The sequence below is a fragment of the Ursus americanus genome, chromosome 24 (genome assembly GCF_024610735.1).
Source record: "Ursus americanus isolate L20-20 chromosome 24, mUrsAme1.1.p, whole genome shotgun sequence".
Classification (NCBI taxonomy): domain Eukaryota; kingdom Metazoa; phylum Chordata; class Mammalia; order Carnivora; family Ursidae; genus Ursus; species Ursus americanus.
The window spans coordinates 33,035,586-33,107,674 of NC_142150.1; the positions used below are offsets into that span (position 1 = coordinate 33,035,586).

Sequence of the window (72,089 nt, forward strand, 5' to 3'; positions counted from 1 at the left end):
TTTTCTCCAATGCACACTTTGACTGATAGAATGCCATAGGCCTCTTTTGGGGAAGGCTGAGGGAAAGATTAATATAAACATTTTTAGCAATGTCCCAGGGTCTCTCCTCAAGGGGATCCAATCTCCCCTTTATTCAAGGAATTTGAGTCTATAAACTAGTGCCAGTGTGGGAATTAATTGTGAGGACATGAACACTGCTTTTATGATTAAGTTAGACTTCTGTTTACTTAACCTACCTTTTTTTCTAACAGAGATCAAGTAAGACTTGCACAGCTTCCTCTCTATTTCACTTCTAGAAACACGGTCATAAACTAGCCAACACTGTTAGTCTGCTTGTATTGATTATTCTGATTGCTGTTTCAATTCTTCTGTACTTTATGGGAAGCAGGCCCACCTTGACTTTGAGGTGGTTGAGTGCTACCACTTGGCCACTGTTATTGGGGTTCAAATACATCCTGTTGCATTGGGATTTTCCACTTTAGTGACACTGAAGATCTAGCCTACAGAAAACAGTGATCACAGAGTTTTTCATGGATTCTGGGAATAGCCTGACAAATTTATTTCTCAGGGTCATGATGAAAGTATGTCTTCTTGACCCTCCAAAGGTTGTTAAGTAGATCTCAATTGACATATCCATTCTAACATTCCAATTTTCCCATGCCCTTAACTCTCCCTGTCCATTAATCCAAGGCAGATCTGGCATTTCTAATTTTCTTACTGTGGGCCACCTTTTGATTCATGTTTCAGCCACCCTCAGAAAAACTGCTAGCTTTTCCTCAGTTTCCCAGATACAACATTAAATGAAGAATGTCTGTTTAGTGAACCCATATTAGGAAATTTGGCTTGATTGAACATTATGTTTCTTCCGTGATTACCCTATCTGTTTTTAAAACTTAGAAAACTAACGTAGTCATTTTGGAATGTAGTGTGTTCCTCATGGGTCACACTCGGTACCTCACCTTAATGAGTCTACTGGGAATCGTGTCTAACTATAGGTCTAAGAGCAAAGAAGGGGTGGGTGTGGGTCCTGAGAAGAATCAGCCCCTTCTTCCAGGGCAACGGCCTTGGAGAGGCCCATTACAGTTTCCTTAGGCAATGCAGAGATAATCCTTCAGACTAAGGAAGAGAATCCAATTCAGCATATCTTTGCAGTTCCCTCATCCTTCCATTTATCTAAGGAAGAATCTGCTTTTCATCCGTGGCTTTTTTCTCAAATCTTCATGCCATGTCAAGTTCTTGTGTTTATACTCTTAAATATTTCTTTAACTTTTCTATCTCTCTGTGGTAGTTTGGGTTCCCTAGATGTAGACTCTGAGATTTTTTGATTTATAAGGATAAGGGGTGAAGGAAGCTGACTACAATACAGGAAGAAGGTTGTGGTCCTGACTGGGGCTTGGCTTCAGTTTGGAGCCACGGGAACTCTAGGTTAAACATTGTAATACAGGATTGCATCCACCGTGAGGCAATGCGATGAGCCTGGCATTTTTTGGCTCCTGTTGGGTCTGGTATAGTGAGCATAGCTTATGATTTTGTTCTGGTGCAAATGTACGGAGAAGATGGGGCATTGAGCTCTGAGCTGTTAATAGCCCAGACACACAGTAGCTGGGGCATTGCAGGATTGAAGGGAAGTGGAGCTGGCCACAGCAGTGCCCACCATGTTCTCTACCCTCACTGGCACCACCAGGCTTCAGGCCTCCATCCTTTCACACCCAAATCATTACAGTAACATCCTGCTGCCACTCTTGTTCCCTTCCATCCATTTCCCACACTGATAACCCATACAGTTATCATCTCAAAGTCAAGTCAAACTTCATCACCACAGGTTCAAAGGCCTTCCAATGTTTTCCCCATAGTATTCAGCAGTAAGCTTTAATATGATTATGAGATCCTTCTTCATCTTCCCTGTTCTTGTTTCTCCAGGCTTATATCCTGCTATTTATCCTTTATAAACTCGTTGTCTAACACGCTGTCTGGCTTATGGTGAGAGTTCCATAAAAACTTGTTGAATGAACAGATGAATTAACTACCATAGCCGCACTGAATTCACCGGTTTTTCTGCAGGCTGATTTTCACGCCCCGGCCTTTGTTCTGTGATCTCTCTCTTAGGAAGGTTCCTATACCAACTGATGTGTACTTACTCAAACTGTGCACAGGATTTCAAGTTTCAGGTTCCATTTTGTATGTCCTTTCGTTTTGGAACCTTTCCTGAACCCCTGGACCTTTCTTGTGTGTTCCTCAAACATGTTTTCAGAGCACCCTTTGCTGCCACTACCTTACCATTTTTAACATGGGGTTGTCATCTTCTGCCCCCTTCTGGGTGTCTCTCAGGTGATCTGAAGCTCTGTGAAGGCAAGACCCAGGTTCCTCTCTACGATTAAATGCCCAGCTGCCATCAATGTGTCTGATATATTCTTTGGTCTCAAGAAATTTCTATTGATTAATGAGTGAGGGATAGAAGGAATAAATGGAATATATTTATCTTGAAGTCGTTTTGTGTGTAGATGGAACCACATATTTTTAAAAATGTTTATTCCTAATGAAATGGTACCAAAAAGTAAACTGATTAAAAGAGAAAAATAAAATGAACAGCTCCCAATCAGATGATGAAATCTTTCTGAGAGCAGGAAGAGTAGCAAGGTAAGCTATTTGCTCCTTCACTGAGAATCTGAGTTTCAATTTCTTTCTCATCACACGTTTTAAGCAGGAAATAAAACAAATTGTGGTTTCTTGACAAAATCCAGCTAGAAGGCTCAGAGTCTGAATCAGATAAAAATAGGAAGAAAACTCCATACACCCAGTTTGGGTTTTTGTTTTTGTGTTTGCTCTACAGTTCACTGACTTTTTTCACCTTCCTTTATACTTTTATTTTTTTTCAATATTTATTATGGACTAGACATTGTTCTACTTGTAGAAACTATTTTTTGTTAGCAGGTAAGAACTTTAAGGAGTGAAAAATTACACAAAAAACTAGAAATTCCTGTATAATATTAAAATATCTTTTATTTGAGCATTACATTATCTAATGGCTTATCAGCATAAGATGGTTGACATGAGCAATACAAAATGATTCTGAAGCCTACAGGAAATTTGGAAACAAGGTATAATATTCTTCACCTACCCCTTAAGGGTTAAGTGGGCCATTGTTTTTATATTCCTAAAGTAGTTACAAAACACAATATTACAGTGGACCTGTTATCATCAACTATGATACATAAAATTGATCAGAGTTGCTAATGAAATGTCCTTAGAATTTGGTTGTGGTAGTGAATTAATGTAAAAATAATATATAATTTTATATAGCTATACATCATTATGATATATATGTATATCATAATATAACATGTATATGCATGCTACATATAATCTATGATAATATATATTATATATAATATGTGGTATCAGGCACAATCCCTCATTAAATAAATGGTAACTATTATAATCATCTTTTCGTCATCATTGTCTGGCACTGTATCACGGCACTTAAGAGCATGGTCTGAGAAATCAGGTAGATTCTGATTATGACTCTTCACTGTACTTATTCTGATACTTCCCCCTTTCTGTTTCCTAACTTGTAAAATGGGGTAATGGCAGTGCCTCCCTCTTTGGATTGTTATAGAGATTGCTGCTCAATACCAATATATTTTTAATTATTAAATTAGGATGAAAGCTTATGAATCCATTTACATGAATGAAGCTAGTAAAACTAAGCAACAATTTGGAGAGAATTGTCCACATATGCAAAGATTGATCCTGGATTAGGGTCATTTTTCCTTTTCTTGCACACATTTCTGCCCTTTTCAATGTCAAATCTATGAATCACAGCAGTCTTTTTTTTTTTTAATTTCATAGGCATTCCTTGCCAAGATCATCCAAAATGTCCTTTTGACCTCTGCCTGAGTTGCATCAATGTGGAGGCACATTTACTTGTCACCTAAAACAGCTTTCTTACTACACAATTTCTTAATGGCATTTTTCATCTGGTCATTTCTCAAGGTATAGATTAAAGGATTTAACATGGGCGTTATGGTAGTATAGAACACAGCAACTGCTTTATCAATAGACAAAGTAGCTGCGGGTCTCATATACACAAATATACAGGGCACAAAGAATAGGACGACCACTGTGATGTGGGAGACACAGGTGGAGAGGGCTTTGCGCCTCGCCTCCAAGCTGTAGTTCCTTAGCGAACGCAGAATGACCACATAGGAGACCATCAAGAGGAGGAAGTTTAACACACAGATGAAACCACTGTTGGCAGCAACAAAGAGCCCTAGAGTGTGGGTGTCAGTGCAGGCAAGATTGAGCAAAGGGTTCAGATCACACATAAAGTGATCTATGACGTTAGGGCCACAGAAGGGTAAAGGGATGATAAAGAGCATCTGTATGGTTGCATGAAGAAAGCCTCCGACCCACACCACTCCCATTAGCAGCCCACACACCCGCCTATTCATGATGGTCATGTAGTGCAATGGCTTGCAGATGGCCACATAGCGGTCATAGGCCATCACAGTAAGCACGATGATATCAGCACCTCCAAAAAAATGTTCCCCAAATATTTGGATAATGCAGGCATTGAATGGGATGGTCTTCTTTTCACGGAGTGATTCTATGATCAGTGTAGGGGTATTGACAGAAGAATAGCAGGCATCAATGAAGGAGAGATAGGCCAGGAAAAAATACATGGGGGACCCTGATAGTGGGCTGGCAGTGATAGTGACCACGGTGAGCACATTTCCGACCACAGAGATGAGGTAGATGACCAAAAACACAGCAAATATGATTTTCTGCATATCTGGATTCTCTGTGAGCCCCAGTAGAACAAACTCTGTCACATTGCTCCTATTCTCCATCATTTCATGTTATGGTTAATTTCATTACCTAAAAAAAAATACCTTTTGATTAATGTAACCTTAATTTTATTAGGCTTTTTTACCTAGTAAAGAATAAATGCCTAGATTCTATTGAGTTGTGAATTCTCATGCTTTTTTTTTTTTGAGATATAAAGTAATTTTGAGTTCTTAAAGATCGTCTGTGCTTACTTCATCGTCTGAGATGACTAAGAAGCTATCTTGAAGTAGTCAAGTCTATGAATATAAAGCTAGGAATTTTTCCTTTATCCTTAGAATTGAGACTATGAGTGGAAGAATGAACAGGAGTTGGAGGAAGGGCGCCACTTGGATACAACTCTGGCAATGATCTTTGTGTGTCTGGGATGAAGTCAGTTGAGCTCCAGTAAGGGGATGCAAGCCAGAGACAGAAAGCCCAATATCACACTAGTTAAAGAGTTTGCAAAAAGTATAACCGAATATTCCTTATAAGAATGTAATAAAAGGCTACAGGAGTGACTATAAAAAAATTGATTGTATATCTTGTCAAATTCCAGGAACTGGAGGGTATTAGGCTTAGTGAAATGAGTTCATCAGAGGAAGACAATTATCATATGGTTTCACTCATATGTGGAATATAAGGAATAGTGCATCAGATCATAAGTAAAGGCCAGGAAAACTAAATGGGAAGAAATCACAGAGGGAGAAAAACCATGAGAGACTCTTAACTCTGGGAAACAAGCTGAGGGTTGCTGAAGGGGAGGTGGGTTGGGGGTTGGGATAATAGAGTGATGGGGCATTTAGGAGGGCAAATGATGTGATGAGTACTGTGTGTCACATGCAACTGATGAATTATTGCACACTACATCTGAAACTTATGATATACTATATGTTAGATAATGAATTTAAATTTAAAACTCCAGTGATGTTATAAGAGCTGATAAATATATATTTTAATGATTGATTGTTACGTGCATGACATGGTAGTAACCTGTGTGCTTAGTATTGTTTTATCAATTTCGCAAATGAAGAAACAATGGCAGAACTGATGTTAATAATAATAATAAATACAATATCAACTTAATCCTACTAGACACTTTCTATGCTGTTTTTGCAGAAAGATAGTTGTTTAATCCTCACTACAAACCTGTGAGATAGATACCACTAGTATTTTATACTTCTTTCCCAAAGTAGGGGATACAAACATAGAGAAGATTTAAGGATCTTGGCTAAGATCAAACAGATAATATAGAGTAGAGCCAACATTAGATCCAATTATACTTGCTACCCTTTTTTCCTCCAACTTTTTAATTGTTGTCCTATAGTATTATGTTTAATAAACAATGTTGAACTACTAATCTCCTTTTGACATGACCATAATAATTAAAATGACTTTCATACTATTTTGGAGGCAACTATATATGAAGCAGTTTCATCAACACACACACACAAACACACACACACACACACACACACACACACACACACACACACACACACGTTGGCATCCCTAAATATTAATAAAAAATGTGGTGCTGCTTTCATTGAGGAGAACTCTTAATTTGGCCTCTTATGAAGCCCCATTGTCTCCCTTCCCCATCCCCTTGCAAGCATTTGTCTCCAGATTTTTCTGCACAATGTTAAAAATGATAACCAGTTGGGTTAAGTGTACTATATTGGTTTGAACATTAGAAAGACTAGATTGGAACATTGCCTTTGACACTTGCAACTTCCTTTATCCAAGGTATATTTCTTGGCAACTTACATCCTTGTTTCATCACCTATAAAGTGAGAATGATCATATCCATATTCTAGGTGTTATGAGAATTGATTGAGGAAACTTATATGAACATCTCCACCACATTACTATGGGTACACAAAGAGTTTTCACCTGTTTTGTGACTGTGCATGTACCTAGGAGATAGGAAGAATTGGCATTTTGAGTGAAGTACAGATAAACATTTAAGCATGCAATAAGTTCAGGAAGATTCATCTCCAATTTTACTTCTCAAGAAGCCACAGAGACTCACATTATCCATAGCAGCTAACCTGGACTGTCCCTGGTCTTGCTTGGACTAAATAACTGATGATTTATGCCATTTATTACTCACATTCATGTCTTTACTCTTGTGTGTGTGTGGAGTATATTTACATTTGACTTTCTTGCTCATGATTAGTCTTGAACGGAAAAGGAAGTGTCTCATGGGAAAAAAAGCACCCGTTGTCAGAGAGCTGGGCCCTACAAATTGTGTCATCTCCATGAGCTTCAAAGTTTTCATTTGCCAAATTAGATTAATGGCATTTACCAAATATCTGCTGGAGAATTGGTGTGAGGATAAAATATTATTATATTTGACAAGTGTTGAGACATAATGATTACTCCATATAGAAAGGGCCAATCTTTAAGATGTTTCAACGCTAATAAAAAACTTACCTTACAGACTTAGATGACCTTAATGATGTGTAAGGGCTTTCAGAAATAATTCCATCTTCAAACTGACCTCTTCTTAGATAGGAAACTTTCAGCATGAAAGATATGACACACTCAGGCATGGACTACTTAGGTAATTCGATAAGCAATCAACAGTCATGGAGAAAGTGTTGATAGTCTAAAACTTTCCTTCTAGCCTAAAGCCTCAAAATTCTTCATAGAAAATCTGGGATTTGAATTCAGAGTGAATTCTTTTGTAACACTTTGGAGAAATGATCTCCAGATGGCTCTGGTCCCATAGGCAAGAGGCCAGAAATAGGGAGGAAACACTTTCAAAAGGTTCATTCCTAGCATAATGAACCTTGCTCTGGAAATGTGAACCCCCCACTTTTACCTGGCACTGCATACATATTTAAAGAGGTTTCCAAAAAGATTCAAGGACCTTGGCTTATAGCTGCTGCTTTCTCTCTCTGGGATTAATTATCTCCTTTGATGGAAAGGCTTTGTCTTAGAAGCAAGTGCACTGAAGAGACATGTTTGAGAAACATCCAATTTTGAATAGGGAATTGCATTCCCTGTACTTGGAGCCCAAACGTGCAAGAATCCCCTTTCTCTTTGTGAACGTTGGTTTCTAAGGAAGCTAAATGTCAGGTGAATAGGAAAATGGCATAATTTCAGTGTGGGGACCTGTGATGTACTTAACTTGTTGACTCAGGTCCCAGAGAGATCTTCTGCCTCCTTAACGATATTAAAACTTTTCTGGAAACCTGCTATTGATTGCGTCAGAGCTAGAGTAGTGAAGGCGTAAAATCAGTGGAAAGGCAGGCATTAAAATCCCTGACTGCAAAAGCCGTTTTTCATGTTCATCAGAAGGCTATGGAAGTAAACAGAAACTCTGATAGGCTCCCAATTAGTATACTCTGGGACTCATGGTCTGGTCAGGAAGGAATACTAGGCAACATTAAATTAGTGGAGATATCGAAACAGAAGCAAAAGTTATAATTTTAACAACAGAAATAGTTCCGCATTCTTGTCCCTTGTTATTGTTATTTTCCTTTTCGTCATTTAAGGAGTTATATGGTGATATATTCGTCATTTAAGGAGTTATATGGTGATATATTAGTATGGTTTTAATTTGCTCTCATAGATTACTAATGATGTAGAGCATTTTTTCATGTTATTATTGGTTATATATACTTTCTTTTCTTTTAAATTCCAGTTAGTTAACATACAGCATAATATTGGTTTCAAGTGTACAATACAGTGATTCAACACTTTTATACAAGAGTTGTTGTCGAGGATGTAGAGAAAGGGGAATGCCCTTGAACCGTCAGGGGTTATGCAAAGTGGTACAGCCACTTTGGAAAACAGTATGGAGATTCTTCAAAAAGTTACAAATAGAACTACCCTATGATCCAGCATTTGTGTATCTTTTTTTCTGATATATCTTTTCAATACTTTGTACAATATAAAAATAGTAGTTCTGGGTTTCTTTTTTTTTTTAAAGATTTTATTTATTTTTTTGAGTGACAGTGAGAGAGAATGAGAGAGAACATGACATGGGGAAAGGTCAGGGGAAAAGCAGACTCCCCGCTGAGTGGGGAGCCTGTTGTGGGGCTCAATCCTGGGACTCTGGGATTATGACCTGAGCCAAAGGCAGACGCTTAACCAACTGAGCTATCCAGGCACCCCCCTTGGGTTTCTTATTACTAAACTGTAACTATTCTTTATATACTCTAGATATAGCTCTCTCTCTCTCTCTCTGTGTGTGTGTGTGTGTGTGTGTGTGTGTATATATATATATATATATATATATATATATATATATATATGTAGTTTCAGAGGTAGAGGTCAGTGATTCATCATTCTTATATAATACCCAGGGCTCATTACATCACATGCCCTCCTTAATGTCCATCACCCAGTAGCCCCATCCCCTACCTCCTCCCTTCCAGCAATCCTCAGTTTCTTTCCCATAGTTAAGAGTCTCTAATGGTTTGTCTCCTTCTCTGATTTCTTCCCTTCCTCTCCTATGATCCTCTGCACTGTTCTTACATCCCTCATATTAGTGAAACCATAATATAATTGTCTTTCTGTGATTGACTTATTTCACTCAGCATAACACTCTAGTTCCATCCACGTTGATGTAAATGGTAAGATTTCATCCTTTTTTTTTTTGTTTGTTTGTTTTATTTTAAAGATTTATTTGACAGAGAAACAGCCAGCGAGAGAGGGAACACAGTTAGGGGGAGTGGGAGAGGAAGAAGCAGGCTCCCAGCGGAGGAGCCTGATGTGGGGCTCGATCCCAGAACGCCAGGATCACGCCCTGAGCTGAAGGCAGACGCTTAACCGCTGTGCCACCCAGGCACCCCTAAGATTTCATCCTTGATTCCACTTTTGAACAAGATCATATGGTATTTGTCTTTCTGTTTGATTTATTTAACATCAGTGAACATAATGATCCCTCCATGTTGTCACAAATGGTAATACTCAAAAGGAGAACAATATCTAATTTTTCTGAGGGCAGACCTTTGGGGATGTTTCGTTGGAGCTGGACCCGTCAGGATCTCCTGACTCGAATGTTTGGTCCTCACCTACACCCCTCAGCCTCAGCTGGGGCTTTGTGCAATGTTCCTCAAGCACCTGCAGCATGGACTCCTCCAGCGGACATAGAAACTCTGCCCTTAGAGGGCAGCATGGCGCTCTGCACTTGGCTGCTGAAGCAGATGTCCTGGGCATAGTTCATAAGGCACCATTCTGCAGATTAGAAACAGATGGCCTTTTCTTATGCCACATGCTATTTATTTCCCAATTATAAAATTTCTAGGAGTCATTCTGTATGAATGACTCAAACTCAACTTACAAATATAATGTTGATCATTTAAAATTTTAATTATGGGACGCCTGGGTGGCTTAGTTGGTAAAGCATCTGCCTTCAGCTCAGGTCATGATCCCTGGGTCCTGGGATTGAGTCCTGTGTCAGGCTCCTTGCTTGGTGGGGAGCCTACTTCTCCCTCTGCTTGCTGCTGCCCCTGCTTGTGCACACTCTCTCCCTCGTGCTCTCTCTCTGACAAATAAATAAAGAAACAGCTTTTAAAAAATAAAAGGAATAAAATTTTAATTATAATGGAGATCCAAGTCACTGTTAAAAAATTTTTTAATTTTTTTTAATTTAAATTCAATTAGCCTACATATAGTATACTCATCATTAATTTTGGTGTAGTGTTCAATGATTCATCAGTTGTGTGTAAAACCCAATGCTTATCACATCACATGCCCTCCTTAATATCCATCATGCAGTTACCCCATCCCACCACTCATCTCCCCTTCCACAACCCTTAGTTTGTTTCCCAGAGTCAAGAGTCTCATGGGTTGTCTCCTTTTCTGATTTCTTCCCATTCAGTTTCTCTCCCTTCCCCTTTGATCCTATGCACTATTTCTCATTTTCACATATGAGTGAAACCATTTGACAATGTCTTTCTCTGATTGATTAATTTCAGTTAGCATAATAACCTCCAGTTCTTTCCACGTCAATGTAAATGGTAGGTATTCGTCCTTTCTGATGGCTGAGTAATATTCCATTGTAGATATAAACCACATTTTCATCCTTTCATCTGTTGAAGGACTCTTGGCTCCTTCCACAGTTCGACTATTGTGGACATTCCTGCTATGGACATTGGGATGCAGGTTCCCCTTCTTTTAATGGATTTTTTATATATTGCCTGTTGGTAAGAAATATATTTTTAATAATGTTTGATGTATGGCCTTTTATTCTGCACAAATGATCACTTGATTTAACACTTACCTTTTTATACAGCTTTATTGAGATATAATATGCATAAATATGATTCACTTGTTTAAATATATAATTTAATGGTTTTTTGCATAGAAGCCTATGAAACAATCAACACAATCTAACTTAACAACATATTTGCCACACTAATAAGAAATTGCATACACATCTGTAATCATTTATTCCTCTCCATTACCATCCCTAGCTGTCCGAGGCAAATACTCATCTACTTTTTTTTTTTTTTTTTTTTGAGAGATTGAGAGACAGCAAAGGCACGTGAGAGTCCTGGGGATGGGGTGGGAGATGAGGGGTAGGGAGGGGCAGAAGCAGAGAGAGAATCTTGAGAATCGCTGATGAGCACAGAGCCTGATGTGGGGCTCAATCCCAGGACCCTGAGATCATGACCTGAGCCCAAGTTAAGAGTCAGAGGCTGAACCAACTGAGACACCTGGGCACCCCATAATCAACTTCTTTCACTAGAAATAACCTTTTCTTGACATTTCATGTAAAAGGAATTATACAGTATGTTATCTTTTGTAACCTGCTTCATTTAGCATAATGTTCTTAGTATAAATTTCATCCAGATTGTGGCAAGTATCAGTTTTTCTTTCTGTTTTTGATGAATAACATTCCATTTTATGACTGTTACCCATTCATCAGTTGATTGACATGCAGATTGTTCCCCCATTTTAGCTATTATAAATAATGCTACCACAAACATTGGAGTACAACTCTTTGTGTGAACATACATTTAATTTCCCTTGGGTAGATGCCTAAGGCTAGAATTGCTAGGTCATTGTTATTATATGTCTAACCGTTTGAGGAGCTGCCATATTGTTTTCCAAAGTAGTTGCACCATTTTACATTACCCCCAGCAATTTATGAGAACTCCAACTTCACCACCTCACTAAAACTTGTTACTGTCTGTCTTTTTTGATTGTAGAAATCCTAGTGGGTGGAAAGTGGCATCTTATTATGGCTGAGGGTTGCATTTCCTATTACCTAAAGGTGTTAAACATCTTTTCATGTTCTTTTGGTCTTTTGTATATTTTTGTGGAGATACGTTTATTCAGATATTTTGCCAATTTTTAAGTTGCGCTATTGTCTTTTTATTATTAGGTGGTAGGAGTTCTTTATAGTCTAAAATCAAGTTATTTTTCAGATATTAAATTTGCACGTATTTTCTCCCAACCTATTGGTGGGCTTTACGCTTTGTTGATGATGTAATTTTCAGTACAAAGTTTTTCATTTGGTGAAGTCTAAGTTGGCTATTCAAAGTCATTATTATGTACTCATTTCCAATACAATATTTGTACATCTTCCACTCATGGGAATGCAATTCTTTTTTTTTTTTTTTTTTTTTTTAAAGATTTTGTTTATTTGACAGAGATAGACAGCCAGCGAGAGAGGGAACACAAGCAGGGGGAGTGGGAGAGGAAGAAGCAGGCTCATAGCGGAGAAGCCTGATGTGGGGCTCGATCCCACAACGCCGGGATCACGCCCTGAGCCGAAGGCAGACGCTTAACCGCTGTGCCACCCAGGCGCCCCGGGAATGCAATTCTTAATTACAGTCACTGTTCTGTTTGTTTTTTCTCTGGAAATGATCACTAGATTTGATAGGCATTTTGAAGTGGGGGATTTAGGGATATTGGTAAGGGTTTTTGTTATTGTTGTTGTTGTTAATACAATTCTTTTCTGAGATCAATTTTATATACAATGAAATGTAAACCTTTTAAGTATATGGTCTGATGAGTTTTGATAAATGTATGTACTCACATAGCCGTTAACAAATTCAAAATCTAGAATGCTCTCATTAACCCAGAAAGTTCTGTCATGCTCCTCTTCAGTTAATTCCCTTCGGTGAAACTACTATCCTCATTTGTATCACTCTACTTTAGTGGTGCCTATTTTATAAATTCATATAAATTGAATCATAGCATTTACTCATAGTGCAAGGTCTCTTTGTTCTATTATTTACTTATTGACATGTATATTGATAGTCCATTATTTTTCTTAGCTGAAGATTGTTCTGCCTATCCTACCAACTTCTATCTTTCAAGTGCACTGTATTTGCACTTAATGTAATTGTTAATTTATTAGAATAATTTCCTCTTATTGTAGTTTACTTTTTTGTCCCCTTTATAAATCATTTTATTTCTTTTCTATATTCTTCTGGGCTAATTGAATAGATGGAGTTTCTCTAATATTAAATTTTTGTCTTCTTCTTAACATGTATTTAAATAATATTTAAATATGCTTTAGAGCAGTTTCAGGTTACCAGGAAAATTGAGCAGAAGCTATGGAGATTTACTTCATCTCCTGTGATTAGAAAATAAGCAGAGGGACTGAATAGACATTTTTCAAAAGACATACAAATGGCCAACCGGTACATCAAAAGATGGTCAACATCACTCATCATCAGAGAAATGCAAATCAAAATCATAATGAGATATCACTTGACATCTGTTAGAATAACTATTATCAAGAAGACAAGAGTTAAGAAATGTTGGCTAGCATGTGGAGTAAAGGGGTCCCATGTACACTGTTGATGGGTATGTAAATTGGTACAGTCATTATGGAAAAGAGTGCAGAAGTTCCTCAAAAAATTGAAAGTAGAACTACCATCCATTAATCCTACTGTTGGGCATATATCCAAAGGATCTGAAATCATGACTGTGAAGGGCTATCTGCATTCCTAGGTTCATTGTATCATTAATAACAGTAGCAAAGGTGTGGATACAACCTCATCCCTGACTGAAGAATCAATTTAGGAAATGTGAGATATATAGTATTCAGACTTTAAAAAGAGGAAGATTCTGCCATTTGCAATAATGCAGATGGAGCTGGAGGACTTGATGTTAAGTGAAAAAGCAGGACACAGAAAGAAAAATGCTGCATGATCTCACTTACATGTGGAAGTGATATAGTTCAATTCAGAGAAGCAGAGAGTAGATTGATGGTTACCAGGGTCCAGGGATTGGAGGAAGTGGAGAAATGTTGAGCCAAGAGTGCAAGGTTTCAGTTAAATAGAATGAATAAGTTCTAGAGATCTAATATATAACATGGTAACTATAGCTAACAATACCATAAGGTATACTTGAAAATGCAAAAAGGATAGATCTAAATTAAAACTTACTACACACACACACACACACACACACACACACACTCACATTGTGATGAGGATATTCCAAAGGGACTCACGAGGCAACGAAAATAGCCCCCCGGTGCCAAAAGCTGGGGGAAAAAACTGAGCAACAAAATAAAAGGCACTGAATTGAAATATAACACATGGTTTAAAAAATCCACAAGTTCATAATGATATAACCGTTTAAATAATTAAGTAATAAATAGGGGATTTTAGACAAATCTCCCATAAAAAAGAATTCCCAATTCTTTCGTAGGTACTCTGCTTTCAAAGGGTTATAGGATAGCTCTCAGTCTCTTATCTGTGGGCTGTACACAAGTGAGTTCCTTCCAAAAGGCACATTGTGGAGCGGGGCAAGGGGGAGTAAATTTAGAGGAGAAATGTGGGAAACACTTCCTCAACCAGGTGATCAAGGTTAACATCAATGGTGAGGGGTGAGGAGTCACATTGAAAGTATGTACTCACTGGCATGCTGTGATGCAAATGGCACATTGTCTCTGTGACCTTCTCCCAATAACCCATAACCCCAGTCCAATCCTGAGTAAAAGATCAGACAAACCCCAATGAAAGTTTTATATAAAATGTTTGACTCGTTCTTAAAACTGCCAAGTTCACCAAAAACAAGAAAAGTTGAGCAGAATTATTGTGATGGACACTGAGTAAGCTCTAGAATTGCTGAATCATTATTTTAGTCACCTGAAACTAACCTGAAACTAATCTAACGCTGTCTGTTAATCATACTTGAAATGAATAAATAAAAGAATATTCAGAGAAACTGTCGCTGTCTGGAGGTGCTGAAGAAGACATGACAACTGGATGAGATTCTGGAGAAGAAGAATGGCATTAGTTCAACAATGGCATCTGGACGTTAGCTAAAAATAATGCATTCACATCAAGTGAATTTGTTGTGGCAAATACACTGTACGATGTAAGATGGTAACAGGGGAAACTGAATGCAGAGCATGTGGGAACTCTGTTTCATTTCCACAGGTTCCCTGTAAATAGAAACCTGTTACAAAATATAAAGTTTATTTCATTTAATACTATATCAAAGTTTATCTGCGTTGTAGCATGGGTCAGGAATTCCTTTCTTTTTAACGCTGAATAATATTCCACTGCATGAGTATCACATTTTGTTTATTCATACACTGATGGACACGGGTTGCTTACACATTTTCGCCGTCATGACTGATGCTGGTATGGACGTGAGGGTATACATCTCTCTTCCAGTCCCCACTTTCAATACTTTTACTATATACCCAACAGTGAAAATGCTGGATCACTTGGTCGTTGTATTGAACTTTCTGAAGAATGTCATACTGTCTTTCATAGTGGCTGCCACATTTTTATATTCTTATGAACAGTATGCATGAGTGTGCTTAGTGATGCTGGGTATTGTTTCATGTGCTCATCGCCCATTTCTATATATTTTTGTGAGAAATGTTTATTCAAGACTTTTTTTGATATTGAATTGTAGGAATTCCATGAGTTGCCTTTTCACTCTGTTGATTGTGGCCTTTGATGCATAGAAGTATTTAACCTTGAGATAGTTCAATTTTTCTTTCTTTCTTTCTTTCTTTCTTTCTTTCTTTCTTTCTTTCTTTCTTTCTTTCTTTCTTTCTTTCTTTCTTTCTTCTGTGAACTGTGTTTTTGGTGTCATATTCAAGAAATTATTACCCAAGGTAATGTCCTGAAGATTTTTTTTTCCATTTGTGTTTCCTTCTAAACATTTTTAGTTTTAGCTCTTTGATCCATTTTGAGTTATGAAAGCAATTTATAAGGACAAGGGTTGAGAGAAGGTGACTACAGTACAGGAAGAAGGTGGTGGTCCCAACTGGGGGTTGGCTTCAGCCTGGAGCTACGGGAACTCTAGGTTAAACATTGTAATACACGACTGCATCCACCGTGAGGCAAAGGGACGAGCCTGGCATTCATCGGCTCCTGCTGGGTCTGGTATGGTGAGATAGCTTATAATTTTGTTCTGGTGAAAATGTACAGAGAAGATGGGGCATTGGGCTCTGAGTAGTCAGTAGCCCAGACACAGCAGCTGGGGTTTGGGGGATTGAAGGGAAGTGGAGCTGGACACAGCAGCGCCCAGCACGTTCTGTATCCTCACTGGAACCCTAGTCTTCAGGCCTCCATCCTTTCACACCCAAATCATTACAGTAACATCCTGCTGCCGCGTTTGTTCCCTTCCATCCATTTCCCACACTGATAACCCATACAGTTGTCATCTCAAAGTCAAGTCAAACGGAATCACTTGCTGGTTCAAAAGGCCTTCCAATGTTTTCCCCATGGTATTTACCAGTAAGCTTTAAGACAATTATAAAACATTTTTCATCTTCCTTGTTCCTGTGTCTCCAGGTTCATATCCTGCAATTTATCCTTTATAAGTTCATTGTCTAGCACCCTGCTTGTACATGTTGAGAGTTCAATAAATAATTGTTGAAAGACTAGATGAATTACCCACCATAGCCACACAGAATTCACAAGGTTTCCTGCATGCTGATTTTCACCCCCTGGCCTTTGTTATAAATTCTCTCTCCTAGAAATGTTTCTGCACTAACTGATGTGAACATATTTACTCTGTAGACTGGATATCAAGTTTCAGGTTCCATTTTGTATGTCCTTTCATCTTGGAACCTTTCCTGAACACCCAAGTTTTCTTTTGTGTTCCTCAAACATGCTTTCTTAGCACCCTGTGCTGCCACTGTGTTACCATTTATAACATTGTGTGGATCTGAAGCTCTGTGAAGGGAAGACCCAGGTTCCTGTCTATTCACTACTGAATATATATATATATATATATATATATATATATATATATATATATATATATATATAAATTCCAGTTAGTTTCCATACAGGGTAATATTAATTTCAGGTGTAAAATATAGTGATTCAATACTTTGATACAACACCTGGTGCTCATCACAAGTGCTCTCCTTAATCCCCATCAGTTATTTAGCCCATCCCCCACCCACCTCCCTTATGGTAACCATCACTTTGTTCTCTAGAGTTAAGGGTCTGTTTCTTTGTTTGCCTCTCTATCTCTCTCTCTGCCCCCCCTCCAATACTGGTTTGCTTTATTTCTTAAATTCCAAATATGAGTGAAATTATATGTTATTTTTCTTTCTCCGACAGACTTATTTTACTAGCATAATACTCTCCAGCTCCATCCATGGCATTGCAAATGGCAAGACTTCATTCTTTTTGAGGGCTGAGGAATATGCCATCACCTATCATCACATATTCTTTATCCATTCATCAGTTGATGGATATTTGGGCTGTTTCCATCATTTAGCTATTGTGGTTAACACTGCTATAAACAGGGATTCATGGATCTGTTTGAATTAGTGTTTTTCTATTCTTTGAGCAGATACCTAATGGTGCAATTTCTGGATTGTTAGGTAGCGTCCAAAATATATATATTACTTATCAAACTCAACACCCAAAAAATAAATGATTCAGTTAAAAGGGGGAAGAAGACTTGACTCCACATTTTTCCAAAGAAGACATACAGAGGGCTAACAGATACATGAGAAGATGCTCAACATCACTGATCACCAGGAAATTACAAATCAAAAGTACAGTGAGATATATCACCTCATTCTTGCAGAATGGCTAAAATCAAATGGAGGAAACAACAGATATTGGTAAGGATGTGGAGAAAGGGGAACACTGTTGCACTGTTGGTGGAAACGCAAAGTTTGCAGCCACTCTAGAAAACAGTATGGAGTTTACCTAATTTTGTTGCATGCATTCTGAAGCTGTATTATTAAGTGCATGTGTAAGTCCAGGTCACGAAGCAAGGAGAAGGCAAATTCTATAATTTAAGGGCAGTATTGGAAGAACTTACTTTCATGATGTGGACAGCTATAGAAGAACCCAAGGAACATGCAATGCCCCAGGCTAGTGAATGAGTGTGTTAGAGTATCGTGGGTGCACAGAAGGGGCGAGCAGAAGTGGAGATGAGGAATGCAGAAAGGAGAAATATATTATAAAATATAACTTTGGGAGGACCTTGCATGGACCCATGAGGATCATCTGCTATGAACTAAGGGCTATGATTTACTCAAATTAGGTTCTACTGACACTCTATTTCTCTCTCACTGAAGGAGGACAGGGAGATAAAACAGAGCAAGATAAAAACAAACTAAAATAGGGTTGAAAAAGATTATGCATTATGGCATTTCCGAATTCTAACCAGTGCCCAAACTAGGTAATATCCAGTAACACAAAAATGTTATAATTGGAATGATAAATAATTCAACATTTATTAAATATATATTATGTACTGTGATCAACAACAGAGACTTCGGTCTTCAAGGAAATTATTCTAGAAGAAGGGAGAGGGAGAAAAACAAATACCCATAATATTACATCAGGGCTCTAACACGACAGAAGTATTGAATCACTCAGGTAATAAGTCTCACGAGATAAATGAAATAAGCCTCAAGCCCATCTATATGACCTTATGAAAATATGGGCTTTATTTTTCAAATTATAACCACATAGACATTGGCCACTGTAAAATGCCTGTGGGAGTTTTTCCCTCAGGTCCTTCTTGTGCTTTTAATTCAAGGTATTCCTAGTAATGCTTTCCTAAAAGGTTCTTTTGGATGGAAGATTCCCAGCAGAGTCAGAGACATTCCACGTGGTTTGCTGTTTTACAGCACAGGCACAGAAATTAAAATAGAAACGACGCAGCCTGAAGGATCACTTTGACATTCCAAAGAGATGTAAAATCTTTCAGAAGTGAGCATCCTGATTAGTACGTATGTAGGTGCGTGTGTATAATTTTAATATATATATAATATTCATTTATGCATATATGCATAAATATGTATGTTTAAATTGGGAGAAAATAATTGGGATATTAAGCAATTCATTTTATATACAAATTTAATCTTATTGAATCCCTTTCAGTTTAAATTCTTCTGGAATCAATTTTCTTGGTGGTTATTCTTAAGGGAAGTCATTCAGGATATTCAAGATAAAATCTGGATAATTTGGGGGCATATTGAGAGTTTAAAGATTTTATTTGTGAGAGGATATTTAAGCAAAATGAATAAAGTATGAGCTTCCAAATCATATAGAAAAGATTTAGATACAGACTCCCCCTCAGTACTCATGTAACCTTGGGCTCAAATTTCCTTATTTGCAAACAAGGGGCAATAGTACAATAATATATCTCATCAGGTCATAGTGTAGATGAGTTGGTTGGTAAATGAAAGCATTTACTAAAGTGCCTAGAATATATTATCACTTAACATTTGGTATTTAAACATTTTAGTCTAAATGTATCACATAATTCAGCCCATAAATTTTAATTTCACAGTTTTCTTTATTATGGATGTGATAAGTAGTTTTATAAAAAGCCAAAATAATCAGGGCCCCTTGATGTCTCAGTCAGTTAAGGATCTGACTCTTGTTTTTGGTTCAAGTCACGATCTCAGGGTCTTGAGATCAAGCTCCGTGCAGGCTCTGCCCTCAGTCTGGAGTCTGCTGGAGATTCTCTCTCCCTTCTCCCTCTGCCCCTTCCCCTGCTTGTGTTTGCTTTCTCTCTCCCTCTCTCTAAAATAAATAAATAAATAAACAAACATTTTTAAAAATCCAGAAAAAGCACGTCAAATTGTCATTGATGGATTTTTACACTATCTATAGATTCTCATGTCCTTGGTCATAATTCCCACTTCCAGATAAGCTAATGAAAGTTTTTTTCCTTTTAACCTGTAGATGACATGTGTTTGCAAATAATTCCTCATAGATTTTTCTCAAGTGATTTAAAGTTTAAGGAGAGGTTCTTGAAAGAGATTCTTTAAATGAAAAGTATGTAAAAAGGTGGGCTCAAAATTCTTTGCTCCAAAAACCCTGTGCATATATATGGGGTGTGTCTATGTGGGGGGGGCAGAGAAGAGAAACAGGATTTTTTTTTAATGGATTAAGTAAAGACCACAAAGAAAATGATACAAATATGGACCAGGGGACATTTATGCATGAGGCAGCATCCCCAGAGGATTCTACGGGCACTGCTTTGTAGAATGTTTTCTTCTGTATGGGCTTGTGTTTTCTCAAATGATGTTCAATCACTGTAAACTGAGCAACACTGGACTGAATGTTGAGAGATGTTGAGTCTTAACCAAGATTTGAACTTGCTACAGTTTTCTTCTACAATTTTATGAAAAGGTATCCATAGGTTCATATATATTCTTTAACTGGTCATATTCTTCCACATAAACAAGGACTAGATTTGGATATTCTCAATTTATACATAAACAAATACTTTGCTAAGCTTTGTTGTGTTAACCCAGAGCAAATTTATACTAACACCAATTTTTTTCTTTGCATTTAATGTATGTCTAACATGAGCTCTTCCACTATCCCATTGTGGCAGAATACAAAATCCACAGGTAAGACCAATGAACTGATGGAAGTACTGATAACTCTCTTCCTATATATAACTTGTTCCTTTCCATTTTGGGGAGCACTCTTCTTTGGATTTGATCATATCACAATCATAAGCCTCTTTAATATATATCCTTAAATGAACTTCATTTTGCTCTTGGAACAGGGCAGGCAGATCCAGTATTATTAGTTCCAATACCAGCTGAAGAAAGAGGATCAAGGAGAAGGAATTGCTCGGTACTAACAAGAGAAAGGTAACAAGACATAGGAGCCTGGATGTTCACCTTCATGATTATTAGACTAGAAATCTGTCCCCTACATCATACTGTTCCTCCACTGGTACCATTAAAATAATTCATTGCCATTAACAGACTTTTAGGCAAATTACGAATTTGCTGTGGTGGACATTTGGTTATGGGTAAAAGGTGAGAGTTTAACATATTCACTCTCTGCTCCTAAGTCTACTGCATCTAAGTGGCGGTGCTGCTTACCTGCGGGGTTAAATCTGCAGGACATTCTATAATCACTTTGGGTCCTTCAACATTTCAACAGAAAACACCTAGCTCTCCACAGTGCTTCTGACATTTTAAACAGCAACCTCTAGAATGTATCTTTAAAAAATTAGGAAAAAAGGGAAAGCTTTTATATAATAAACTGTGTTCTTATATTCGGATGCCCAGACAGTGTCCCAGTTCCCTTTTCCCTGCCTCTCCATGTCCTGAATCTTGACCAAACCTGTCAGAAAGAAGAATCACTGAAACTATTATCAACTAATTATCAACTAGTATCTCCTATGATTAAGAGCCTTGATTTTGTCCTTATTTCAAGAATATATCTTTAGCTCCACTGGATATATGGAATGTTTGTGTGATTGGAACATTACATAAAAATTCCATCAGCTGATGAATAGATAAAGAAGATGTGGTATACACACACACACACACACACACACAGTGGAATGTCAGTCATTAAAAAGAATGAGATCTTGCCATTTATAACAATGTGGATGGAGCTAGAGGTATTATGCTAAGTGAAATAAGTCAGCCAAAGAAAGACAAATACCACATGATCTCACTCATTTGTGGAATTTATTTATTTATTTTTTCTCTTTGTTTTTTTAATAATATTTTTTATTATAATAAGAAACAAAACAGATGAACACAGGACAAGGGAAAAATAGAGAAAGGGAAGCAAACCATAAGAGACACTTACCTACAGAGAACAAAATGAAGGTTGATGGAGGGAGGTTGGAGGGAGATGGACTAGATGGGTGATTGGTATTAAGGAGGGCACATGTGATGAGCACTGAGTGTTATATGTTAAGTGATGAATCACTAGATTCTGTACCAGAAACCAATTTTACTATATATGTCAACTAACTAGAATTTAAATAAAAATTGAAATAAAAAAGAAATATGACAACCACATGCAACACACACAAATAAATTATATGTAGTCTAGAGATGGGATAGGACTTGTTTAAAGCTATACAGGTGGCTAATGGCAGAGATGGAGTAAGACCCATATCTCTTAAATTGGTGGAAAACAGCTAGAAGTCCATTTGTTCAGTAGGTAATGTGGAATAAATGTTACGAGCATGGAAATGGTATCTGATTCAGGTTCATATCTTAGGTTGCTGTTTAATACCTTAATGATTTGGTGGCATTAACTGAACCAATCTATCTTTCTGTTTCCCCATATGTAAAATGAGCATCAGAATAGTAAACATTGGGTTGCTATGAATTAAATGCATGTAAAGTGTTTACAATAATTTCAGACATAAAATATGCTTTCATTAAATATAATTTGAAATAAAATGATGCCTTTTATCTGAAAGGATTTAAAAGATCATAATAAAGTCTCTATAACCTATATCTTTTTTTTTCAATTTATAAATATTCCAAAACTTAAAAATTGCTATTGAAGATGTCACATATTCTGTATCATTTCAGAAAAATAAAGTTTCCTTTGTGTCTCTGGAATCACCTCAACCTCATGGAAAACCAGAACAATGTCACAGAATTTGTTTTCATGGGTCTGTGGGGAAATAAGCAAATGGAGCTACTGTTCTTTTTCTTCTTCTTGCTCTGTTACTTGGCAATCTTAATGGGAAACTTCATCATCTTACTCACGATCACCTGCAGCCATCTAATCGAACAACCGATGTACTACTTTCTCTGTCACCTTTCCCTCATGGACCTCTGCTACACGTCCACTGTGGTCCCCAGGCTAATCAGGGACTTAAGTGCAGCAAGAAAAAACATTTCCTATAACAACTGTATGACACAGCTCTTCACTGAACACCTGCTGGCGGGCGTGGAGATATTCATCTTGGTGTCCATGGCTTTAGACCGCTATGTTGCCATTGTCAAGCCCCTGCACTACACGGTCATCATGAACCGACGGAGGTGTAACATGCTGATCTTCGTGGCCTGGGGTGTGGGTTTTTGGCACTCTGTCGCTCTACTGCTCGGGGTACTCAGTTTACCTTTCTGTGGTCCTAATCAGATAGATCACTACATATGTGATGTGAAGCCTCTTTTGAAACTGGTGTGCAAAGACATTCATGTTGTTAATATCTTAATGATTGCAAACTCAGGAATGGTGGTGGTTGCTGTCTTTCTTGTCCTGGTGGCTTCTTACATTCTCATATTATATAATCTTAGGACACACTCCTCTGCAGGGAGACGCAAAGCTCTCTCCACCTGTAGCTCTCATGTAATGGTGGTCATTTTATTCTTTGTGCCCTGTATCTATATTTATGTTCTACCTGCAGGGAGTGAGAACAAGGATAAGGAAATCTCTGTATTTTACACTGTGATTGCCCCCATGCTGAATCCTCTCATCTATACCCTGAGAAACATGGAGATGAGAATTGCCATGGGGAAGGTATGGTCTAAAATGGCGCATTCAGTATTCAGGTAGGGATGTCTGTGTGGCTCAGCTGGTTAAGCATCCGCTTTTGGCTCAGGTCATGATCTCAGGGTTGTGGGATCAAGTCTGGCATTGGGTTCCCTGCTCAGCAGGGAACCTGCTTCTCCCTCTGCCTCTCCCTCTGCTTCTGCTCTCTCTTCTCTCTCTCTGTCAAATAAATAAATATAATCTTTCCAAAAAGCAAAATTCGGGTAAAGGTGATATTCATTTCACTTCTGACCCTGTGTTCCGAGAGCATTTATTATTTGAGATGTTATAGAAAACATACAGCTTTCTTTGGGGAGTTGGACTAAATGATATCTAACATTATAAGAGTCAAAGAAGCAAGTCACTGTAGTTCAGGTTGCAATCTGCACACTGAAGTTTCCAACTAGCTCCAGATATGGTTGAATGGGTTTGAGGAATGCTAGAAATGTCTTTCTAAAACACATCCTAATCATAGCACAGCCCTCTCCAAAAATGTATATGGAACCCTATTTTCCTTGGAAAAAAAGTCAAAACTTCTCACTTCTTTATCAAAATTAGTCCTGGCTGAATTTGCTAATCTCAGAAGGCACTACATTGGTAGAAATTACGGTGTTACAATGACAGGTTTTAGGGTCAGGGAAAGCCTGGTGAGTACTGACTCTGGTACATTTTTATCTTTGTGTCTTGGCAATTTGCTTTAATTATATATGCATCCCCATTTTTCAAATATCTATGAAATGTGAAATATTGTACTTTATATAGTTGTAATACTACTTTGGCTATTGCATGTGAAGATTTAGCTAGGACATATGGCTACTGGAAACTTGTTACATGCTTTTCCTCTTTCCTTACCCTTCTTCATTTGTTTCCCTTTGCTTGGATGCTTCAACCAGCTGCATTGGACTCTTCTATATTCTCCAAACATACTCTTAAGTCTATCAGCTCTATGAGTGTTACTTCTGTCTTTTCTGCTTATAATGCTGTCCCTACTATGCGTTAATGTTCATGACTTACAGATAAGTCACACTCCTGATATTTTCTTATTCCAGAAGATTTTGCCAATTCATGGACAAACCAGAAGTATTTCTGATTTTTCCCTGTTTTTTTTTGTTGCTATGAAACTGTACATTTACTCCTTTTAAAATAATCCTGTGCCCCATATTAGTATTTTTTCTTATGTTTTTCCAGTTTGATTGAGTCAACTCAAAGATGTACTGTATCTATGTTTTTCTTTTATCTAATTTCTAGCAATAAACCCATACAAATTAAGAAATAAACAATTAATGAGTTAAATTCAAATAATCTATCTTCTCTTTTTTTTGGACTTTATACTTGTTCTCACCTAGCCAGAACTTCCTTCTCTTTATTCTATGAACTATCATGCATTAATAAAATATGTAATGTCAGAAAATTTAAAAATTCAACATACATCCCATGTAGCTATCAGGAAGGGAATGAAATCAGGCAGACTCTCAGTCACCTATTGTGTCTTTTTACTTATTTTTTGCATTTGGAGGTGCTACTATTCTAATTTTCATTTATCCCTTATCTTTTGAATTACATAATCCAATCAGCTCTATGTGTAGACATTTTTCTCTGCCAAAGCATTTGCCCTTTTTCAGCAGAATGATTGCATTGTTTCCACACAGAGTTTTCTCAATTGAATTACTCCTGCCCCCGAGCCAAGAGAAGTCCAGGAAAAACGATAAATGAGATAGTGTTTGTCTTTAATGTCAGGAAAGTTTCTTTTGAGATTTCTGCTCTTACGAGTTTTCACACATCTAACTAATTATTTTTTTTTCTTCATGGATCCATGAAAACCTGTGGAATGCCAAAGGAAAACATTCTGCCTATTTCAAGGGACATTAAGTCTGTCTAGCTGTAGTTTGGTTTGACCTGGTTTAACGTATTAATTTTCCAAAGAACATTTGGATTATTTTTAAAAGTATAGAGTTGTAGTGTGTATACTTATTCCTGTGCATGTGTGACCATCAGGATGGGTCAAAGGAAACACTCAACCCATCAGAAAGAATCCTACACAACAAAACCACATTTTTTTCTTATTTGTTTTCTTTTCTCAAGAATATGTAAGATTCTATTGGCAAAAAATATGACTATATTATATAGTAAGCCCACAGAAAAATATATTGAACCTAGATTAACTATCCACTTGTAAGTTGTTCTTTCTAGAATTCACTTTCCAGCCTACCAAATAATACCTAATATCATCAAAAACACCTGAAATCTCAGTTTTATAAATAAGCTCATACAACCCATAAAACAAATGATTTTAGAAGGGGATTAGAAAAGAAGGATAAATATAACAAAATCAATTCTCAGAAGAGGAAGTTACTATGAACTGAGACAAAGGCGGGGATTGGGGTTATAAATGAGGTACTTGTAAACATCTCTAAGGAGTATCGTGGTGTGTCTGTGTGTGTTATTGGTAGAGATATGACCAGCTACCTCCTTCTGCGTATTAACACAAGCTTTGAGTGAAGCTTGGTCTAAAGCATGCATTATGTTGAAATGGACAACCAGTAAAACACTGAGTTCTGATATTCATTATTCTGAAGTACTAGAATCTCTTATTTCCTCAGGGTTACTACAATTTCAAAGCTGGAAGCAAGTAGTAAACATATAAAAACCTGTTCCTTTCACTCATAGGGGCACACGGTTCTTTTTCTCATTCTTATTTAGTAGCTCTTTGAGCAAATCTTTTTAACTTCTAGAGGACTGTATTCTTATTGCAACAACAGAACTAACATTACTTAACTCACAATATGCACTATTGAGAGATGAAATGATATAATGAACTTAAAACACAAAATAAATCTCTCAATAAATTGTTTACTACTATTATTATTTATTATTATTATTATTTTTTGTACCCATAAGATCCTATAAAAATTGATCTCCTTAAGTTTAACATACATAAAGGAAATTTTTAATATATGGATTTGGCTATAATGGAAAATTGGCTCACCGAACGTCAGTATGTACATTTTGGGCTGAGCCAAATAACTTGTAGAGATGAAGTTACATAGGACTAAGCCAAATGATAAACAGAATAAAAGTTATGCTGTGCACTGAGTGATGATTTCCCCTCATATTTTATTATATTCTCACTTAATGATACCACATTTTTACCCTAATATGTGTACAAAGAATGGATTATTTATTTTATCTTGGCTTTTCTTCTGTTCTCCAGTCCCCAACCATCTATTTCATCATTGTTAGTCCTTGGCAATAAATAACCCAGGTTCCAGTCCTGATAAGGCAGGTTATTATTTTATTGGTCTATCTACTCTACCCATGAAGGTTACTCTAGATAATGATGCATATTGGACTGTATTGCATGTGTTTGTTTCTGTTTGTCTTTCCCCATTTCAGAGTTTTCTGAAGCTAATGTAAAAGGAAATTTCCAAAATGGAGCAAGCAAGCCTACTTGAGTCTTTTTTTTTTTTTTAAAGTAGGATCAGGAGGCCATAAGTGAGGAATAATTTATGTACAGCCTTGTTGGAGAAACCATGAAGATTTTTGAAATTTTCAGAGAGCTGCAAGCCCTCAGCCTGGACTTAACTTCCTCCTCACCATGATACCTGAATTATCGGCATTCTTTACTTGTAAAGGAGCTCCAATCCCTCATTTGCATAGTAACTCAACCAATCCCAGTAACTCCAAAACACTCTCTGTTTTGCATAGAGGACCTGAATGAGAATTACACTCACAGCCTTTCACCTCTATAACTCTGCTTCTCTTTGTCTTCCTGGGAACACAATTTAGGTTTCTACCCAAATCTGTGTCTCTAATTGCCCAAATAAATGTATGTTTTTGTTTTTGGTGAATTCTTTCTTAGCACTACCCTCATACTATTCCATGTTATATTATTTTTCTTCAGAAAGCAAGATGAGCACAAGGCAGGCAGAGTTTCTGAACTGCGCTGAGTAGAGCATTATGGAGCCTCCAGAGAAACTGCTTGACACAACCCAACACAAAGATAAGAAATAAAGTTATATCCAGAAAGTGCCCACAGGCACCAGGGTCAGTACCATGGAGAACAACACAAAGGCCTTTGGTGAAGATCTGTCCAGAAATGCCTCTGGGAATATAATTTCTTAGAGTTTAAAGACCTATTAATTCTTGTGTTGTCATATGTTACATTCTGCTCTTCTGAATCAACTTTCCTTCAGCAATAGGCATAAAATAAGTGACTCCTAGAACTTAAAATGTATATTTGTTTTTGCAAGAATTTCAAAATACTTAATTTTCTCTTTCTTTCTTTCTTTCTTTCTTTCTTTCTTTCTTTCTTTCTTAAAATCCACTTCTTACATCCCTGATGGTTCAACGGATATTTAAATTCTATTCCCCTTGCAAATATATAAAATGTTCTAAGACATGTTGAGCTTCTCAAAATAATTTCAGAGAATTGACCTAAATGTGTTTGAATAATCAGTTTATAAATGTTTGCATTTTATTTCATCTTTAGATACTGGAGAAGAATCAGCAGAGTGAGTACGCAGGAGAGAGCTCTCCTGATTTGACCTAAAACTAATCTAACAGCCACTAAGATCTACTGATCAGTGAATTAACTATGCCACTTTCATTGGAGAATGCTCCACCAACTGTGCTTTGGGGTGGTTATATGCTATTTAAATTTATTCCACTTAATTTCGTCCTTAGACTATATTTTCTCTAGCAGCACAAGATAATTTGATTACTACAAAATAATTTAGCTAACTTTAGTCTTATTGTATATTATTCATGAGCAGAATTCCACTTGAGAATAGAAACAGTTGAGTTGAAGTTAATGAAATGTTTAAGTTTCAGTGAACTTATATTGAGTCTCTTTTTGGTGCTTTTATATCTTCCTCCATATTCTTATGAAGGAATAGCCCAGTTTATGATTGCATGTCCCAATGACAAGTAATTTTCTAACTTTCAAAAACCTTGTCACTCTAAAATGGACTAGATTTATTCAATTGAATTAAGGTAACTATCGTGGGCCATATTCTGATATCATTAGGAGAAAATCTGAACTTACAGTGGAAACTCTGTAAGAGCAATTATTATTTTTTTTTAGTAATGATTTTTTATTATATTATGTTAGTCACCATACAGTACATCCCCGGTTTTCGATGTAAGAAGAGCAATTATTTTTATTATTTAAATAGCACAATCAAAAGACAATGCAGCGTTCTTATGCAATGCAACCAAAGAAATAAAGTAATAGTTTGACTGTATTTTTATAGTGCAGGGAAATTGCAGGCCAGTGGTATTAAAAAGTGACCAAAACCAACCATTTTTTAAGAGTAATTTTAATTTCTTTTTACTAACAGATTGCTCCAAATTGATATTTATCATGGTCATCCTCATTAATATATGTTGTGATATTTTGGGTTTATTTGTTTGTTTCCTTGGGCTGGTTATATATGTGCACTTGGCAATTTCAGAGATTGCTCACTCAAAAAAAGTAAAAGGAAGCTAATGTGTGGTTTTGAACTATATATGACATTGGGGCATTTCACATTATTTTTTTGTATTCTTCATTATAGTCTGAATTATGTAATTGTTTATGGATTCTACAAACGTGGACAATGAAGCTTGAAGAGGCTAGCAATAATCTCAACATTCATAAATGGTATGGAAGGGGAGAAAGTTAATTTTGTTTACTGAGTTCTCATTAAAAGTTATTGGCATATAGGAAAGGAAGACATTAAATGAAGTTAATGAGAAAATTGTCTGGATAGTGTCTTTGCTTAAACTGGGTGGTTGACTTCTCAAAGAACATTGGCCAGATTCCTCAGATTTTAAACTCTATACATTGATTCTAAATAACCATAATTAAAGTGAAATAAGGCACATACGAGGACACATTTCCCTTAATATCAAGCCTCTGACTACTAGAAGTTTTTAGCTAACTGGTTTTCTTTTTATATTCAGATTGTTACTGCTGTAGAAACACAACTTGAATCAAAACAGTTCACCATTCAGTTATTATACTTCTCCATGTTTCTACATCTTTCTTGTTCCATGATTCCAACCAGGGAATGCATAATAATTCTTCCTTTCATCGCTTACAATTTTGATTATTTGACAAGTTGAGAAAATGTGGTCAAGAATATATTACATATTTCAATCACAATAATTCTGTCACTGGACTGCATTCACATATCCCTTTTACTTCAGCTAGCAGCAGTGATTATAATTGCATTTCCCCTCAGATATCAGGATGAGAGTTTAAGAGCTATTGTGGGTGAAACATCTGTGATAATCCAGAAAATGAAGCAGAATCCTACCTGAAGGAAGGCACGTTTTGCTAAAACTGATGAAAAATTATTTAAAATGATTTGGAATCAAGAATGCTGGACCATATATTTATACTAATTCCCAAATACACCCCTTGAAATATTCATAAACATAGATTAGGTAATCAGTAATCTGTCATCTTGCATACTTTTTTTTTTTTTTGGATTGGGATGAGAATTCAAAATGCAGCTTCTCACTGCTGGCCTCCAGGACACCCCCTCTTCTCACAATCATATGATACAGCTCTGGACTGGGTGGGAATCAAGATATCTGTCCTCCACACGATATTACTTTCTGATGCTAATAAATTACCTAGATTGTCTTGATCTGAATCTCTTTTATTGAAAATCAAGGGTTTGGATATATAAGTGATTTCCCACTTTAAGTTGTTTATATAACAATTAACTTTAAGTCAATTTGTTTTAGGCAAACAGATCTCTCTGTAAATAGTATGCCATCTCCTAAATTAGGAATCAGCACCGGCTATAATAAGGTAAGGAAAAAATCGATCAATGAATCTTAAAACTGTTAACCTCTATTTAAGTACTGTTCACTGTTGAACACTGTGAACTGATAATTATTTTTGCTCTGTTAAAAACAAGAGAGAGGTCAGGACGCCTGATAGCAGTACTAAAGTCGTAGTAGGATCAGATGGTTTTTTTTTCTTCTTGATGAAATCAGAATTGAATGATAATTTAAAAGAGAATGAGTTTCTTACAGTAGACACTGTTTAAAAATGCTACACCAGTGCCCTCTAAAATGATCTTAAAGACATAAGTTTTGAGTTTTTAGTGGATTTGATGGCTTCTAAATAACTTTGCTACAGTAGCATTCTGTGTTTTTAAAAATATTCCTCCAGAGTGCCCAGATAGGTTGGTTACATCAGGTCAGACAAAGGTGGAAACTGTGCTACAGAGTTTGCCTCTCATCGAGTGTCAGTTAATTCCTCAGCACGGGCTCAAACAGCTCCCGGAGTGCATTCTGTCTATCCTGCACTCTTTCCCTGTGCATAAATAATGTCTCAAGATTGTGCAAAAGATGCAAAGTTGTAAATCTTTGATCCATTCATTAATGTAACTTCTAGTTGCTGAGTGTTGACACAAATCTCTCTTGGAGCTAAATTCTGTATCATCTTCTTCTGTTGAATTTTATTGTCTAGATCATGTATAAAATACTGACATTCCTAGGAAGAGTCATGAAATATGAAGAATGCAAATATACTTGGGCAATTTCTTTTTATCTTTCATTTATCATTTGTGATCACAAATTTAGATTAATAAAAAACAATTTTTTTATTGTTTAGCTTGTAAATTGCAAATAGGAGAAATGAGTAAACTGGCTCTTTATTTTTTACAACATATTCATTGACAGTCTATTTGCTGCATTGTTTTCAACCATCTTTGCTTTTAATGTGCCTGAAACTATTTTAGTTTAAAATGTGCAATTGATAGTGTTTGTCCACAGGGCAAGGAAGATAATCCTTTATTTATTATTTTTTTTAGAGAGGGATAGAGAGAGAGAAAGGGGGAGAGGGAGAGAGAACTGGGGGAGAGAGAATCTTAAGCAGGCTCCACGCCCAGCGCAGAGCCTGACACAGGGCTCTACCTCATGACCCTGAGATCATGACCTGAGCCCACATCAAGAGTTGGACACTTAACCAGCTGAGGCACCCAGGCGCTCCACAAACTGATATATTTTTAATAAATGTTCATTCCTGAGGATAAACTCCCAAATAAAATGGAATTTGTCCAGATCATCCTGAAAGAAAAACAGTTGACCCTATGGATAAACACATGCAATTTAAAATGTGCAAACTTTTTAAATTATGTAAATTATACTCCTTTTGTTATCTAATTAATACAACTAACAATAATAAAATTATTTCTTTAACGTCAAACTAACATTTGAATATTCCATAATCATTGACAGTAATGTTGAAAATTACATCATTTTTCCCATTATAAAATTATTTACAATAGATTTCTAAAATAAGAGAAATAAAAAATAAGCATAAATCTAGGTATCAGGAATAAATTGTGAGTGTGTGTATATATATATATACACACACACATATATATTTTTGGGGGGGTGTTATTTATTTATTCATGAGAAAGAGAGAGGTAGAGGCAGAGGGAGAAGCAGACTCCCCATGGAGCAGGGAGCCTGATGTGAGACTGGATCCCAGGACCCTGGGATCACGACCTGAGCCGAAGGCAGATGCTTAACCAACTGAGCCACCCAGGCACCCCAGGAATAAATAATATTACTTATTCAATGATATCAATTTGCTTTTTGGTAAATTTTATAGTATTGTTGCCATGCTGCTAATTTTCTACACAGATTCATGTTTTCTTTCTTTTCAGATATTTACCCCATCTGTTTATAATATATGCCAGTCTGAAACACATGGAGAGCCAGAGGAATGTCTCAGACTTCATTCTTTTGGGGCTTTCGTATGACCAGAACATGCAAATACTTTGCTTTGTGCTCTTCTTATTCTGTTACGTTGCCCTGTTGGCAGGAAACCTTCTGATCCTTGTCTCCATTCGATGCAGCCCTCTTTTTCACCAACCCATGTACTACTTCCTCAGCCACTTATCCTCCATGGACATCTGCTACACCTCTACGGTTACGCCCAAGTTAATTGCTGACCTGCTAGTGGAAAGAAAAACCATCTCCTACGGAATTTGCATGTTACAGGTGTTTACAATGCACTTCTTTGGAATGATTGAAGTTTTAATTCTTACAGTCATGGCCTTTGATCGCTACGCTGCCATCTGCAAACCTCTCCACTACCTGCTTATCATGAACAGGACAAGGTGCCATCTCCTAGTCTTGGCTGCTTGGGCTGGTGGGGCTGTCCACTCCTTTCCTCAATTTTTTATGGTAATCAGGTTGCCCTTCTGTGGTCCTAATGAGATTGATCACTATTTTTGTGATATTTTCCCTTTGCTAAAGGTGGCCTGTACTGATACTTACATCACTGGTGTTTTTATGGTTGTCAATTCAGGAATGGTTACCTTAGTGACATTTGTGGTTTTATTTTTTTCTTATATCATTATATTATTCACTTTAAGAAATCACTCAGCTGAAGGAAGACGCAAAGCTCTTTCTACCTGTGGGTCTCATATCACTGTGATAGTTTTATTTTTTGGACCTTCAATCTTTGCTTACCTTAGACCCCCGAACACTTTCCCTGAGGATAAAGTATTTGCTCTATTTTACACCATCATTGCTCCTATGTTCAATCCCCTAATCTATACTCTGAGAAATTCAGAGATGAAAAACGCCATGAGAAAAATTTGGTGTCAAACATCAGAGCTCAACATCTTTTTAACAAAACAGAGGGGCATCTCATTGTAAATAGGGAAGGGAGAAAATGATCTCACAGTGTAACTGTTCCCCTGGTATCATGTTACGAGTGACAGAACTTAGGACTTAGAGTTTAATAATAACTACAAAGAAATATTAATTTAACCATACAAACAGTAAGTTTAAAACATAATTTTGTGGGCTTTGGGATGGTATGAACAGGTTTACATGCATAAAATCACTTACATGCACAGTTAAGACAATGTTTTATAAGCTGTGAATTGTGATGTAAAAAAGAAAATTTTAATAATAATTGCATTAGGAAATTCAGGTTTGGTGGCTAGAGCACATGATGAAACATTCTGTATAGCAAAGGAGTAGTTAAAATCCACAATTTTAAGACCAAGTTTTGGTTCAGGATAGTATCTTCACCTAAATGAACTCAAGCCGTATTTAGAAATTAATTACACATCAGTAAGTTTGCATAATAGAATTGGATTTAAAGTGATTCTCTGGCTTTAACTCTCTTGACTTTGCATTGGAAATAAAAATAAACTAGAAAAGATAAAGTGAAATAAATTACTCAGAATATTAAAAATATACTCACTGCTCTTCTACATATTGGCCCATTAAAAAAAATTCATAAAGGAACTGAATCATAAAATGTCAGAAATTAGTAGGAAAGTCACTGTTTACCAGATCCAGAGTCCTTCTTATGTACACAAGAAAAATATAAACCAAAAACAAATAAGAGCTCAAACAAATAAACTTCAATCAAAAAACCCTGTGACACAAATCATGGAAATGAATGGAAATGACAAATCATCTTTGTAAATAACATGAAAAGGAGATGCATGAGAAATATTTCCTAGAGGAAACTGAAAAACATTTGATGTGATGTGTTTATTTGCATCACTAACAAGGTACAAAAATAAATGATTTCTTAAAAAAGAGAGCAAATATCATTAAGGCAGAGGAGGTTGTGTACCAGGATTATATAAACAGGATGATGTTGAAAATACACAAAGATTTTAGCCCATGTAAATGCAATACTAAATTTACAGTGATTGTACAGACTGTGTATACAGAAGGATGGAAGATAGAAAAATTGATGAGGGAGATGTAATTCATTAACATTTTTATAGCAAAGAGGAACTGGACTGATTACTAGTTTGTTAGGTTACTAACAAAACAAAAATATTGCTAGATTTAAAAGTTCCAGCTTTACCCTTTATTTAATGTTTTGTTTTTACCAGATTTACTCAATTTCTGTGGTTCTAATCAGATAAGTCACTACACATGTGATGGGAAGCCCCTTCTGAAACTGGTGTGCAAAGCACTCATGTTGTTAGTATCTCAGGGACAGCTAACTCAGGGATGGTGGTGGCAGCCTTTTTTGCTGTCCTGGTGGCTTCTTACATACTCATTTAGAATCCGCCCCTCGGCAGGGTAACGCAAAGCTCTCTCCACCTGCAGCTCTCACATAATGGTGGTAGTTTTATTCTTCAGGCCGTGTATGTATACTTATGCTCTACCTGCAGGGAGTGAGAATGGATATAAATAAATTTCTGTATTTTTATGCTGCAATTGTCCCCATGCGGAATCCTCTCGCCTATACTCTGAGAAAGATGGAGAAGAAAATCGCCATGGGGAAGTTGTGGTCTAAAATAGCACATTCAGAATTCACGTAAATAAGGTGGTAGTCATTGTACTTTTGAGCCTGTGTGCCAAAGGTATTTATCTCTTGAGATGTTATAGAAAGCGTATGAGCTTCGTTTGGGCACTTGTGCTGAATTACCTCTGACTGACGTTACGTGAGCCAAAGAAGCAAGTTACTGTGAATCTGATTGCAATGTGTCATCTTAAAAGATCCAGCTAGTTCCACGTGTGACCACTTGCATGTGAGGAAGCAAGAAATGCCCTTTGGCACCATATCACTGACCCTATCACTCCCTTCTAAAAATGTGTAAGGAATCCTATTTTCCTTGAAATAAAACTAACCTTCCTACTTTTTTATCAGAAATCTTCCATAAATCATCTGAGTCTAATTTGCCAATCTTAGAAGTCACTGTGTTGGTAGAAAACATGGTGTTAAAATCAGGCTTTTGGGTCAGGGAGAGCTGGGTGAATCCTGACAGTTTTTAACCCTGGGTCTTGACAATTCATTTTAATTTTATTAGTCTCCCTTTTGAAATTATCTATAAAATGGTGTAATATCATATTTCATAAAGATGTAATATTACTTTGGCTAACACATGTCAAGTTTTAACGTGGCACATGGCTACCAGAAACTTATATTAGTTATTTTTTCTCTTTGTTTGCTTTTCTCTCTGTGTGTCCCTTTGCTTAGATGCTTTCATCCAGCTACACTGGGTCCATCTACGTTCTCCAAGCACACTCTAGAATCGATCAGCTTTAAGCTATCTCCTCTGCTTAGGATTCCCCACCCCCATGCTAGAGGGCCCATGTCTCATGTACAATTCACATGATGTTATCTTATTCAGGAAGATTTTTCAGATATGTCAACAGACCAGGATTATTTCGGATTCTTTCCTTGTTCTTCATTGCTATGCAGCTGTACATTTACTCCTTTTCAAATAATCCTGTGCCGTATATGAGTGTTCCTTCTTACAAATTGTGTTTTTCAGTTTGACCGAGCTGGAAGATTATCTGGTTTTATTTTTCTGTATGTCTCTCTTTTTCCTGACTATAAACCTGGCACAAATTAAGCTGTAAGTAAACAGTTCCTGAATCAAATTCAAAGATACTATTTTCTCTTTTTATTTGACTGCGTGTATTGTTCTTACATGTTTAGAACTCTCCTTATGTCACAATCATGAATTAATGGTAAAATAAGTATTGTCAGAAACACGAAAAATTTAAGATGTGTCCCCATGTACCTCTTAGGGAAGTAACGGAATCTAGCAGATTCCAGACCCCCTAGAATATCTTCCTGCTTACTGATTTTCTACAACAAGGAGGCACAACTATTTTAATGATGTTTACCTCCATGTCCATTGAATCACATAGTCCAATCTCAGCTTTGTGTTTTGGTTCCCATTTGTCTGGATATTTCTCTCTGACCAAACACTTGCCTTTCCTCAGTGGACTGATTGGATTGCTTCCAGAGTTTGCTTGACTTAGGTATTCCTGCACCAGAGCCAAGGCAAAATCCAAGAAAAACCATGGAGGCTGTCGTGTGTATCTGTGGTGCCAGGGTCATCTTCGGATGTTTCAACTCTTAGAACTTTTCACACATACAACTATTACTTTTTTTTTTTTTTTTTTTTTTTTTTTTTTTTGCCATGAAAACCTCTGAAATGTCAGAGGAGACATTCTGCCCATTCCACAGAAATTCTTCTGACTGGTTATTTATTCATAGTTCTATTTTCTCTGGTTTAAAGTAACATTTTTCCGAAAAGTATTTGGATTATTTTTAAGTACAAAGATGTAGTGTGTGTGTGTGTGTGTGTGTGTGTGTGTGTGCCTATGTGTGTGATGATTGTGTCTGTGTGTGTGGTAATGGCGACCTTGGGGGTCTTGAGGACACATCAGAGGGAATAACCACTAGAAAAAACTTTAGCAACAAAACCAGAAACCTTTTTTTATTATCTTTTATTTTTTCTCAACGATCCATAAGGTTTTATGAGAAAAAAAGACATGAGGATATTATAAAATAAGCCAACAAAAAAATACACTGAACTAAGATTATTAATCTACTTGCCAGGTGTTCTAAGGATTCATTTTCCAGCCTGCAGCACAATGTCTACTATACTTTTTTAAGATGTTTTATTTATTCATTAGAGAGACAGAGAGGGAGCATGAGCAGGGGGAAGGGCAAAGGGAGAAGGAGAAGCAGATCCCTGCTGAGCAGGGTGCCTGACACTGCGCTTGATCCCAGGATCCCGGGATCATGACCTGAGCCAAAGGCAGACACTCAACCAACTGAGCCACCCAGGCACCCCACAATGTCTACTATCTTCAAAAATATCTGTCAGGTAGATGCATAGAAGGATTTCATAAGATGTTTTGCTCTGCATGGAAGTTTAAACATAAAATATTTAAGAAATATTTATGGTTACAAATGTGTAGTTTAAGAAATCCTATCCATTTCTACCAGGGTTCATTGCTAATTTGAAAATACATCATTACTACCTTTTTTTTAAGGGAACACCTTAATCTGCTAAGGAACGCTCATACTACACAAGCACACTATGGTAGACCCAAGATTCAGAAATTACCAGGCTGGGAGAAGATTAGACGTCTTGGATGGGCCCTAAAGGAAAGTCTGGAGTCCAAAACCAGCTGTGGGTGACATAGTTCCATGTGACTTCCTGCCTAAGCACCCTCTCCAGGTCCCTCACCCTTTCTTCAAAACTTCATCTGTGTCTAGGCATCCATTGAGAAGCCTGGTTTTGACACTTACAGATTCTTTATTTTATTTTATTTTATTTTATTTTATTTATTTATTTATTATTTTTTAAAGATTTTATTTATTTATTTGACAGAGAGAGACAGCGAGAGAGGGAACACAAACAAGGGGAGTGTGAGAGGGAGAAGCAGGCTTCCCGCTGAGCAGGGAGCCCGATGCGGGGCTCAATCCCAGCACCCTGGGATCATGACCTGGGCCGAAAGCAGACACTTAATGGCTGAGCCACCCAGGCGCCCCACTTCTACACTCTTTAAGTATTCTCTTCAACACCAGAGAGACGCTCAGGATTACATTATCACATGTCCTTGATACTTCAAAGCAATCTTTTTTTCTTGTTTTTTCTTATTGTGAAAGGGTTGCCCCATCTTGTTAATCAGTGCATCCATCGCCTCACATACTTATCTTTCTAAAAGAATTTAAGTTCTACTCTCTTAGCAAATTTCAATTATATAGCACTTTTATCAATTATAGTCATCACATTACACATTTGATTCTCAGACCTTACTCATAGCAGAATGTTTATAACCTTCCACCAAACTCTCTTGGTTCCTCCAATTCCCCAGCCTATGGCAACTACTTTTCTACTTTCTGATTCTATGAGATGGATTTTTTTTTTTAAGATAGCACATACAAGTTATACAATGCACTATTTGCCTTTCTTTGGCTTATTTTGCTTAGCATAATGCCCTCAAGTTCTATTCCTGCCATCATAAGTAATAGTATTTCCTTCTTTCTCATGGTTAAATTATAGATAGATAGATAGATAGATAGATAGATAGATAGATAGATAGATGATAGATAGATAGATAGATAGATGATAGATGATAGATAGATAGATAGATAGATAGATAGATAGATAGATAGATAGATGATTGATAGATAGATAGATCTCTTATTCACTCATCCACTTGTATTGTCCCATGTCATGGCTTTTGTGAATAATCTGCACACACACAAACACACACACACACACACACACACACACACAATCTTAGTTTCAAATAGTTCATTCTTTCACCTGTACCTAAATAATCAAATTTCTCAAAGCATTTAGATTTTATTAAATATCTCTTAGACTAGTTGCTTCATCTGAAAGTACACAAAATGGTCTTATTTTACTTCATGTTCAGATACTTTTACTGTGAAACAAACTATAATCTGAATTGGGTCCCTCATAAGGAAAATTGACTATCAGCTAAATCAGAGGAAGTTAGAGGTCTTTCCTAGATTCCCAACCTTTCAGTCCAGTTCAATATTACAGCTACAGTGATTAGAGTATGTTCTCGTTCTCACACTCAGGTGGTCCTGAAGGGATATGTCATGCCATTGCATTATGGTGAAGAAATGTAAGCTCCTGAGTCAGTAAGACCCAGTTATGACAGGCTAGCTGTGTGGTTTGAACATATTCCACAGGATGGTCTAATCTTGGTAAATAGTGTTAAAAAGAAAATCACAGGCCCAAAGTGGAGTCATTTAGGTTAAGACCCCAAGTCAGCAAAGCAAGGCTTACTACCTAACCTAACTGCCTTTTCAACCCCTTCAGGGATACAACTTGAACCAGTCAATATGGAATTTCCTGGTTAGCAGTATGAAATTTACTGATAGACCCCGTCCGTCCCCTTAGGAGGGCAACTTTGCCTAAAACAGTGCATTATTTGTTAATAATTTCCTTTTCCATGCTGTTTCTCTGTGTTTAAAGACTTCTATTTTTCTGCAGTTCTCTGTACCTCTTTTCTAGTTCCTAGGTAGGATGCTGTCTGATTCATGAATCATTCAAAAAAGCCAGTTGGATCTTTTAAATTAGTTGAATTTCTGGGTTTAACAGTAGTAAGTATCCTAAAGTGCTTATATTTCGTTATTTTATTCGTATTTTAGAGAATTTAAGTACCTGATCCACAGATGTTAAGCAGTAGGACTAGTAAGTGGTATCCAGGCTCTCTGAGTTTCAAGTTTGCAAAAACTGGGCTGCCTGACTGTTCATGGGCAGTAGTCACCATTCTGTTCTCTTTTTTTTTTTTTTAAACTCAATTAGCCAACTTATACTACATTATTAGTTTCAGATGTAGTGTTGAATAGTTTATCAGTGCTCATCACATCAAGCGCCCTCCTAAATGCCCATCACCCAGTTACCCCATCGCCCCACTCACCTCCCCTCCAGCAACCTTCATAACTTTAAATAGAAGCACAGGCGTTTGGTTCCCTCTTCAGCTGGGGCCACCTATTGATAAGGAAATGAAGATGATGTTCTCGATTTTGTCCTGAAGCCAAGTCTGGGCTTGAATAGCACTTGTTGCTGAGGAGCAAAGGTGTGCCCTGATGTCATGTTTTCCTTAGAAGAAAGAATCTTGGAAGCCATTGTTTACCCTGCAGAGTGGCCTGGTCCCGCTCACTAACCATCCTCGAGATCAGCCAGCATCTATCCTTCTACATGTGTGCAATGTCTTTGGATTGGATTGCCAAGCACTGTTACCATTTTATACCCCCAAATTTTAAACTTAATGTTTTGCTTCCACTGATATCATTTAGTTCTGGACTCTCCTGAATTGTAAATTCTATATTAGATTTATGAAATAACAAATGTATAATGATCTCTCTGTACCAAAATTATACCTAAAACATAAGGATGGGCAGTACAGCATATTTTACTTAAACATATCAATATGTTTAAGGAATCTTAGCAAACTGGATAGATCAAGCATTCTGCAGAGTCTAAGATGCCAGAAGCCTACTTTCAATAGGCCTAAAAATGCTGTGTGAAACCTCTCAAGTTAGATTCAGAGCTGACCTCAATTCTGGTTTGATTATTTGGATGAATTGAATGGAGAGCCTGTAAAAAGGCATATTTGCATGAACAATAAGAAGTAGTTTGACAAAGAACTAATTACAAACAAAGAAGGGGCTCTTGAGAAAGTCTTAATACAGTAACAAAGCTTTAGATCTATCCAGTTCGCTAACATTCCTGCCCCCAGTGCCTCATCCAAGTGGGCATATGTTATAAGAAATCTGGCCTTAGGGGATTTTTTGGATCTGACCCTGAAATAGCTCTGTAACTTCACTTTAAGTCCAAAGGCTCTTTTCTACTTGAGTTTAATTGGTCATCTGCTCTTCGAAATTTATTACAAATAAGATTTGGCATATCTAAGACTAAGCCATATGGTCATGTGACATATTGTTTTCTCTAAGACCAGGTATGATTCTATATCTAATTTTGCTAGTTCTACATTTAACTGATGACACTTGGGCAAGTCATGCAATTTCTTGGAATTTAAAACAAGTATCTGAATGTAGAATTGATGGAACATAGCTTATTGTAGCTTGAGTAGATACTTACAAACTGTATTGCAATGTTTTTGTACAATTTTACATTTTTACTAGCAATATATAAGTTCCAGTCCTCATATTGGTAATTTGTGTTTTTTCTCTTTCTTTTCTCTTTATTGATCTTGATAAGTTTTTCTTAGTTTTATTAAGGTTTCAGAGGACCAACCTTTGCTTTTGAGGCGGAGCAGAATATGTGACCCCAGAATATGCCCCTTTAGCATGTAGACTATTTTGAGCTGAAGGAAAGCAAGGTCTAACAGACTCAGGAAGAGTTGTTTTACCTCTCCTTTAAGTGCCTACAAGAATTTAGGTAGAGGGCCTGTGTCAGGAAGAGAGCTAACAAGAGAGAACTTTTTACATCAGAAAGGCTCATCTGACTGGCAGGACTAACATCTGTTTACCAAACATTTGCTCTTCTGTCTTCTTGTAAATTGTCCTCTCCTTTGAAGCTCTAGCCTTCAACCCTCTTCTTCTCAATTCCTGATGGCATAAATCTTGATTGCCTGACAGTCAGGGAGTCTCCTATCTTTGGAATTCCAGTATGTACAAAATTAAGTTTCTTTTTTCTACTGTAAATCTGTTCTATGTCAATTTAATTATTAGATCAGCCAAGGAACCTAGAAGGGAGAAGGGAAAGTTTTCATCCCCCACAATTTTTTTTTAATTCTTTATTTAAGGCTGCTAGCTATTTCATATTTGGATTTAATTTGCTTTTATATTCCTAGACATTGATTTCTAGGATACTTATAGACCATTGATTACTGAACACTTATTTTTAAGGATAGAGGTAATATCACTACACATTCTACAGATTTTAGAAGGATAATAAGGGAATATAATGATCATAATAAGGCCAATATATTCAACAGATTAGATAAAATGGACAAATCCTTTTTTATAAATTACCCAAGCACATAAAAATAATAGCTATTTAGGGCATCTAGGTGGTAAGGTTGATTAAGCATCTGACTCTTGATTTCAGCTCAGGTTATGGTCTCATGGTCTTGAGTGTGGACCTGCTTGGCATTCTCTCTCTCTAACTTTCCCTCTACCACTCCCCCACACTCCCTCTTTTTTCTCTCTCTCAAATAAATAAATAATCGAAAATAAAAGATAATAGATATTTTTCAATAGTCTGTACACCTTGAAGAAATTTAATATATTTTTTTGTCACCCTATCTCCTGTCTAGGTAGCTTCAATGGTGGAGTCTATCAAACTTTAAATAAAACAATAATAGGTATTCCATACGAACTCTTTTAAAAGGAACAGAAGCAAATGTTCTCAACTCAATATATTAGTCCAGCATTTCATTGAGACTTTTCAATTACATTAGCTTATCTGAACATTCCTTAGAACTTTCTATATAGACAATCATCTCACTGTGAATATAAACAATTTTTATTTTTACTTTTTAATATGAGTTTAGCATCACTGCAAGATATAAGATTAATATATAAAACTCAATTGCATAGTTTGTGCTAGTAACTAAAAAATAAAAGTTAGATTTTAAAAATCCCCTTTGTAATATCACAATATCTTAAAATTATAAACTAATTAAGAATGACTGTAGCAAGATATAAGACATACATGTACTCCGAAAGCAAGATATTTGTTAAAAGAATATAAATACATGAATAAAAAGAAAAAATACTGTGTTCATAGAAGACTCAACACTATTTAGAGGTGAATTCTCCCCAAAGGAATCTCCAGACTCAAGCTTTCTCAAACAAAGTTAGTCAGATATTTAAAATTTTGTTAAAACTGATTTAAAACTTAAATGGAAATACAAGGACTCTAAATTAAGTCCAACAATTTACAAATGAACAAAGTTGGAGAACTTACACAATCTGATTTCCAGCGACGTTACTAAATTGCTGTGTTCAAAATGATGTGGTATTTTCATGAAGCTATCCCAGAAGATCAACAAAGCAGCCTAGAGAGCCCAGTAGTAGACCTGCACGTACACGGTCAACTAATCTCAGCAAAAGTCTCCAGACAATTCAGTGGTGAAAAAATAGTCTTTGTGACAAATGATAGTGGAAATACTGTGCATGCATATCTACCACACAAAACAAACAAAAAGAAAAGGCAAAAACCTTTTATCTATGCATCACACCAGTGCAGATTTATTTAAAATGGATCTTAGAACCATACGTGAAATGTAAAAGTAAAACAAAACAAAACAAAAGCAAAACAAGCAAACAAAAAATATTTGAAGTAAAATATGGAGAAGATCTTCATGACCTTGGATGGCAAGAAAAATTTTCTAAATATGTGTGAAAGAGAAAGTATTCAAATAGGGGCACCTGGGTGGCAAGTTGGGTAAGCATCGGACTCCTTGTCTTGGCTCACATGGTGATCTCTGGGTCATGAGATCAAGCCCTTTGCAGGGCTCAGCACTAAGGGCAGTCTGCTTGACACTTTCTCTCCATCTCCTTCTGCCCCTCCTTCATGCTCATTCTGTCTCTCTTTTACCTCCCCCTCCCCACTCTAAAACAAATAAATAAATCTGAAAAAACACCTGTACATTAAAAAATGATGAGTTGCACTTCACCAAAATTTAAACTATGTAGCAGATCTAGTATATGAAGAGGGATGAATTGAACAGTTGAGGATGTGAATGCACCTTGTATCCTTTTCTAAGCGTTGTCCAAGTGTGTGCACAGGGAGAAAGGAGAGACATGACCCGCTGTCTCCTGCTGTAGATTGGTACAGGCCAGCTCTTGGGCACAGCTTGCTCAACACTGGGCATAACGGTCATGTAGACAAGCCCTAAATCCCTGGGTTATAATGGCCTTTAAGGTGAAGGTCTAGAATCCTTCAATTCCTCAGGGTTAGTAAGCATTTAAGGTTCTGAAGGAAGCACACTAGAATAAAGCATTTTCTTGCTTCAATTGCTTACTGGGTATTTGAGCCAGTTATTTAAACTCTAGAACCTTCTGTGTTTTTATCTACATTCTAAAAGTAATAACATTTGTGTCAAAATGCATTATTATGAGCATTGAATAGTAGAATGGACGTAATCCACACATCAATCTCTCAGTAAAGTTTTGTTATTCTGTGGCTAAGTAGATTGATCTGAAAGAGATTAAATATTATAAAATTTGATTTCTGGACAGTTCTTGCATGAGAAAACTTTACATGCATGGATTGGCGTATGGTAGAGAGAGACTGCCTGGCTTCAGTCCATGCAGATGAGACTGAGTCTAAATCACCTGTGACTAGTCAGTGAGCAGAGACAGAACCGATGGAAAACACGTTAAAGGCTTTGCTGTACTTTGCTTCCTTCCTCTGATTTTTCCATATCTTTTTTCCTTTTCCTCCCTGCCAATTTAAGGAGAAGGCGTGTTTACTCTTATCTTTTCTTTGTCACCTGTTTTCCAACAGCTCATCCATCAATGGTAATTTCATACCAATTATAATATCACAAGTTATTGATTTTATCTACCTACACTGCATGCCAAAGATCTTGATAACTTCCAAAAAAAGAAAAAAAAAAAAAAAAGGACTGTAAGTGCTGTCTTTGGTTCCCTTTGTCGTACTTCATCTCAGATTTTCTTGGAAGCTAACCTGATACTATTATAGGCTACAATTTCCCTCCTATTTTTTCAGAAGCTGGGGGAGCACAAGGCAGTCGCACTATAGCTTTTTGGGGGCTTCAGGGAAAAAGGGCCAATTTTTTTTTCCAGGTAGGCTAATGTGGAAAGTTTATACCCAAGAGCACCAAGCACATTACTGTGGATGGTGGCTTTGCAACACTTGGGCCAAAACCTGTCTAGAAATACCTTTGGGGATATAATTACATAAAGATTTCAAAGACCTATTAATTCTCGCATTGCCACTTAAATTTACCTTCTGTTCCTCTGAACCAAATTGTCTTTAGGCTTAGGCATAAAATAAATGGATGTTTCCTAGGACCTAAATACTTGTGTTAGCTTCTGCACGAATATAAAAACCCATTTTGCTTTTTTCTTCTGAGTTTTTATTAAGAAGCTAAATCAGCTTTCAAAATGTCCAGGCTGCTTTCCTGACAGATGAAGACCCACTTCTTACATCACTGAGTCTTAGTGAATATTGCAAGGGCATTTGTGTTGTAAACTGTAGAAAGTTTAAGACACGTTGAAATTGTCAAAATACTTGCAGAGAATTCATCTGAATGTGTTTGAATTCCGGGACTGTAATTTTCTGCATCTGATTCCAGGTTTGGTACTAGAGACAAACTGGCAGAGTGAGTATCTGAGGAGGGAATCCTTCCTGATGCAGCCCCAAAACTAAGCAGACAGCCACTCAGATCTTATGGTTAGTGAATTACCCTTGTCGCCTTGCTTTGGGAAGCATCCCACCACACATGTGCTGGGCTAAGTGTGTGTTCTTTATATTTATTCTGTGTGATTTCATTTGAAATGATATAATTTCTTTTGCAGCATAGGACAATTTGATTACTGCATAAATGTTACAGCATATTTAGACTTAATGGCACATTAGTTATAAGCAAAATTCCCATTTTGGGAGAGAAAAATAGTAGAGTTAGACAAAGCATATTTATGTAGGTAGTGAATTTCATTGTGACCACAAATCATGCTCACAGGCCTTACTGCATAGTTTTAAGAAACAGACCAGTGTGTACATGAAAATGTACAATAATAAAGACTTTCCCATCTTTCAAAACACCTGCCATCCTAAAATAGACTAGCTTCACCTGAGCCAACTAAGGTAAGTGTATAGCATCCTACGTTCTGTTACACTAGAGTTTTATATTCTGTTACAGTAAGAGTTTGTTACACTAAAAGTTTGGAATTGTGGTAGAAACTTTTATTTACATATAAGACCTTCAATTCCTTTATGAACAGCATCATCCAAAATGTACACATAATTTGTATTCAATAATACCGTAGAATAAGGTAATTGTTTGAGTACCTTTTGTAGAGGAAAAAAAAATTAGTCCAGTAATAAGTATTAAGAAACAAGCTAAGATAACCAATTGATAATGACATTGAGTTTCAGCAACGGTTGATGATGGAATTTCCCATGATCATTTTATTAAATCCATGCTATGAATGTTCTTTTTTATTCCCTTCATTTTTCAATTGATCGTGTGTGTGCGTGCATGACAATCTGTGGCCCTAAACTAATCATCCAGAGAGGAAAGACTAAATTCTGAATTTATTTCATGATATCTTAGTTGCGAAAGGAGAAAGAGGAGGCCTAAAGAGATGAAGCCATTTGCTCAAGGATCACACTGGTCAGGTGATTTGAGATGCCTCAGGGTTTCTCCCCATTTCTGTGCTGCGACTATTTCAACCACTTCTCCAGTGGTTGCCTGAAGTTCTTTCTTTACCAACTGTGGCTTCAGTTTTTCCATGGGAGGGTCCTCGGTATCGCTGTATTGTTTGATGAGAGTAAATCTCTTCAGCTACTTTTCCTTTGCCAGTAGAACTGATCATAGGGAAAGTTTCCTCCGAATACAGGCTGGGGTTTTGAGCTACTGGAGATGAAATTCCAACGATCTAGAAAACAAGCAGGAATCCTGATGAGGAATTTGCATTCTTGTAAAACTGAAAGGAAATTATTTCAAATGTTTTAGAATCCACAAATTTTAGAATGGTTTTTTTATAGTAAATATTCCATAGCGCTTCAAGTACATAAACACTCAGAAAGACAGACGGGGTTTCTGTTAATCCATCATCTTGCATTTTCTTTTCTGCTCACGAGAGGATCAAGAGGGTTTTTCCAGATTGTCCTTCATGACCTCCCTCTTACTTCTCTCCCATGAAAGATAGTTCCAGATTGAGGAAGAAACAGGATTTCTGTCTTTTAATATTTACAGTGTACTGCTTTTCAATCCTGAGAAATTACTTAGATTTCTTGATATGCATCTTCTGTTTAGAATCAGAGATTTGTATTGGTCCAGTGATTTCTACATTTCTATTGTTCACATTCTACTTAGAGAAAAGTTGCCTGTAAATCAATTTGTTTTAGCAATTAGGTATATCTGAAAACTTAACACTGTTTCTGTCTCATAAACAAAGATTGGTATCAGTTGCAGTAAGTAGAAGAGAGGTCCATGATCTTCACCCTCTGAAGGCTTTTCAGGACTCCTTAGTAACTGTTAACTGCTGAGCACTCTGTGACATCATTAAACTTATTGAAAATTTTAATTTATGAGGTTAGAATTTTGAATAGGAATTAAAAATTGAATTGGTGTCTTCTGGTATGGACCCTTCTAACATGCCTCAGCTGTCATCTATTTGCCATGTAAAATCTTCTTGAAGACTCTCATTAACATAGATATTAAATTTGTGAGTCTCTACAGATGATGGTTGCTAAACAATAGTGCAAAAAAACTTTTGTATTGTTTTGATAGACATCTGGGGGCCCAGAAATGTCTGTCGCTTGAGATTCAGACTAAGGTAGAAGGTGCTAGCTTTGCAAACCCACTAGAATCAGATACTTCCTCATTGGTTGGTATAATAGCTCTTGGAAGTGCTTTCTCTTATTCTACACCCATTGCGCACTGATTAAATGGTATCTTAAGATATCCATTAGATACAAGATGCAAACTCCTGAATCTTTCATTTATTCATTATTGCAACAAATATCATTGAGTTCTACCTGCCCACAAAGTTTGTTTTCAAGTTACTTTGGTATTATCTCCTTTTATTGGCATTTGATCTTTAGATTGTATCTAAAATATGAAATTTTCAGCCAAAGTCATGCCAAGTGCATAATTCCAATATACTTGGGCAATTGAACAATCTTATCTTTCCTTTATCAAGTGTTATCACAAATTTAAATGGCAGCATTTATTTTTTAAATTTTATTTAACTCATGAAAAATATATATGACAGAAGAATGGGTTTCCTGAATATTTTTCAAGATTCTAGTCATTAATTGATATTCTTTCTTGTGATGTATTATTTTTAACCACTCTTTGATTTTTAATGTAAGAGAAATTCTACTGGTTTGACATGACTCATTGACAATGTTTGGCAATGTAGAAAAATACAGTATGTTCTACACAAATTATACTTCAGTAGTTCAAACAATGTGCATTTCAGGATTCATTCATTAAGGGAATTTTCTCAGATAATTTGAAAAGAAGGAAAGTTGACTTTATGTGTAAGTTATAAGAATTGGGAAATATGGAAAAAAGACTTCCCTTATTTTAGACTAAATAATATACTTAGTAGTCTTTTATCTAAATATATAATTAAGAGTAATAAAATATATTTTCCAAATAATATTTAAATATTTTAAATAATTACCAGTCATATTGATTAAATATGTAATTATTCTCATTATTGACATCATAAAATTATTTCATGATTGATTTATAAAAGGAAGCATTAAAAGAAAAAATAGCTTCATTCAATAATCCAAGAATAATTACTCTAACTCTGTCAAAATACATTTTAATAAAGTTTGTTATTGTGTTCCTAAATTTAATTTTCACCTAGAGTTATCTTTTCTCTCTTTCAGAAACATAAGTCCTATGGAAACATACACGAAGGCCAATTATATGGAAAGCCAGAGAAATATCTCAGAATTCATACTTTTAGGACTTTCATATAACCAGAGCATACAAGTATTTTGTTTTCTCCTTTTCTTATACTGTTATGTTGCCCTGTTGGCAGGAAATCTGCTGATCCTTGTCTCCATCCGACTCAGTCCTCTTTATCACCAACCCATGTACTACTTCCTCAGCCACTTATCCTCCATGGACATCTGCTACACCTCTGTGGTTACACCCAAGTTAATTGCTGACCTGCTGGTGGAAAGAAAAATCATCTCGTATGAAAATTGCATGTTACAGCTCTTTACAATGCACTTCTTTGGAGGAGTTGAGATCTTCATTCTTACCGCCATGGCCTTTGATCGCTATGCTGCCATCTGCAAACCTCTCCATTATGTGGTTATCATGAACAGGACAAGGTGTCATCTCTTAGTCCTAGCTGCTTGGGCTGGTGCAGCCATCCATGCCTTTCCTCTATTTTCTGCTGCAATCAGTTTGCCCTTCTGTGGTCCTAATGAAATCGATCACTACTTTTGTGATATTTTTCCTTTGCTAAAAGTGGCCTGTACTGATACCTACATCATTGGTGTCCTTCTGATTGCCTTTTCAGGTATGTTTGCTTTAGGAGTTTTTATTGTCTTATTTGTTTCTTATGGGATAATATTGTTCACTTTGAGAAATCTGTCAGCTGAGGGAAGACGCAAAGCCCTCTCCACCTGTTGGTCTCATATCACTGTGGTTGTCTTATTTTTTGGGCCTGCAATTTTTATCTACCTTAGACCACCTACTACTTTTCCTGAGGACAAAATATTTGCTCTATTTTATACCATCATTGCTCCTATGTTCAATCCCCTAATCTATACTTTGAGAAATTCAGAGATGAAAAAAGCCATGAGAAAGGTTTGGTGCCCATCATTATTTTCAAAGAAGCACACAATTAATTTGAAGTAATTTATGGGATAAGCAACTCTGAGAAAGAAAAGGGGGAGATGTGAATGAAAAAGGCAGGGACTATCTCATGGGGTTTGTGGACCATCACTGTCCTGAGAGGAGTGAATGGAAGCAATAGGACTAAGGTGTAAATTAACATTGAGCAAGTACTGATTCTTGGAAACCAAATTAATTGGAAACTAAGTTAATTTTATGGGGTATTAATATGGTATAAGTAGGGGAAACTTCATGAGAAACAATTGAGCCAGAAGAACAACAACAACAATAAAGCAATGTACATTATTTTGTGAATTATAAAGGAAAATATTTTAATGACACCTTTATTAAAATATTGGACTTAGAGTCCTGACCACAGAATGACAGATATCCTTCAGTAGTACAGAAATTGTATCTAAAATCTAAAAAAAAAAGAAAGAAAAAGAAAAAAAGAAGCTATATATAAAACTAAAAGAATTAAATTTCTGAGCATTGATATATATCTTGATATATATACCCTGTAGTTCGTACAGAAATCAGTTGTGCAGGGGCGCCTGGGTGGCACAGCGGTTAAGTGTCTGCCTTCGGCTCAGGGCGTGATCCCGGCGTTATGGGATCGAGCCCCACATCAGGCTCCTCCGCTATGAGCCTGCTTCTTCCTCTCCCACTCCCCCTGCTTGTGTTCCCTCTCTTGCTGGCTGTCTCTATCTCTGTTGAATAAATAAATAAAATCTTTAAAAAAAAAAAAAAGAAATCAGTGTGCAAACAAATATTTAGAGTAGATTCTCTTTTATTTATTTCTTATTTTGTTAAAGATTTTATTGATTTATAGAGAGAGAGAGAGAGAGAGTGTGTGTGTGTGTGTGTATGAATAAGCCAGAGCAGGAGCCTGGAGTGGTGGCAGGGGGCAGATGGAGAGGGAGAAGCAGACCCCCCACTGAGCAGGGAGCCTGATACAGGACTTGATCCCAGAACCCTGGCATCACAGCCTGAGCTGAAGGCAGTTGCTTAACTGACTGAGACACCCTGGTGCCCCAAGTAGAATCTGTTTTGAACTGGTTCCTGTGGGTTAACTCTCTAGATGTTCCATGGAAATCAATCATAATAAATAGTGAAGACAGAGTGAGAATCTACAATTCATAAATCTGAAACACACGTCCTGGCATTCCACCTATTGGACAGAGTTTAGTATCATTTCCCATAAAGTTAAAGAACCAGATATTAAAATATATGTGTTGCTCACCCCTTCCTGCCTAATATTAATAAACACATGGTTGGTAATTGGTTCCACAACCAAAGTGTTTTCCTACTGCAATGACAGAGAGGGAAAGAGGGAGAGAGAAAGAGAGAGAAAAAAAACTAACAAAAGAGAAATAAGATGTGATTTCACCACAAAGTAAATGAAAGCACTAATGCATTTTGGTTGCACATGGATATTTATGGCAGCTTTATTCATAATTACCAAGCCTTGGAAGCAACCAAGATCCTCTACAGTAGGTGAATAAATAAGTTAACTATTCACGTCTGGAGAATGGATATTAGTCAGCATTTGGAAGAACTAAGTTATTAAGGTAAGAAAATATATGCAGTAAACTTAGATGCATATTTCAGAGGAAAGAAGCGAATTCGAGGGGGCTCCCTTTTGTAAGATTTCAACCACAGGTCTTCTTTAACTTACAAGGGAGTTATGACCCAATAAAGCCATCATAAGTTGAAAATGTCTTAAGTAAAAAATTCATGAAATACTCCCAACATACCAAACCTCATTGCTTAACCTAGCACCTTAACAGTGCTCAGAACACTTAATTAGCGTACAGTTGGGCAAAGTTTCTAGCCAACTCAATAAGACAAACAAACAAACAAAGGTGATAAGCATTGTATCAACAATGAATAGAATACTTTTTCTATACACCTACGGAAAGTATGAGTCATAAGAATATGTTGAACAACTCTATGCTAAATTAAAAAGACTGACAATGCCAATTTTTGGTGACATTGTGGGGAAACGGGAACTCTCACTCATTGCCGGTGGGAATGTAACACAGCATCACCACTTTTGAAAACACATTGGCAGTTTCTTAAAATGCTAACATACCTGTAACATATAACTCAACAATTCCACTCTTAAGTATCCACCCAAGAGAAATGATCATCTGTGTCCACACGAAGGCTTGTCCATGAATGTTCACAGCAGCATCATTCACTCTGGCCCTTATATGGACACAATTCAAAGGTCCATCAGCTAGGGAATAAGTATACAAGATGTGGTAGAGCCGTACTGTGCAATACTATTCTTACTAAAGAGGAACAAACTACCAATAATACGATGTGATAAACCTCTCAAACAGTCTGGTAAAGGAAGAAGATGATATTGTTTTTTAAAAGTATTGTTTTAAAAAGTCTGTTTCTCTCCTGGTTTTGGTATGTGGCTTCACAAATGAATCAAGGGAAAAACGGATGTGTCCTCGAGATTCCCTAGATCTCTGACCAAAGCTCTGCGGATTCCTTTATGTCCCCGCAGTAGCTGTCAGTGTGTGTAAAACTTGGATCCTCAGTTCCATCCTGTACCCAAAATGGCAATTCTCACGGTAAATGTAGTTGTTGCTGCTGACCTCGGCTGAGTTTACCCGCCATTTTTAATCCCTTTCCTTCTTCTTCCCTTAGTAGCTGTCCAGTCTCTTCAGAGATGATTCTCTGTTTTGCATCTTTGCTACCTTATCATGTGGGAGCACGTGTCTTCTATGTCACTCCTTCCCACCCAGAAATCTGGCAGTCACATTTTTCTCCGAACTTAGAGTTTACTTGTAAAATGTGAGTTCTTAGGCCTGAAGAATGAAGGATATGGCATTCTAACAGATAATTCTGATTCCATTTTCATACCTCAGAAACAGTGGGTAATGGCCCATTGCCCTTGGAATAAAATCTAATTTTATGGAAGAACAGTGTCGTATTTAAATTCAGCATGAGTTGACCGAAGCACACTTTTTTGATCTTAGAGTTCACAATGATGGATGGAACTCAGTATGTTTACGTCAGGTCAAACATACATAGATTCTGAACCTGTCATATTTTAATTGTGAGGTTTGGGCCAATTGGCTTCAAGTCCATGAGCCTTCTTGAATTAATTATTGTACACATTTTGGATAAGCAAATGACTTATCAAAGGTGGTTTTACCACAATATACATATTAAGAAGGCCAAAATATGGGGCACCACCACCAACAAATGCTGGTGAGGATGTGGGGAAAGGAGCTCTTCTTTATTGCTGGTGCAAAAGCAAAATAGTGCAGCGTTTGGGAAGATAGTTTATCACTTTCTTACAAAACTAAACATAGTCTTACTGTACAATCCAGCAATCTCACTCCTTGGTTTTACCCAAAGGAATCAAAGCTTATGTCCACTTAACACCCTGCACAGGAATGTTAAACAGCAGCTGTATTCATAATGTCCAAACAATTGGAAACAGCCAATATGTCCTCCAGTAGGTTAGGATAGATAAACAGTCGAGTATAAATCAGTGCCGAGGGAAATGAGCTGCAGGCCATGAAAAGATACGGAAGACCCTTTCAATGTGTTCCCCATGGTACCTGACATTCAGCTGTAAAACAATTATGAGACTTTTCTTGATCTTCCCTGTCACTAACTTTCCAGTTTCATATCTTACTAATTAGACTTTTAGGAGCTCAGTGTCCAGCTTATAACCCTACACACAGTAGGGGCTCAATAATTCATGATTGAATGAATACATGAGCCACCAGCCACAACTTACTGAAACGATTAGGTTTACTGCATACTTTTTTTCACCCTCTGGCCTTTGTTATATGCATCCTCTACTAGGAATCCTCTCATCCCAACAAGTGTCTATTCACTCTGATGATTCTCTTTCATCCTTTGTGTTCCATTATGGATGTGTTTTTATCTAGGAAGTCTTCTGACCCCCAGGGGCTTTGTTGTGTTTCCCTCAAAAATGCTTTCATAGCACCCTGTGCTGACACAAACTTCTCATTTATAACATGGTCTTATCATATTCTGCTCCCCTCTGGGTGTCTCTCAGTGGATAGGAAACTCTCTGTAGGCAAGACCCAGATTTGTCTCTCTTCAACACAGAAGCCCCAGCAACCATCAATGAACCTGGTATATTTTTGGGGGGCTCTAGAAATTTCTATAGATTAATGAGTGAGGGTTGGATGGCAAATGGACTATATTTATCCTGAGGTTGTTCTTTCTGTATGTAGATGGATCCACATATTTTTTTTAAACACCTTTTCATAATGAAATGTTACCAAGATGTAAACTAACAGAGAAAAATGGCATGAACAGCTCACATTCATAAAATGATGAAATCTTGCTGAGAGCAGGGAAAATACCAAACTATTTGCAGGGCATGTTGGTGGCTCAGGGGGCCAATAGCTTAGAAAATGGTTTATTTATTTATTTATTTATTTATTTATTTATTTATTTATTTGAGAAGGAGAGAGACAAAGAGAATGGATGGGTGGGGGAGGAACAGAGGGGAAGGGAGAGAAGCAGACTTTGTGCAGAGCAGAGCCTGATGGCGGGGCTTGATCCCAGAACCCTGAGAACATGACATCAGCTGAAACCAAGAGTGGGATGCTCAACTGACCGAACCACCCAGCCACCCCTAGAGAATAGCTTATTATTAGCTTGAATAGATATCATCAACCTGGATTCAAATTTTTGTACAAATGAACACTACTTTTTAGCAATGTATGAATTCCATTCCTCATATTGTTAATTTGTGGGATTTTTCTCTCTTTTCTCTTGATTGGTCTTGATGACATTTTATGAGTTTTATTCATTCTTTTGGAGAACGAACCTTTAGCTTTTTTGCTATTCTTTATTTAAGACTGCTAGTTATGTTAGTGATTTCTTTCCTTAGTTTATTATATCATTATCTTTATTTTGTTTGCATTTTAATTGGTTTTAGTTTCCTGGATCCTGATTCCTGAGATACTTATAAGTCATTGATTACTACTCACAGCTATTTTTAATAATAGAAGTGATATCACTACACATTATGCACATTTTTAAAATACTAAAAGATACAGGGTTCATAGTAAGGCCAATAAATTCAACACCTTAGAATGAAAAAGTTTTCAAATGATATAAATTACCAAAGCTCCTGAAATTTCAAGATACATATTCTCAATGGTTCTTTTACTCTTAAAGAAATTTAATGTATTACATTGTCTTCACACCTCCAATCTGGATAGCTTTGGTTGTGAATTCTACCCAACATTAGAGAAAAATAATTTCTATTCTGCACAAATGCTCGTAAAAATAAAACAAAAGCAAATACATTTAAACTCATTTCATTTGTCCGACGTTTCTCCGATATATCTAAATCATACTAGGTTTTCTACACATTTCTTAGAATTTTCTATACAGACAGTTCTGTCATGGTGACAAACTCTTGTTCAATATGATAGACTTTCTTTTTATAATGTGAGTTTAGCACGGTTGTGCTATATAAGATCAATATATAACATCAATTGCATAGTGTTTACTGGAAACTACCCATGAGAAATTGGATTTTTAAAATTCCATTTCCAATAGCATCAAATATACAATATACCTAAGGAAAAACATGACAAGACAGGAGCAAGACATATACTGCAAACTTTATAAAAACTCTCTTGAGAGTATATGAAGAACTTAATAAATAGAAATATTGTGCTCATGGGCCAGATGATTCAATACTCTTTGGATGTGAATTATCCCCAAATATGTGTTTAGATTCAAGCAATCCCACATAAAATATGAATGGGCACGTGTTCATTATTTTCCAGAGTGATCTAAAATGTATACAGCAATGTAAAGAAACTTAGTTAAGTCACACAACTTTAAAAAAAACAAAGCTGGAGAACTTACATTACTTCAGTTCAAGGTATATCATAAAGCTGCTGTATTCAAAACGGTGTGATATTTTCATGAAGCTAGACAAGCAGATAAATGGGCCAGACTAGAGAGTCCAGAAAGAGACCTGCTCGCATTGGTCAACTAGCTCTCAACAGGGGTCTGTAGACAATTTAGTGGAGAAAACACAGTCTTCATAATGAATGGCAGTAGAAGTGTTAGACATTCATAAGTACCAGCACCGACACCACCACAATAATCCATGCATCAGAGCTTGTACAAATTCAATTCCAAACGGAAGATAGACCAATACATAAAACGGAGATGCATAATACATTTAGAACAAAACATAAGGCAAGATCTTTGTGACCCTGGATTAGAAAAATAATTTTTAACGTGATACCAATGGTGTGGTCCATATTAAAAAAAAAAAAAAGATAAAATTCACTTCATCAAAATTAGAACTTTTTCAGCAGAAAACATTTATGATGAGGGGCAAATTCAAGATTTGGCGATGTTAACGGAACACCTGTATGTCTCTAATGGGAGTCCTGGAGTGTGTCTGTCAGGGGAGGATACACAAGATATGACCAGCTATCTTCTCTGTGGATTGATACAGGCTAGGTGGAGTAAAGGTTGGTCAACATAGGGCACAGTGTCGAGATGGACAAGATGGAAAATCATCCAGCTTTGATATCCTCTGTGCTGAAAGGCTGCGTAGGGGAGGAAAGCTTTTGCCTTTTTCCCTTCTCTGTTCTTTGGGTGATCTAACAATGAAATTGACACAAGACAGATTAACAGGAGAAAAATAGACTTTAATTTCATATGTATGGGAACCCCAAAGCAATGAAACTCCCTGACAGTGAGACAACTCAGGTTTATATGCTATCCTGAGCTAGGAGAAGGGGGTAAGGATTCAATGGGCCACAGAAGGGAATTTGAACAAGCAAGCCCTGCAGAGTCCCCCATAGTTTACCATGCCTACCCCACACTCTTTGTAGGTATCTCTGGTGGTACCTCTCTTCCTAGACCAGGCCCCCTGTATAAATTCTTTCAGGCAGTTAGTGGGGAAGAAGAATACTCCTCTTGAATCCTTTGGGCCTGATTGTTTTCAGCTCAGAACAATCCACATGTCAAAGTGGCACACTGGGGCAGCCTTCCCTGAACCCCATCAGTTAGAATCCTTCATTTACTCAGGGTTACTAAACTTTCAAAGCCTGGAAGTAAGCATTACATTTAGAAATATCCATTTTTTTGCTTAATGACTATTTTTTTATGGAGTCTAATTTAAATTTTATTTATTTATTTAATTTATATGTTCAAGTAGCCAACATATAGTAAATCATCATTTTTTGATGTAATGTTCAAAGATTTACTAGTTGCTTATAACATCCAGTGCTCATCACATCACCTGCCCTCCTTAATACCCATCACCGGGTTACCCCAACCCCTCACCCCCTTTCTTCTGTAATCCCTATTTGAACCAGTTATTGAAATACTAGGAACTTCTGTGATCTTATATCCGTAATAGACATAATAATACTTATGTCAAAATATGCATTGTGGCAAGTGTTAAATAATTTAATGAATTTAATTAAGATTTTATTTATTTATTCAAGAGAGAGAGAAAGAACTATTAGGGCAGAGGGGCAGAGGGAGAGGGAGAAGCAGACTCCCTGCTGATGCAGGGCTGGATCCCAGGACCCCAAGATCATCCCAGGACCCTGAGATCTGACATCGGACCCAAGTCAAAGTGAAATCTTTAACCACCTGAGCCACCTACGTTTCCCTCTTTCTCTGAATTTTTTTCATCTTTTTTACTTCCTTTACTTTCCAAGTTCATGGGGAAAGAAATGTCTATTGTTACATCATTCCTTTTCTTTGTCTCCTATCCACCAATCACCCGTTGCAGCAACGTTCATCCCAAACACAGATAGGTTTGCTCCTGTTGTCCTATTGCAGGTCGTTGATTGTATTGACCTATCTAGTCTACAAACATACGATCTTGATAATGGGTCATACGTGGACTATAAATGCTTGTGTGTGGTTCTCTTTGTTTTATCTCATCTCAAATTTTCCTGACAGCTAACCAAATACTATTACAGTCTACACTGGTTTCCCTCTGATTCATCACAATGCTGGATGAATACAGAATAGTCAGAATTTCCTGAATGGCTCTGACTTGGCCTTTTTGGGTCTCCAGAGAAACAGTGTGTGAGGCAAACTAATGCAAAGGTGGAAAGCAACAGCCAGAGCAACCAGGGACATCACTCTGGACAGCGGTTTAGCAACACTTGGCCAGGATCTCTCTGGAAATGCCTTTGGGAATGTAATTACTTACAGCTTTCAAAGAATTATTAAGTTCTCTGTTGTCACTTACGTTTATATTCGGTTGGTCCCAACCAAATTTTCTTCAGGAATAGGGAGAAAATCGATTATTTCCAGGACCTAAATACTCCTGTTACCTTTTGCAGGAATTAAAAAAATACTTTTATTTTTTCAGTGAGCTGGCATTCAGATCTTAAATCAGCATTTGAAATTCCTAGCAGACTTTCCTGGGGCATAACCACCCCTTTCTTCATCACTGACAAGTTTAGTAGATATTTGAAGTCCACTTCCCTTGTAAACCTGTAGAAGGTGTAAGTCACACTGAGATTTCCAAAATACTTGTGGGGAATTAATCTGGATGTATTTAAATAACTGATTTATAATTTTCTTCATTTTATTCCAGATTTTGACGCTGGGGATGATTTGGCACAGTGAGTATCTGGGGGATGGAATTCTACCTGATGTAGCCTAAAACTAACCTGGCAGCCACTCAGATCTTATGGTTAGTGAGTTGTCATTGTCACCTTGGTTTGGGAAGGGTTCCACCAACCATGAGCTTGATTAATAATATGCTCTTAGTCCATATAATTTCATTCTAAAGACTATAACATCTTTTGCAATGGTAGTTTTAATTGTGTATTATTTATAAGCAAAATTCCAGTAAATAACAATGAAATCAGAGCATTTTCTAGTTGGCAATGAATTTCATTGTGTAATTCTTGCACTTATGTACAACCTTCCACATTGCTATTAAGAAATAGCCCTGTTTATGCTTGAATCTGTACAACAATGAAAAATTTCCTATGTTTCAAAACACTTGCCATCCTAGTTTCACCTGAGTGAACTCAGGTAAGTTTACAGCATGCTATTCTGTTACACTAAGGGAAAATATGAACGTGTGATGGAAGTTTTATTTATTTATTTTTATTTATTTGAGAGAGAGAGAAAGAGAGCACACATGGTGGAGAAGTACAGGGAGGGAGAGAAGCAGAATCCCTGCTGAGCAGATAGCAGGATGCAGGGCTTGATTCCAGGACCCTGAGATCCTACCTGAGACAAGAACAGCCACTACTGACTGAACCACCCGGTGGCCCATGATGGAAGCTTTAATTTAAACCTAAGAGCCTCTATTCTTATGCAGATAGCTTAACCAAAAGTGCATTCAGAATTTTTATTTAGTATTACCAAAGAAGTAATCATTTAACTATATTTTTATAGCGTAAATAAATTGGGCTAAGGATTAGGGATAAGCAATCCCTAAGAGGACTAATCTGCCATCCAATTTACCACAATGTTTTCCCCAACAGATTGTTTACCTGCTCAGTTATGAAATCCATGTTATGAATGGTCTTTTTCTTTATTTTTCCACTGGCCTTGGTTGTCTGTGGGTGCGTGACACTTTCTGTGGTTCTAAACTAATCCGTTTTGAACCACACATATCATGGGCTATTTCATATTATCTCATGTATTCTTCATTAAAATTCTGAATTTTGTAATGATATCTTAACTGTAAAAGGAGTAAGATGACGTTTGAAGAGATGAAGCAATTTGCTCAAGGATTGCCCTGGTCGGTTTCTTTAAGACGCCTCCATGTTTCTACCTCTTCCTGTGTTGCTACTGGTCTAACCAGTTGTTCACTGGTTGCCTGATGTTCTTTCTGCATCAACTGTAACTTCAGTTTTTACCTATGAGGGGTCCATAATATCTCTGCAGTCAAAATGTTTTTACGACAATAATTCCCCTCTCCTTTTCCCTTTACATCTGCTCTTTTCAGCAATCTTGTATAATGGTCCCTCAGGTTACAGGGTGAGATAGATGGGAAGCACTATTGTGGGTTCAATGCCAACAATGGTCTAGAAACAAGGAAGAATCCTGATTTAAGCAATTTATGTGTTGGTAAAACTGAAGGAAAACTATTTAAAATGTTTTAGAAAGAGAGACTTTCAGATGACATTTATGTTAAATAGCCCATATATCTTTATTTCCATAAATACTGGGAAAGACAAACTGGGTGTCTGTTCACGCATAGTCTGGCATATTCTTGTGCTTTCAGTTATGGACTCAGGATAGTCTTTTCGTGCTTTTCTCATGTCACCCTTCATCATTCCACACAGCTCTCTTCCATGAAATTTGCCCCACATTGAGGGACAATCAGGATTCCAGTCTCCCGGCATTTACAGAGTATTTTATCCCCATCTAGAGAAATGTTTAGATTCTCTTGATCTGAGTTTCTTCTTTTTAAAATCAGAGATTTGGATTAGTCAAGTGAATTCTGCTTTTAAATTGTTTCCAGTCTTCTTGTATAATAATTCTTTTTAAACCAAATTGTTTTAGGTGAATAACTGTGTTTGGAAAATTAGCATTATTTCCAACTCATTAACAAAGAATCAGTATCACTTGCAGTGAGTAGAAAATAGGTCAATGAACTCTACGTCCCTAAAACTTTTCAATACCCATTATTCAAGGTGAATTCCTGAATACTCTGTAACTCATCATCATTTTCAAAAAAAGTAGGAACACACTAAAAATTACTCCTTTATGAAGTTAGAATTCTGAATAATAATTTAAAGCAGAATTGCCATCCTACAGTATGGATCATTTCCTAAATGCCTCTCAGTTAACTCTCTCTCTCTCTCTCTCTCTCTCTCTCTATATATATATATATATACTCCAGGTATATGTATACATATATTTATTTATATATAATAGTCTCTAGGACTTTAAACACATAGATATTAATTTTGAGTAGAGTTGATCTTTTCTATAGAACTTTGCTACAAAAGCATTCTGGTTTTTATTAACAATAAACATCTGGGGTCCTAGATATGACTGTCCCAGTAGATCCAGAGAAATATAGAAATACACTAGCTGTTCAGACCCACTGGGGACAGATAATTCCTCGTCAATGCGGAAAATAATTCCATGAAGTGAATTCTCTCTACTCTTAACTCATTTGTACTGATTAAATAGTGTCTTAAAATTCCACTTCAGATACAAAAGATGCAAATACATGAATGTTTCATTTATTTTGTTTCGACAAATATCACTGAGTGCTACCTGACCACTAAGTCTGATTAATGTTACCCTCTGTATCATCCCCTTTTATTGACTTTAGTTCCTTAGATTGTATATAAAACACATGAAAGTTTTGGCAAGAGCCATGTCATATGCAAGATTCAAACATACTTGAGGAATTTAATAATTTTATCTCTCCTTTAATGATCGTCATCACAAACTTCAATGACAGTATTTACATTTTAAAAATTCTCTTTAACACATGAAATGTAAATCAGAGAAATGAATGAAATTGCTAATTTATTTCCACAATTTCAGTCATGAATTGATATTCTTTATTTTGCTGTATACTTTTTCACCATTCTTTGCTTTTTTAAATAACAGCGATTCCATTGGTTGAGTATGACCCATTGGCAATGTTTGGTTACATAGCAAAAAAGAGTGTGCTTTACACAACTTAACCATTAGCAGTTCAGGCTGCCACATTTGCATTTCCTGAGGATTCAATCCCAGATAATTAATGGAATTTGATGAGAAAGTGTTGAAAATAGGAAACTTGACCTCATGTATTAGTCACACACATTTAAGATATGCACAACAGTGCATTTTTTGACTTGGGAGAATTTTTTAAAAAATCTTCTTTCTTAACTAAATAATATAATTAATAATAATGAGTAGTTTTTATTTTCAAAACATCAGTTAAATATTTAAAAATCATTACCGGTAAAATTGAGTACATACATACATAATCATTCCCATTATTCCCATTATACAATTATTCCACAATATTTCTACAGAATAAAAGACAATAAAAATGGTAAAGAGCATTATTTAAAAAATCAAAAATAATTACCATGATATTCATGTCAATGAATAAAGCTCATATCGTTGTGTTCATACTGGTAAGTTTTCACCAAATTTCTGTTTATTTCCTTCAGATACATACTCATTTGTGTGTAACATACAGGAAACTCAAGTATATGGAGAAGCAGAGAAACATCTCAGAATTCATACTTCTAGGACTTTCGCATGACCAAAACGTTCAAATATTTTGCTCTGTGCTCTTCTTATTCTCTTATGTTGCCCTGTTGGCAGGAAACCTTCTGATCCTTGTCTCCACTCGATGCAGCCCTCTTTTTCACCAGCCCATGTACTACTTCCTCATCCACTTATCCTCCATGGACATCTGCTACACCTCTACGGTTACACCCAAGTTAATTGCTGACCTACTTGGGGGAACAAAAACCATTTCCTATGGTGATTGCATGTTACAAGTCTTTGCCATGCATTTCTTTGGGAGCATTGAGGTCTTTATTCTCACAGTCATGGCCTTTGATCGCTACGCTGCCATCTGCAAACCTCTCCACTACATGCTTATCATGAACAGGACAAGGTGCCATCTCCTAGTCTTAGCTGCTTGGGCTGGTGGCACTCTCCATTCTCTTCCTCAATTATTGATGACAATCCAATTACCATTTTGTGGTCCTAACGAAATTGATCACTACTTCTGTGATATCTTCCCTTTGCTGAAAGTTGCCTGCACTGATACCTACATCACTGGGGTCCTTGTGGTTGCCAATTCAGGTATGGTCGCCTTAGTTACCTTTGTGGTTGTGTTTGTTTCTTATGTGATTATACTGTTTAGTCTAAGACATCACTCAGCTGAGGGAAGACACAAAGCCCTCTCCACCTGTGGGTCTCACATCACTGTGGTCGTCTTATTTTTTGGGCCTTCAATCTTTGCCTACCTTCGACCTCCAACCACTTTCCCTGAGGACAAAGTATTTGCTCTATTTTATACCATCATTGCTCCTATGTTCAATCCCTTAATCTATACGCTGAGAAATAGAGATGAAAAATGCCATGAGAAGAGTTTGGTGTCAAACATTATTTTCAAAGGCAGCACACAGTTAATTTGAGGAAACGTATAGCTAAGCAACTTTATTAAAAAAAAATGGGCTTGATGTGACTAAAGGAGCTAAGAAATATTTCATAGACTTTATATTCATCACTATAATGAATGGGATGCGTGAAAGAAAGAGGAATTAGAGAGAAATTTAAGGGGATAGCTAAATGAAACCTAATTCCCACATACCAGAATTAATTGAAAACTTAATTTTATGGAGTACTAAGGAGTGTGATAGGCATATCTGCAGAAGAAGCTGTCTGGGCCAAAGCAAACAAGGCAACACTATTCAGTCAGTGATTTATAATGGCAAAACAATTTTAATGATAATTCTATTAAAAATCCTGGGCTTATATGTCAGTCAGTGAGACACATTCTGCACGAGTGACCTAGTTGAAATCTAAAATTAAAATAATGACTTTACAGCATCATGAACATCTTTATGACAGAATATTCACTTACACATCCTTAGAGGCATTCAGAAATCACCTGTTCAACACAAAATCCGTATAGTGGAACCTGTTTTAAAGTGGCTCCTGGTGATCAATTCTCCTGCATTGATGTTACGTATAATAGTAATACCAGGTTAACACAGAGTAAGAATCAATAACTCAGGACACTGAAAACATAGTTACTTGTTACTGCACCTATTGGCCAGAACATAAAACATTTTCCATAAAACCTAAGGGACTGAACAATAACATTGAAAAAGTAAAAATTGATAAGTGGAAAGTTATTGGATCCAGAACCAAGGACCTTGTTTGATAAAAAGAGAAAAATAAATAAATAAATGAAAGCCTAGGAAAAGACAATTTAAAACATGGTCTAACACCACAAAAAAAAAAAACAAATTATATTTTCCAAGCACATGTTGGCTGCATATGGATGTTTATACCTGTTTTATTCATATTTGCCAAACCTCAGAAGCAACCAAAATGTCCCTCCATATGTGAATAGATAAATACATTGTGTTTTATATGGACCATGGACTATTACTCAGCACTAAAAAAAATGAGCTATCAAGCCATAAGATGACATGCGGGAAACTTAACTGTATATTAGTAAGTGAAAGAAGACCATCTGAAAAAGCTACCTGTCATGTGATTGGAACTCTATGAATCCTGGAAAAGGAAAACAATGGACACATTGACAACATCAGTGTTTGCCAAGGGTCAGTGTGGAGGGTAGAATGAATAGGCAGAACACAGAGGATTTTTAGAGCAGGAAGCACTTGTGCATGTTCTTACCGTTGTGGATACATGTCCTTATACATGTCAAAACCGATAAAATGTACTACATCAAGAGTGAAGTCTAATGAAAAGTATATTCGGGAGATAATGATGTGTGAGCACAGGTTCCTCTGACTGTAACAGATCTATCACTCTGGTGGGGGAGATTGTCTGTGTGTGGGGACAGGAGTATTACAGGGAATCTTTGTGTTTTCTGTTCAGTTTTGCTGTGAACCGAAAGCTGCTTTAAAAAATAAAGTTTATTGATTAAAAATATACATAATATATACATAAAATATATACATAAAAATATACATAAAATATACGGCATGGTAGATATATCAAAACATGCAAGTGGAATGAAGAAGAGACTCTGAAAAAAAAATTCTACAGAAAAATAATTAAAGAAAGATCTTTTTTGCATGCTTGATAGGATTTAAATAAAAGTCACTTAAGAAATAGCAAATATCATTATAAAGAAGATGCTACATATCAGAATTTTATTAAAAGGAAGATGGTAAAAATACAGAAAGCATTTTAGAACATCTAAGTCAAATGCAAGAGTTACAGTCAGCCTGGAGGCACCATACAAACAGGTATAAAGAGCAGAAAGAATAAGGAGGAAGGTGAAATTAACCAGAGCTGTTACAGCAGAGAGGAAGCCTACAGAGTCTCAGTCCTTAGTCACAAAGAAACAACAGTGTTGCCAGGTTAAAACTTTTCTCCTGGGCATGTTCTATAATGTTTAATTACTTAACTGGAGCAAAGAAATGTGTCTCTAAAAATGAAAAAGAAGTTCAGATAAGTAAACGACATTCATTTTAAAGGCTTCTTTGATATAGTGGATATTATTTGTTTTCCTTACCATGCTTTCTTAATAACGTAAGTTTCTCTTTTAGAAGATGGTCAGTAATCAAAATTATCAAAATTCTTATTTGTAAACAGTATTGACCTAGGGCTAATGACGTTTTCTGCCACAAATGTAGACACATATTTCAAGGTAACGAGACTTTAGCATTCTAGCAAACCAATGACTTTCACAGAAATGACTTCGGACTCATTCTGGAGGCTTTCATGTTGAGTAAGTTGAAAGCGTTGTCTTTTTTTCATTGAGATATAAATGAGGTATAAAAAATTATATTATTTTCTTGTATGCAACATAATGTGTTGAGAAATAGTCACTGCAATGAGTCAAGCTAACATCCTTCACCACACATACTTACAAATGTTTACTTGTGACAAGAACTTTTTAGATGCCAAACTTTCTCAGTCATTTTTATTAGACAAAATCCTGCCTGAGGATTTGAAGATGTAGATTCTAGAATTACTCCAATCACAATCTAAGACACATGTAGTTATTTTAATAGGAAAACCCAAGCATATTTTGATATTACTTGAGACTTAAACTATTTAAAATATTATATCCACTTCTGTGTTTATTGATGTGAAAACGTTGACAAAGGTTGCATGTTATCAGAAAGGAAACATAAACGGGAAAGAAAAAGAGAAAAACATATCAACTTGAGTATTAAAGACTATCCTGTGAAATGCAGCTAACACTTTTTGCTGCAAATTCTCCATGACATGTAACAGCATTCAAATTCATGTTTCCACTTTACCTCAATGTTTGAAAAGTTACACACAAAAAATATATTTTATTTTCATTAATAATATTAGTATAGCATGCCAGCATAAATCGTAAAGGATTTTAGGTCATCAATATGTGGCTTAAACACATACTTATATAATAAATTTGTATAAAAAGTCAATAAAATATTATAAACACTGTAATGGCAGAATGTAATATTCTCATGGATATGTTTTTAAATAGATTTTATTTTTAAAAAGATTTAGCTTTGCAGAAACATTGCACAGAAAGTACAGTGATTTCCCATATACACTCTGCCCCTCACAATTTCTGTTTTCTAACATCTGCAGTGGGGTCATTTGTTACCACTGGTGAACCAATATTGGTATGGTATTCCTGAAGGCCATAGCTTACCCTAGAATTCACTCCTAGTGTTGTCAAGTTTTATAGATTTTGACATAGGCATTATGTCATGTATCCACCATTACAGTATCATACAGAATAGTTTCCCTTCCTTAAAAATGCCCCATATTCCACCTCTTCACCTCTTCTCCTTTATCCATGAGTCTCTGCCAACCACTGAATTTTTGTATGATCAGTTTTTCCTTATCCAGAAAAGAAATTCATGATTCATATTTGTGACATCAATATCTCTGTTTCAAAACCTAAATAATCTCTTTGGGATTATCTCATTTATTGTTTTAGTAATTAATATTTTAAAATTCAGTGTTACCTACTGCTTACACTCTCTACTTCTGCCACATAAATATATCATCCTTAATTTGGGTCATCTCTTCTATATTTACGACAACTAATATTACAGACAAATCATTGAAAAGACAGTCTCTTCAATAAATGGTGCTGGGAAAACTGGACAGCTAAATGCAAAAGAACGAAACTTGACCACTCCCTCACACCATACACAAAGATAAACTCCAAATGGATGAAAGACCTCGATGTGAGACAGGAATCCATCAAAATCCTAGAGAAGAGCATAGGCAGCAACCTCTACAACATCAGCCACAGCAACCTTTTTCATGACACATTCCAAATGCAAGAGAAACAAAAGAAAAAATGAACCCGTGGGACTTCATCAAGATAAAAAGCTTCTGCACAGCCAAGTAAACAGTCAAAAAAACTAAGAGGCAGCCCACAGAATGGGAGAATATATTTGCAAATGACACTACAGATAAAAAACTGGTATCCAAGATCTACAAAGAACTTCTCAAACTCAATACATGAGAAACAAATAATCAAACCAAGAAATGGGCAGAAGATATGAACAGACACTTTTCCAATGAAGACATACAAATGGCTAACAGACACATGAAAAAATGTTCAACATCATTAGCCATCAGGGAAATTCAAATCAAAACCACACTAAGATACCACCTTATACCAGTTAGAATGGCAAAAATTGACAAGGCAAGAAACAACAAATGTTGGAGGGGATGTGGAGAAAGGAGATCCCTCTTACAGTGTTGGTGGGAATGCAAGCTGGTACAGCCACTTTGGAAAACAGTGTGGAGGTCCCTTAAAAAGTTAAAAATAGAGCTACCCTAAGATCCAGCCATTGCACTACTGGGTATTTACCCCAAGGATAAAGACGTAGTGAAGAGAAGGGCCATATGCACCCCAATGTTCATAGCAGCATTGTCCACAATAGCTAAATTGTGGAAGGAGCCAAGATACCCTTCCACAGACGAATGGATTAAGAAGATGTGGTCCATATATACAATGGAATATTACTCAGCTATCAAAAAGAACGATTACCCAACATTTGCAGCAACATGGACGGGACTGGAGGAGATTATGCTAAGTGAAATAAGTCAAGCAGAGAAAGACAATTATCATATGGTTTTACTCATTTATGGAACATAAGAAATAGCAGGAAGATCAGTAGGAGAAGGAAGGGAAGAATGAAGGGGGGTAAACAGAAGGGGGAATGAACCATGAGAGACTATAGACTCTGAGAAACAAACTGAGGGCTTCAGAGGGGAGGGCGGTGGGGGACTGGGATAGGCTAGTGATGGGTATTAAGGAGGGCACATATTGCATGGGCACTGGATGTTATATACAATTAATGAATCATGGAACACTACATCGAACACTAAGGATACACTGTATGGTGACTAACATAACATAATAAATAATTATTATAAAAAATCATTATAATTGGTATGATTCAAGAGAAACCTAACTCCCCCGAAATTAGAAAGAATCAATATAAGAGCATAAAGTAGATTTTACCAAAGAATTCTAACAGGCACATAAACCCAACCACTAAAATCTTCGTAATATCAAAGAACTACCTCAGAAACATGAATTTTCTCACCATGTAGCATTTCTGACCTAGAAGGATGTAGGTAAACATATCAAAAATTTCAGAATATAGTGGTGCCTGGATGTCTCAGTCAGTTGAGTGACACTTGATTTCAGCTCAGGTCATGATCTCAGGGACTTGGAGTCCGCACCTTGGGCTCCATGATCAGTGGGAATCGGCTTGAGGGCTTGAGATTTTCCCTTTGCCCACCTCCCCCGCTCCACTCATGTGATCTCTATCAGTCTGCCAGTTTGTCTGTCTCTCTTTCTCTTTCTTTGTTTCTCTAAAATAAATAAATAAGTCTTAAAAGAATGGATTTCAGAATATGACCCCAATAATTGGAAGGGAGATTATTAGATGGCATAGCGTCCTTTACAACATGAAGCTCCTATAATAATTTGAATCTGATACCTTCTACCAAGTCAGAAAGAACAACTAAATTGAAGGTTCATGGTCAGCGATGATGACAGGGAAGTGCCTAATAAAGGAAACTGGAGGAGAGAAAGCCTCCAGTCTGTGGATGCAAACATACAGGGTGGGACAGAGCAGCGGAGCAGCAGAGGGCACCAGGAGTCCACATGAAGAGGGACAGGGCAAGCACTAGATCAAAGCCACAAGTGACTGGGCAGGCAAGACATGCAGAGACAGAATGGTGAAGGACATCTAAGGCTATAGACCTTATGTGTCTGTTTGTACCTTATGTTGTCTATTCCTCTACATAAAATCGACTTAAGACCAACCAGTGTGTGTGTTCATATGGCTTATTTTCCTGAGGGAAGTAGTGCTCATGTCCAAAGACAGGATTGTATTAGCTCCACATTAAGAAGATGATATTCCTTATGGACTTCTAGGTAAATCCAATCTATGAAGAAAAATTTGAAACGTCCTTTCATCTTTGATCATCTGAAATCCACTTCTTGCTGCATAATTTCCTATGGTACTTTCACTTCTGCATTCCTCAGAGTGTCATCAGAGGGTTGAGCAAAGGTGTTTCAAGTGTATAAAACACAGCTATCATCTTATCCACATGGCAGGTGGTTGCGGTTGCAGGGTGTGTGTATATAAATATGCAAGGACCAAGGAACAGGATGAGCACAATGATGTGGGGGAGGGCTTTTCTCCTCCCTTCAGCACCGTGGTGTTCAGAGAATGAAGATGATAACATAGGAGCACATCAGCAGGACAAAACTCAGTGTGCGAATAGCCCCACTTTTGGACACCAGAAGTAGGTTGATCACAGAGGCGTCTGCACAGGCAAGTTTCAGCAAGGGCTGCAAGTCACAAAAATAGCGATCACTCACATTGGGACCACAGAAAGGTAAACTCAAGGCCAGAAACATCTGAGCTAAAGAGTGCACACAGGACCCCACCCAGGCCACAGCCACCAGCACATCACAGATCCGTGGACTCATGATGGTTGTGCAGTGCAGGGGCTTACAGATGGCCACATAGCTGTCAGTGGTCTTTAGGATAAAAGAGATAGTGATCTTCTTCAAAAGGGCATCCACAATCTTTCTAGGGGCTATGGAAGTGCAGACGCAGGTGTTAGATCAGGATAGGTGGAAAAGGAAGTAGTACATTGGACTCCCGAGTGCCTGGCTGGTCGTGACAGTAGTAATAATCAGAAAGTAACTGAACAACATCCCCAAATAGAAGTGCAAGAAAGTGACAAACACTATTTCTTCGTAACAGGATCCTGGATCAACCCAAGCAGAAGCATTTTCAACATAGGGGACTTTGGATGGCGAGTTGGGTTAAGCATCAAACTGTTGGTTTGGGTTTAGGGAGTGATCTAAGGGTCTTAAGATCAATCTCCCTTGCAGCGCTCAGCACTCAGTAAGGAGTCTGTTTGAGACTTTCTCTCCCTCTCTTTCTGCCCCTAAATCATGCTCTCCATCCCTTTCTCTCTTTCCCCTCTAAAATAAATAAATAAATCTAAATATAATTGTCCATAAAAATGATGAGTTGCACTTCACCAAAATTAAAACTATGCAGCAGATCTAATATATAAAGAGGGATGAATTAAGCAGTTGAGGATGTGAATGCAACTTGTATCCTTCCCTAAGGGTTGTCCAAGTGTGTGCACAGGGAGAAGGGAGAGACATGACCCGCTGTCTCCTGCTGTAGATTGGTACAGGCCAGCTCTTGGGCACAGCTTGCTCAACACTGGGCATAACGGTCAAGTAGACAAGCTCCATATCACTGGGTTATAATGACCTTTAAGGTGAAGGGCTAGAATCCTTCGTTTCCTCAGGGTTAGTAAGCATTTAAGGTTCTGAAGGAAGCGCTACACTAGAATAAAGCATTTTCTTGCTTCAATTGCTTACTGGGTATTTGAGCTAGTTATTTAAACTCTAGAACCTTCTGTGTTTTTATCTACATTCTAAAGCTAATAACATTTGTGTCAAAATGCATTATTATGAGCATTGAATAATAGGATGGACGTAATCTACACATCAATCTCTCAGTAAAGTTTTGTTAATCTTTGGCTAAGTAGATTTTCTGAAACAGATTAAATATTATAAAATTTGATTTCTGGACTCTTCTTGCATGAGAAAACTTTACATGCATGGATTGGCACATGGTGGAGAGAGACTGCCTGGCTTCAGTGCCTGCAGATGAGACTGAGTCTAAATCACCTGTGACTAGTCAGTGAGCAGAGATAGAACCGGATGCGAACACATTAAGGGGGCTCATGATGTGATGAGCACTTGGTGTTGCATGCAACTCATGAATCATGAACATTATATCAAGAACTAATGATGTACTATACCCTGGTTGAATTTCAAGTAAAAAAAAAAGTCCTTAAATTACTGTGTGAGGGTAAACCACTGTAAAAACAATATATCATTCATTATATTGTCATTTATATTATGGAGACAAAAATGAAAGCAGAATATTTATCAACCTCTCTGAAAAACACTAAATGTTGAGCATAGGCTTCTGTATGATATATATAAACGATTGTTTTTAAGTAACCAAATACACTGATTACATTCTTCAAGTTCTTGAATAAATTGCACTTTTTAAACTTAAAAAAATCATAAAAATTATAAAATAAAGGCTTTGCAGTACTTTGCTTCCTTCCTCTGATTTTTCCATATCATTTTTGGTTTTCCTCCCTCCCAAGTTATGGGGGAGAGTCTTTATTCCATTCTTTTCTCATCTCCCATTTTCCAACAGCTCATCCTTCAATGATAATGTCATTCTAATTATGGCATCACAAGTCATTGATTTTATTTATCTACCTACCCTGAACACCAAAGACCTTGATAATTTCCAAAAACGGACCCTAGGTTGCTGTCTTTTGTTCTCCTTGTCCCACCTCATCTCAGATTTCCTGAAAGCTAACCTGATACTATTAGAGACTATGATTTCCCTCCTATTCTTCAGAAAGTTACTAGAGCACAGGGCAGTCAGACCATAGCCTTTTTGGGACTTCAGGGAAAAAGGGCCAATTTATTTTCCAGTTTGGCTAATGTCGAAAGCTTATGCCCAAGAGCACCAAGAACATTACTGTGGTTGGTGGCTTTGCAACATGTGGGCCAAGACCTATCTAGAAATGCCTTTAGGAATACAGTTACGTAAAATTTCAAAGACCTATTGATTCCTGTTATTACCACTTAAGTTTTATTCTGTTCCTCTGAACCAAATTGTGTCAGTCAAGGCATAAAATAAATGGATGTTTCCTAGGACCTAAATACTTGTGTTAGCTTCTGCAGGAATATAAAAACCCATTTTGCTTATTTTTCTTCTGAGCTTTTATTAAGAAGCTAAATCAGCTTTCAAAATGTCCAGGCTGCTCTCCTGATGGATGAAGACCCGCTTCTTGCATCACTGAGTCTTAGTGAATATGCAAGGGCACTTATCTTGTAAACTGTAGAAAGTTTAAGAGATGTTGAAATTTTCAGAATATTCTCAGAGAATTCATCTGGAAGTGTTTCATTCTGGATTTGTAACTGTCTGCATCTGATTCCAGGTTTTGCTACTAGAGACAAACTGGCAGAGTGAGTATCTGAGGAGGGAATGCTTCCTGATGTAACCCCAAAACTAACCAGACGGCCACTCAGATCTTATGGTTAGTGAGTTACCCTTGTCACCTTGGTTTGGGAAGCGTCCCAGCACACCTGCTGGGCTAAGTGTGTGTTCTTTATATCTATTCTATGTAGTTTCATTCTAAAGCATATAACTTCTCTTGCAGCATATGACAATTTGATTGGTATAAAAAATGTCTTAGCATACTTAGGTTTTAATGTCATCTAATTTATAAGCAAAATTCTATTTTGGGGGAGAAAAATAGTAGAGTTAGATAAAACATATTTATATTGGCAGTGAATTTATTGTTTCCCCAACTCTTGAATACAGGCATTCCTCCATATTCCTATTAAGAAACAGATCGGTTTATGCATGAATATGTACAATAACAAAAACTTTCTTATATTTCAAAACATCTGCCTTCCTAAGATAGACTAGTTTCATCTCAGCCAACAGAGGTAAGTGT

General features: G+C 36.8%; 5 protein-coding genes and 1 pseudogene across 5 annotated transcripts; 4 read left to right on the forward strand and 2 right to left on the reverse strand.

The window, feature by feature from the left end:
* Positions 1–3,920: 3,920 nt before the first annotated feature.
* Positions 3,921–4,882, reverse strand: LOC123785214 (olfactory receptor 4C46-like). The gene has a single exon (XM_045786929.2). The coding sequence runs from the start codon at positions 4,851–4,853 to the stop codon at positions 3,921–3,923; it is 933 nt and encodes a 310-aa protein (XP_045642885.2). The 5' UTR covers positions 4,854–4,882.
* A 17,719-nt stretch (positions 4,883–22,601) lies between these two features.
* LOC123785216 (olfactory receptor 4P4-like) lies at positions 22,602–23,531 on the forward strand. Its single transcript, XM_045786932.2, has one exon. It carries the CDS (start codon positions 22,602–22,604, stop codon positions 23,529–23,531), a length of 930 nt encoding a protein of 309 aa, XP_045642888.1.
* An 8,691-nt stretch (positions 23,532–32,222) lies between these two features.
* LOC123784925 (olfactory receptor 4P4-like) lies at positions 32,223–33,179 on the forward strand. Its single transcript, XM_045786469.2, has one exon. It carries the CDS (start codon positions 32,223–32,225, stop codon positions 33,177–33,179), a length of 957 nt encoding a protein of 318 aa, XP_045642425.2.
* Positions 33,180–48,401: 15,222 nt separating this feature from the next.
* Positions 48,402–53,397, forward strand: LOC123784926 (olfactory receptor 4P4-like). The gene is given in 3 exon segments (XM_045786470.2): positions 48,402–49,332; positions 49,335–49,382; positions 53,363–53,397. Coding segments are annotated over 3 exon segments (1,014 nt in total).
* Positions 53,398–61,522: 8,125 nt separating this feature from the next.
* On the forward strand, positions 61,523–62,461 carry LOC123785217 (olfactory receptor 4P4-like). Its single transcript, XM_045786933.2, has one exon. The coding sequence runs from the start codon at positions 61,523–61,525 to the stop codon at positions 62,459–62,461; it is 939 nt and encodes a 312-aa protein (XP_045642889.2).
* A 6,085-nt stretch (positions 62,462–68,546) lies between these two features.
* On the reverse strand, positions 68,547–69,308 carry LOC148107867 (olfactory receptor 4C16-like; annotated as a pseudogene).
* Between the last annotated feature and the right edge of the window lie 2,781 nt (positions 69,309–72,089).

Coding starts and splice junctions, on each gene's coding strand:
- LOC123785214 (XM_045786929.2), bottom strand. CDS start 4,853: ATGATGGAGAATAGGAGCAATGTGACAGAGTTTGTTCTACTGGGGCTC.
- LOC123785216 (XM_045786932.2), top strand. CDS start 22,602: ATGGAAAACCAGAACAATGTCACAGAATTTGTTTTCATGGGTCTGTGG.
- LOC123784925 (XM_045786469.2), top strand. CDS start 32,223: ATGGAGAGCCAGAGGAATGTCTCAGACTTCATTCTTTTGGGGCTTTCG.
- LOC123785217 (XM_045786933.2), top strand. CDS start 61,523: ATGGAGAAGCAGAGAAACATCTCAGAATTCATACTTCTAGGACTTTCG.